Source organism: Pseudorca crassidens, chromosome 18 (genome assembly GCF_039906515.1).
Source record: "Pseudorca crassidens isolate mPseCra1 chromosome 18, mPseCra1.hap1, whole genome shotgun sequence".
In the NCBI taxonomy this organism is placed as follows: domain Eukaryota; kingdom Metazoa; phylum Chordata; class Mammalia; order Artiodactyla; family Delphinidae; genus Pseudorca; species Pseudorca crassidens.
Window position 1 is genome coordinate 54791081 of NC_090313.1, and position 72089 is coordinate 54863169.

Sequence of the window (72089 nt, forward strand, 5' to 3'; positions counted from 1 at the left end):
TGAAAAGCAGAATGTGGCCAGCGCTTCATTTAGCTCCACACTAAACCAACACTTTATAGACCAGAAGTTGTGTCTGATTTTCTTCTTGGCTTCGCTCTCTACTTCTTTAATTTTTTTTTTTTTTTTTTACTTTGCCAACAACAGGTCCAAGAGAATCATTCTCAAATGCTCCAACATTGAAGCAAATCAATCTTCAACTCAGCCCCATGGGGCTGAAACTGTATGGAGGATGGATGTAATAACAGCAGTGCAGTAGAAAAATACCTTGAGATTTTAACCAAGGTTCTCATGCTCTGCAATACCCTTGTTCCCTCTACCCACCTCTCTCTCCCCAGGCAGACACTCGACATCCAACACTTAGTGCCTCAAGAAAGAGATGGCACAGCAGAAATGCTGAGAAAAAGAAAAAGTCAATTCTTGATTTGGGAGTTTCAAATATGAAACTCACCGCTGAGTTTAAGGCAAAGACTTCTGCATTCCTAAAGCTTAGGAGAAAGCTATTGTCCCACTGGACTCCTACAGAAAATGTGTGCAGACGAAGGGGAAGCGAAGGTCAGCAGACCCTGGAGTGTATCCCCACCACATCCCCAGGCAAGCACTGGTGCAAAGGGTACCATAAAGACCCCCACAGGGGTTCTACCTTAAGACCTTTCTGATGAAGCGCACACACGGGGTACGGTGGTGTGGGGATTGTAGGCAGCCAGACCTGAGAGAGCCTTTCCTCACTCCAGCGTGATGCGGGGAACAGCCAGACCTTCCATGTGCCTAAGAAGAGCACAGAAGTAACCAAGTAAAAGACAGATCTGGAGAGGCCGTGCTGGTGGGAGGAGAAAATAACAGCCTCCATCTTTGCTGACAGAAGCTCAGAGGGCTGTGGACTGTGAAAGAGGGGGGGAAGGGAGGAGGCAAGAGATGACAGCAGCCAGTAACCAGATCTCCTCTCCAAGGATGCAAGTAGGCTAAGACGCTGAATTGACTGAGATGAAATTTCCACTACCTGACAATATGAATGGGGCCTAAAAAAAGAAAAAAGAAAGGAAATTAAGTTCAGGTATTAAAAAAAGAATCATTTTACATTTTTGCATGCCTGTGAGGCATCACCCTCATTATTAGTGAGTACTGCAACTCCCCCTTTGTAAATCACCTACTATGTGCCAGCCATTAAGGGTGTCACCTTGTACCAGGCACTTTATAAAAACTGTCCTACGCGTTCCTCCCAATAACATTCTGAAGGGGCATATTACTCTCTCACTTCTACAAATTAAAAAACCAAAGGAGAGATCCGAGTACCTTGCCCAAAACCTCATGGCTGTTAAAAGGCAGACCTGGGATTTCACCGAGGTCTTTCTCTCCCCTCAGGCACAGCCAAGAAGATTTTGCATGAATAACAGACCTGGAACAGCTCTAAGCAGTGAGGGTGAGAGACGGAGGTGTACAAATTTGATATCACTCAGGGAGGCACACTGGCCAGGCTGTGCCGACCCCCTTCACTCACATAAGTGGGCTCCCTTCCCCGAGGACCGGCACAGGGCACAGCATCTGTGATGCACGCGCTCTTCCAAGGTTCCATACCTCCTCACGCCCATCCGCACATAAACACTCACACGTGCTCAGCCTGGTCTGGGAGGGGTTAGCCCCACAAGCCTCCTGAGGACAAGTGCCCTGACTCGGGCTCCAGGAAGGCCAGACCCAACAAGAGTTGTGCTTATGTTCGAAGAGATAGCACAAATCCCTGTTCAATATGCATTTAGGGATGATTTATCATTTGTTCAGTAGGCTGATGGCCTCTCATCCCGCCTGGTGGAACTGATGACACCAAGGCAGCAGAGTCCTGACAGAGGGAGGGACAGAGCTCTTTCAAACTTGTGAATAAATAATCCTTTAAGTAACGGATTTGAGCTAAAAGGAGAATTTTGTCCTAAACAGAGTCATTAATATACAGTCATCGACTTCCATAATACACATCCTCTCCCACCAAAGGAGTATTCCAGTTAGGAGGTGGTTTCCCTTACGCTGGGGTATTTGAGGAGCATGTGAAGCTTGCAATTCAGACTGCCTGTATTCAACGTTTAATTGTCACTATATCTAACAGTAAATCCCTGATCTTCCAAATTAAATCCTCCCTTCTAAATCCTAAAACCAATATCTCAAATCCTTTTTCTTTTTTTCCATTCCCTACCCAGTCAAAATCCATATTATGTTGATTCTTCCTTCACAGTAATCCCCAGAAGGGTCCCTTCCCTGCTCCCTAGTTAAACCCTGCATTCAAGTGTAAATCTCTCCCTGTAACAATCGATCTGGCCTCTTCGTCACCTCTCCCTCAGGTTTCCTGCTTCTGCATTAGTTTCCTTTAACTTTTTCAGTAGGACCCATTTTTACTTTCCTCTAGGACTACCAAAAACCCAGGTAAACCACCTGTTTTTCAAAAGAGCAAAAGACAAATGCTTTGCCATATGCTTCTTCTGAATCAAATTTAATATGTTGATTCAACCTTTAGAAGGACTCTACTCCCGCCTACCCTACACTGTGACTCATTGTGGGTAAAGGAGATAAATTACCCTCCACGATACACAGAGTCCAATAAAACCAGACACATTTATTGAGCTCTTGCTTTGTGCCACATTCAGTGCACGAGGCCAGAATCGACAGTGGATGTTCCATAACTCTTCATGGCCATCCCCACACAAACACTCACACACCCAGGAAGCCCAGTCAGGGCAGGGCTAGGCCCACAAGTCCCCAGATGCACCCACATGCCCGCCTGAATACAGGCAGTCTGAACTGCAGTCTTCAGACAGCCCTCAAGTATCCCAGTGTAAGGGAAACCATCTCCCGGTTGGAATGCTGCTTGTTGTGAGAAGAAACCGTACATTCTGGAAGCCAACGGCTGTTTACAAACAGTTCTGTTAAGGGATAAAAAAGTAGTAAACTACAAGCTCGAATCTGATGTGCAGAAGATGAGAATGTTCACAGTAACACATAAATACTGACTCAGCCCTCAGCTCAAGAAGATAATCTTCACCCTCTTTACTTACATCTTGGCACTTACGCACAATGAATTATAATTGGCAGATAACTTACCCATTTCCCCCATTAGGCAAGGAGTTCTTCAAAAGCAGCAACTGCTTGATTCACTGTTGAATCCCAAGTATCCGCCACAGTGCTTGGTACCTGGCAACAAGTATGTGCTCAATGAATATTTCTAGAATGAATGAATGGACAAGTGATGTGTCATGAGAACAAGTGAGGTGGGTCAGGAGAGCCTTCATGGAAAAGTAAGGCCTCTGCGAAGGTTAGAGGTGTGAAAGTTCTTTGTGCATCTGTGGACCCGCAGGGAAATTAATGTGCTGGAGCATTGGGTTTGTCAGGGGCAGAAAATCAGACTGGACCGGCAGGTGGGGCCCAGTGGGAAAGGCTTCACATGATGGGAGGTTGGACGTAATCCTGTGCGATGAGCACTTTGATGGTCCCCCTTCCTGGAGTCGCCCAGCCCTCTTGAGTTACCCCTCTCCTTCTGGCAAACGTATCAACGTACGGCCACATTTCATTAAGGAGAAGAGAGTGGTATGGGAGTAAAATTTCTAAGGCTCACTCAACATCAGCAGAAGATGTACAACTCAACAGAAGATATACGAATGGCCAATAAACATGATGGAAGGATGCTCAGCATCGCTCGTCGTTAGGATATTGCAAATCAAAACCGCAGTAAGGTGACAGATGCTTCACACCCATTAGGATGGCTAGGATTTACAAAAAAGAAAAAAGAAAAAAAACAGAAAATAACAAGTGCTGGTGAGGTTGTGGGGAAACTGGAACATTTATGCACCTGCTGGTGGGAACGTGAAATGGCGCGGCCGCTGTGGAAAACCGTAGAGTGGATCCTTGAAAATTTAAGCATGATACGATCTAACAATTCTACTTCTGGGTTTATACCCGAAAGAACTGAAAATATGAAAAGATATTTGTGTGCCCATATTCTCAGCAGCACTTTTCACAGTAGCCACAAGATGGAAACAACCCAGATGTCTATCAACAAATGAACGGATAAACAAAATGTGGAATATACATGCGGCGGAATATTATCCAGCCCTAAAAATAGAAGGACATTCTGACACACTCTACAGCATGGATGAAACTTGAAAACATTAAGTGAAATGAGTCAGACAGAATCTAGAATAGCAGCTACTAGGGCCAGGGGAGGATGGAATGGAAAGTTATTTTTAATGGGTGCAGAGTTTCAATATGAGACGATGAGGAAGTTCTGGAGCTAGATGATGGGGATGGTTGCACAACAATGTGAATATACTTAATGCCACTGAGGACATGCACTTAAAATGGTTAAAATGATAAAAAAAATTGTATATATTTTTTAATTAAAGTATAGTTGATTTACAATGTTGTGTTAGTTTCAGGTGTACAGCAAATTGATTCAGTTAACATATATACGTATGTATATGCATATTATTTTTCAGGTTCTTAAAATGATAAATTTTAAGTTATGTATCTTTTACCACAATTAAAAGAAATTAAAATTAAAAATTTCCTAAGGCCTTGGTTTCTTTGCCGCAGTGAATTTGAGGGACTGGGAAGCATTCCATGGCTGCCAAATCCCTCATTTCTCTCCCAGTTACAGCACTGGTATATCCTATCTCGGATACTTCCCTTTGGTCCACTAAACCCCTTCACCTCTTTCAAACTCTTGAAGAACGTGTTTTTTTCCACGACACATTTCAATGCTCTCCCAGCCCTGAAAGCCTTTCCCAGCGTTCGTCGGGCTCCAAGAGGGAAACATGGCGTCTCTCACAGTTAGGTTGACCAGGTTCCCACTAAAGTTTTTTAACTAAATTATTGCATCCACCTAAGATGCTAAGCCTTTAGTGCTTGTTTATCAGCAACCCATAAATAGGAAGTGTTGTTTGCCTGCCTGTAGGTGTGGCCGAGTGCTCTTGTGAATCTTTTGAGGGAAGCCTCCTACGAATTTGTGAGAGGAAGAAATGTCTGCTTCTTGCCGTCAAGAAATGCCATGTCTGCCCAGTCCTCTCTGAGAGCTTCATGGGTACAGGAGCCAAGATGGCGGTAGGAGCAGGCAGGGGGGCAAAGAGAGATGCCCTTGGGGATCTGGGCACAGCTCTTCCAGTTCCTTATAGTGAATATGAGTGAGGCATAGGTAATCGTTTGAAACATTAACTGATGCTCGCCAGTATTTCCAATACAGAGGGGCCATACTTTCTGCCACTGAGGCAGACAGCAATTCTGTTTTTGTTTCCTCAGGGAAGTCCTGACACAAAAGAGAATGAGAGCCATAGTTTGAGAGAAAAGGGTTTTGAGTTTCAAAAGCCTAGGACTTGGGGCATAAACAAAAGATTTGGAATAAAACGTGATCCCTCGGAACCAGTTTTTTTCTGGAGAGAGAGCTGGATAAGGTTTGCCCCAGCTGGGTAAGGAAAAGGAGAGACAGGGTTGAGAAATCTCTGAGCCTCTGCAAGGGCTCTGTCCTTCACCCCTGCTTAAATCCACCCACACGTGGCATCCCAAGAAAGCCCCAGGGCCCTGCCTCATGCTAGGAGACCAAACATCATGCCCACATGCCAGGGAGGACCTGAAAGCAGCTAACAGTCAGACTCAGGAAGCATATGGTAGTCAAAATCCCCAGCAGTGATCCAACTGAACAAATGACAAGTTACCAAGTTAGAATGACCACGTCCTAGCAAGCGTATGAGTAGATGACATCCCAGAACCAGATGCACGCCCCCCCCAACTCCTGTGACCCGACACAAAGCCCCTCCTCCCGCCAGCCCAAAGTAAGTCCCTATTCCAGGAAAGGGAGGGGAGACTCAGAAGTGAATCCAGTGAAGTCTCTACCTCTTGGTGCTGTAGCGATACAAACCTGACAGAGGAAAGAAAGCAAGCCAGATTGCTTAAATAGGTGAGTTTGCGGTCCACGATTGTACCTGCTACATATTAGTGTGTTTGTTACTTTTAATTAATATCCAATGGAATCACATTTTACTCAAGGGTTAAGTTCCAAAGTTGGCCAGTGTGGTGAAAACCAAATATATTCCCAAGCACCCTTGAAAAATCTCTTGATCTACTCGTAACAATACAGTACTGTGCCATTATTCAGTACATTCAAAGCAGCCAGCTTTTCTTCGGCTTTGAAACAGATTGCTGGTTTGCATCTTCCAATCAAGAACCAAATACAGTAACTGGCATTTGTTTAGAAGTATGTTGTACAAAAAAATTTTTCCGTAAGTGTTTTATTTTCAAATATGCTCAAATCACACTCATGTTACGATTCGATCATACGAAGGAACTTGAGGGGAGTAAAATTGCTTTATCACCTGCACTTCCGTTTCATATCACGTGTGTCCAGGCAACGAGACTTTCATGTGAGCACCCTGGAAATGGCAGTCAACTCAGGGTCCAGCTTCATCCCCAGGATCATGGTGCCCAAGAAAAGAATGGTAACAAAACCGGCTACCTGATCCAACCTCACCTACTGACCTTCCAGTTAAGAATGACCACGTGACAAAATTCTGACTAACGAGATGTAAATGGAGGTCTTTGGATGGGGTTTCTGGGAAAACTTTTCAAAAAGGACAGACTGGCTGACCATTCCCTCTTCTTCCTGCCTGAATCCTAGACATCATGCCTGGAGATGCAGCAGTCATCTTGTGCCCACACAGACAAAAGACACCCGCTAAGATGATGCGGTGGAAAGATGGAAAGAGCCCCGACAAAATGGCTGAGACACGTTTTGGCTGTGAATCGCCTACCCTGATCTGCTTTCTATGGGAGAAAAATGAACTCCCTCTTTGCTGAAGCCACTGTTAGTAAGGTATTCTGCAACTTGCGGTCAAATGCATTCCTAACTGTTCCAGTCACTTTCTGTGACACTTGACAGTTGATATGCAGTCTCTTTCCTACCACAGGACGCGCCTCGACAGTGCCCACTAGCCAACACTAGCCAAGGGCTGACCACGGGGCTGCCCCACTCAAACACACCTCGGGGGCTTCCTCCTCTGATTTAAAGCCATCAGAACTGTCCTGCCTGGGGCTGCAAAGCCAAACTCATTTAGCAAACATCATATCTGGAATGAATCAAAGTTATACAGGCTGCGCCTTCATGGAGTATGTGATTAAAAGGATTAAAAGAATCATATGCTCATGGAGAAAGTTCTTTTCATATTTCCATAAATTTTGTTTTTAATGGCCAGCTCCCCCTGGGTAGATGGGGTCTCTCGCTCGTCTCCTGATACACTGTGAGCTCTGAATAGCAAGGTTAAGGTCAGAAAGAGAAATTCTGCTGCGTCACTTTCAAACCACTATGTGGGTTCCCTAATGATCATGGGCTAGGAGGTTTGAACATCTGAAAACCAAAGGAGACACCAAGTCTGCCGAAAAGAACCCAGCAGTTTGGGCGGTTAGCAGCCACTGTTTGCCTCACGTTGAATGTCACTTAATAATAATGATGTCGGCAAGCAGTGGGCTTTGCTGTATTCATACTGGCATCGAAGAGCATGGAAGAAACCAGGCTCAGGGCGTCACGGGACTTGATGTATCGCATCGGGGCTTATACATATCAAAACTTTAGACATTAACCCCTATTTACAACATTTGTTCACAGCATACGGCTGAGAACCTTTTTCATACATCACTTGAGATAAGCTCTCTGGCCCCAAATAAAAGATGTTTGCCAATTCCTTGGTAAGACAGAAGAAGAGCTCTTTATCAAAAGCATATTAGCATATTTTGCCTCATTAATAAATACACTGCAGCATTAATTTGCTTAATTATCACATTTGGAATTCAACATGGTATCTAATTAATTCAAAACTCAAAAATCAAATCCACATTTATAAAGCACACCGACCTGCTTCTGCTTTCGCATTCCTTCTTTTCTTTGTATGCGTGTTTGTCCAAGCGAGTATGTGTGCACTGTGTGTTTACTCGCTGAAATTCTTTATTCCGTTCCATGTAGTAAAAATTCATTATTTTAATAAAATGTTTTCTTCTAATGAAGTGATTTTCTCCTAGGCCTAGCAGTTTTGTTTTCTGTTACCGTCACCTCTCTTGCTCTTATTTTTTTCTTTTTCTTTTTTTTTGCTTTCTTCTTTTTCACAAACCTCTCCTAAGGTTTCAAATATACATACTTCAAGAGGAAAAAAACATGACTTTTTGGCTTAAGGAACTGTGTCATCACCTTTCCTTACCAGCCAATGCCTTTAGCACTAAGTAAACTAACCGTATTTGTCCACATTTTCTCCTCCACGGAAAGTCCTCCTAGCCAATTTCCAGGAGCCCAGAGTAAACATTAGTCAACACTATCAAAAATAAAAATCAGAGCCTATCGGTTGAAGCCTCCTGAAAGGTTTGAGTTTGTTCAAAATGAAACTGCACAAAACTTTAGTTCAGGACTGGAAACAACAGCTTTAGAGTCAACAATAATATACTCTCTGTTCACCCAGGGGCTTCTTACTTCCCACAAGAATATCTGATTGTAACAATAGACCATATGCTGCCATTGTAGTGGAAAGATACAGAAAAGACTTAGATCTACATGACATTATGGGGGAAAAAAATAGTTGTTTAAATAAATGCTTTCTCCGCTATTCTGGCTTCGAGGCTATTTTTAAAGCATAGTTAAAGCTGTGGCTAAGAACAGTCAGGTCAGGTCAATGCACTGGGGAAATTGAGATTTTTAAAACTGCTGGTAACAACCCAGTGGGAAATGCAGCTCTGGCAATCTAAGATTAAAACGTGGAGCCTGCCTTCTTCAGGTAATTCATTCTAGCTCAAAGAGCAGATATTTATAGATTATAAGGCATCTCCTGCTATAGGTCAGATCCCCACCAACAATAGTCTACTTCCCTTGGCAGATAATTGCCTGTATGAATGCAGATTTCAAATACTTCTAAACTATAAGCCTAGGGTTTTTGTTTCTGCTGTACCATCCTCGTGACCAAGAATAATCCAAATCCAACAGCTCAACCCACGAATGTCAGCAATGACCAAGAAAAAAAGGTAATTGCTCTGTAGTTGAGTTTTTCCTTCTGGTATGTCTAATGTCAACATGCCCTTGAACCTTGAGACCACCCCCACCATGAACAGCCTTAAAATCAATCTAGCAAACTTTCACCTTGCAGGATCCTACGGCAGAAGGTGGACCTCTCAAGGTCTTGATATCTTATCTTAGGATCAGGAGTAGATCACAAATTTTTCAATATGCAGGGACAAAGTTCTCAGGAATACATGAGTCAGTAAACCTTCAACAGAAGAATGAATCCATTTCAAGCCAAGCTATGAAGTAACCCCACGGTCAACCCTGCCTTGTCCTGGAACCAGAACACTGATCATCCGAGCACTGCCCACTGCAGCACCGGGCCTGCCCTCCACCAGACACAGGCTGAACCACCAGCCGTACCCTGATGACGGACACGGGCTCTGGCTAAATCACCAGTAAAAGGAGGGAAAAGGCATTAAAGTCTCTCTCATGCTGCTCTGAAAATAGGCCTGAATCCACAGCGTAAAGCTGCCACACCATCAGGAAAGATTTACTGTTTATTCAGGAGACAGAGGCCCCGAATAACAGGGGTCTAAGGTTAAATAGCATAAGCAAGGAACTGTGAAAGCCACACTCCCCAGCTCTGCATCTTCACGTCTGGGAGCCCGGGAGGCATGGGATGGGCTTTCCAAACCTCAAAAAAATTTAAGGAAAAAAAAAAAAAATGAAACCTAAAGCATTTTAAAATCCTTCATACTCAGTAAAGACTGTGCAGACATAAAATCCCTCATTTAAATGGCTGCAGTTTAAATATAAAATGTATTTTACAGGAAAAAGATTTTATGACCATTAAATACTCGCTGCAATCCAACAATGGAGGAAACTGACCTTGATTCTGAATCTCCTGCCTTTTTCCCCTTTTATTGTCTTTACTGTTACTTACTGAACGTACTTTCATTATTTCCACTCCTTTTTGGAGCAATAATCATTTTCCCTAGAAGGTAAGAAAATGTGCATTGTTTTCTCAAGACAATCCAACTGACGGTTTCACAAAGAAATGTTAATAAAAGAATAGAGCTGAGACTCTGAAGACCAAAAAACTCAGTCTTGGAAAATAAGAATGGAAACTGGCTTTTTCAGGTCTTACAGACTCAATTTGAGGGGAAAAGGGAAAATTCAAAGAGCAAGTAGTAAGGCAAAAGGAAGATGAAAGATGATAAAATAGCCCTTCCGGAAATTATAAATAAGAAATCCTTAGGGAAAAAAGAGGAGACAAAAATCATCTCCCTCCTGGTAAAATGGGTGTAACAGCAAAACGTTAAGTATGATAGCACTAAAAGGATGTGTACCTGTATCGGTCAAGGTCCCGGAAGGTAACAAATGGCACACTCATGTTGAGCAATCCAACTGTCTTAATAGAGGGGCTAATTTACAAAAGTGTGGGCAGTATCTAGGAAAGCACAAGGGACTGTGCAGTACCCAGGGGCTAGTGACCTAATGTTACCCCTAAGCCGGAAGGGACAAGGGGAAGGAGCAGGTATCAAAACCCAGAAATGCTGAGTGAAATAAGTCAGACAGAGAAAGACAAACACTGTACAATATCACGTATATGTGGAATCTAAAAAATACAACAAACCAGTGAATATAACAAAAAAAAGAAGCAGATTCACAGATACAGAGAACAAACTAATGGTTACTAGTAAGGAGAAGGAAAGGAGAGGGGAAATATAGGGGTAGGGATGTAAGAGGTACAAATTATTAGGTATAAAATAAGCTACAAGAATATATTGTACAACACGAGACATATAGCTAATGTTTTACAATAACTATAAATAGAGTATAACCTTTAAAACTTGTGAATCACTATATTGTACACCTGTAACTTATATGATATGGTACAGCAAATATATTTCAACAACAACAACAAAAAAAAACAGAAAGGGGAATTCCATGGAGAGGGCCACCTGGCCTTCAGTAGAGAACCCAACAGAGAGAAAACTGGGGAAATCAACACCCCAATCTCATTTCTCACCTATCTGCCCTCCAATGCCCTGTTTGTGTTTCACGTTGGCCAAACGCAACTGTAAGCGCAAGAACAGGGTAACCCTTGAAGCAGTGAAGACAGGTCAGTCTACCAGGTCACAGAGCAGAGTGGAGGAGGGTGGAGAGGGGATCCGGAGGAACAAACAGAAGACATCAGCATATGGCCAAAGAGTTCAAACAAACAAACAAGAAGAAAGTCAAAAGTCAGTCAAACCCAAACCTCATAGTAAGATTGGCGAATCTGCATAAACTGCTGATGTTCAGCAGATCTAGATTCAGGTAAAGCCCAGCCCTGTTAAAAACTGTATGGTATTGAAAATCTTACACGTTGAGCCTCCGTTTCTTCCCTGTAAAATGGGGATAACACCACACAGCTCCATGATGAATCATAATGAGGCAAAGCCAAACATTTAATAGATTCTCAATAAATACTGGTTCCACCGCCCTCCCCACTAATACTTCTTCCCTGTCTACAAAGACTGTTAACTGAACTCCTGTTACAAAGATGAAAGAGAAGGAGACTTGAGTCACCGGTCTCTGTGGGTGTAGACACAGCTTCACAGCACCCGTTGGAAGACTCAAGGACACTTCATCCCACTCTTAGCATCGGTGGTTTTGCCCAGCAACCTGTGGCCAGAGAATGAGCTAGGAATGGCTAAACGCAAAGCTTTGAAAGACCCTATCCTGCATCACGTCATGAGCTCCATGGGCAGCAGCGCTAGTTATGCGGAGTTGCTGGCGAGCACGTCACGTGGTCACACTACAGTGGGACCGACAGATCATCTTCGTCCTCCTGGACCCTAATTTCCTTTGATTCACCTTACAGCCAAAACAAGAGAGCATTGTGACAGGGCTGGGTTAGGCACAAATTCCTTATAAGAACCTCATGTTAGGCTCTTTTTTTTAAAAGCACAATGCCTGTCTGTTTCCTTTCGTTTTCTGAAAGATTCAGCATCTCATTCCTCAGGGCCATCCCCCCCAGCACAAGGATCGCCTGGCCCTCTAGTTTTCAGGAGACACGAGGAAAGAAACTTTACAGCTCTTCTGCACTAGAATGTAATAACTTTCTCCACACGGCTGCACAGAGGATTTCTCTGAGAACAAAGGACCAAGTTTCACAGTTGCATAAATATAAACTAAAGGAGAAATCCATCTTTGAGTCTGCAGGCACAGTCAACAATCCCATTTTTCAAGAGTCTCAAGGTCATTCTTCACTCTGTGTTCTTTCAGCTGGGCTTTAAAGTTAAGATAGTTTAATAATTCATGACATCATACCCATTAAAATATAAGTATTTGCTACCAAAGGAAACAGCCTTTCTTTTTTTTTCCCTTTCACGGTGGAAGAGTCCCAGACAAGCCCCCACCTAGGGCAGCAGTGACATTCTGCAGTTCTAACTGATGAAGTTTCAGAGAGAGGCTTGCAATTTCATCTGCTGCTGCACACAACCAGCCTCATCATGAAAAGCCAGCGCCATATGCCAGAGGAGACAGGTTAAGCCTCTTAAATATTCCTGACAACAATGAGCTTTCATTTGGAAAAAGTAAACATCTGCCTCCTGGGGAAATAATCCACAAAACAATGGAGACGGTTATTTATTTGTTTGATTTATTGTGACCGCACAAGGGGCTGGGGGGTTTCAGATGGCCGTGATAAGTCCAAATAAAAGGAATTTCCTAAACATTTAAAAAAATATTTTGAAATATTAAAAAAAATTTTTTGGAGTATACTTGACTTACAATGTTGTATTAGTTTCAGGTATTCAGCAAAGTAATTCAGTTGTGTGTGTGTGTATATATATATATATATATATATATATATATATATACACACACTCTTTTAGATTCTTCTCCCATATAGGTCATTACAGAGCATTGAATAGAGTTCCCTGTGCTATACAGTAGGTCCTTATTAGTTATCTATTTTATATATAGTAGTGTGTATATGTCAATCCCAGTCTCCCAATTTATCCCTCCCCTTTTTTCCCCCTGGTAACCATAAGTTTGTTTTCTACATCTGTGACTCTGTTTCTGTTTTGTAGATAAGTTCATTTGTACCATTTTTTTTAGATTCCACACATAGGCAATATCACATGATATTTGTTTTTCTTTTATTACTCAGCCATAAAAAAGAACGAAATAATTCCATTTGCAGCAACATGGGTGGACATAGAGATTGTCATACTGAGTGAAGTGAGTCAGACAGTGAAACTTTCTTTTAAAGACATCAAAGGGGAGCCTGGCCTGCTATAGAAAATTACAGGGAGGAGGTGTTCATTTTAAAGATTAGGAAAGAGAAGACCAGAATTCAGTCCCGGGCTCTGCCACTACTAGCTACGAATCTTGGGCAAATATATTTAACTTCTCAGGGCCATATTTTCCACACCTGTAAATGAGGGTCAAAGTGAAATCTATTCTACTAAGTCAAAGAGCTATCGTGAGACACCAGTGATTTATGACTTTAGAAGGACTTTGTAAACTGTAAAGCAAAACAAATGTTAAGGTGGTGGTTTATATTAAAAAGACAAAAGGAACATTTGGTTCTACACTTTTAAAAGTCAATAGACAGAAGATTTATTACCTACATGGAAAAAAGAAGTTTCCTCTTACTTATGCATCTTCCCTGGAAATGGCGGCAGCCCCCAGCTTACCTTAATGCGGCTCAGTGTGCTGGTGACCATGACCACTTGACTGTCACCTGGGAAAAGCCAGTCCATGGTTATCGTTGGTGTGCCTGGGAAGAAGGAAAGATGATAATCATTGTCATGAGTCCCTGCGGTTTGCAAAGTCCCTTCAGACTTTTTTTTTTAGTGTGACCATCTTAAAAACTGCAAGTACAGGGCTTCCCTGGTGGCACAGTGGTTAAGAATCCACCTGCCAATGCAGGGGACACGGGTTCCAGCTCTGGTCCGGGAAGATCCTACATGCCGCGGAGCAACTAAGCCCGTGCGCCACAACTACTGAGCCTATGCTCTAGAGCCCGCGAGCCACAACTACTGAGCCCACATGCCACAACTACTGAAGCCCGCGTGCCTAGAGCCCGTGCTCTGCAACAAGAGAAGCCACCTGCAATGAGAAGCCTGCGCACCGCAATAAAGAGCAGCCCTTGCTTGCCGCAACTAGAGAAAGCCCGTGCGCACCAACACAGCCAAAAATAAATGAATAAAAATAAATTAATAAAAAGAAAAAACTGCAAGTACATATACTTAACCTTATACAAAAATGAGAAAATTGGGCTTCCCTGGTGGCGCAGTGGTTGAGAGTCTGCCTGCCGATGCAGGGGACACGGGGTCGGGCCCCGGTCCGGGAAGATCCCATGGAGCGGCTGGGCCCATGAGCCATGGTCGCTGAGCCTGTGCGTCCAGAGCCTATGCTCCACAACGGGAGAGGCCACAACAGTGAGAGGCCCGCATACCGCAAAAAAAAAAAAAAAAAAAAAAAAAAAACAGAGAGAGAAAATTGAGATTCAGAAAGACTAGATTGTGCATAATAGCAAGAACAGTATTAAAACCCAAACCCAAGGAGAGAGAAAATTGTAATCATTGTCCACTTTTTCCGTGTGCCCCCTGGTCCCAGTACAAACATTAGCATGGCCCTTGTGACCTTCTTACTCTGTTTATGTGTCTCTCTTCCCCTGCCAGGCTGTAAATCCTTGAGGAATCATCACCTTTGAACCCCCAATCAACACTTAACACAAAACTTGGCACACAGCTGGCACCTAAAAGGATGTGTTGAATAAATCAGAAAAGAAATCAGAAAATAGGAAAGTGGGTGTGTTTTTCTTCTTTTTTTTTTTTTTTTTTTTTTTTTTTTCTAACATGTAGAAAAGTCTCTCTACTTCTGCAAGTCCTTAGGCCGTGGGAACATGTTCCTCTCTTGGGCTCAATTACGGAGTCCACAGTTAGATGGAAGGAAGCAGCTGAGTGCCAGCAAGATTCAAGGAGGCTCCAGGCAGGTAGAGCTGGCCAGGGAGGCAGTGTGGAAAGGGGAATAGCGCAAAACGCCTCTGGAAATCATTCCAGGATTCACTCAGGGAGATGTGTGCCAGAGTCCGACCAAACCCATCTATTGTAGTCTGGGCTCTGACCACACAGGGCTGTATCGGCGAATACAAGCAGCCAGCACTGGATCCGGAGGCGGATACGCGAGCTGTGTAGATGCCACAGCCTCTGTCCAGCGTGGGCCATGTGCCTCACATCCTCAAGCAGACAATCAAACACATCCTGCAGTTGATGACGCTTCTGAAGGAGCAGAATGAGCCAGCTTGAGCAAACCCTTTTAAAAGACATTCTTGCAGAAAAGCCTGTTTTAGACATTAATAACAGCCACTGGCTTAGCCCCTTTTCCCCCTACCTCAAAACTGGGCACTTTTCCCAACTTCACCAATACTCCTCCCAGCTTCCTAACTCTGATCACTTTGTTTTGTTTTATTTTTATTTTAATTTGAAGATGTCAGATATATACAAAAGTAGAAAAATTCATAGGATACACCCTCATGTACTCATAATCTAGTTTCAATAATTATCATCTTGTGGTCAGTCTGGTCTCACCTATACCCCACCCTCTCCCACCCTCATCCTTACATTTAATTATTTTGAATCAAATCCCAGACATTATATCATTTCATCCATAAATATTTCAGTATTTGTCTCCAGAGATAAGGGCTCTTTTTTAAAGCATTTCTGGCACCATGTGTAACCTTCTTCTTCATTCTTCACATCCAATTTATCAATAACTCACAATAGTTCTTTTTCCATCATGGCATTTCCCTTTTGTTTGTTTGTATTTCTGCAAATCTCAAGGTGATCTTTGTTCTCTGCTTAGAAGACTGAAAATGCCTCCTACTCAGTGTCTTTTTTTTTTAACTTTTTATTTTACACTGGAGTATAGATGATTAACAATGTTGTATTAGTTTCAGGTGTACAGCAAAGTGATTCAGTTATACATATACATGTATCTATTATTTTTCAGATTCTTTTGTCATTTAGGTTGTTCCCTATTATTGAACAGAGTTCCCTGTCCTGCTCAGTGTCTTGACTCCAATCTCTCCCTGCTACAAGCTGCCTTGTGTTAGGCAGCCATTCTCCTCGTCCATCCACACCCTCTCGTTATCCCTTTTTCAAGAATCCATGGTGGAGACTTCTGTTTCCTGTAACTAGTACTGGACTAGTCCTCCTGTCAAAACACCTTAAAACCAGACAAAACATATGATGCAACTGTTTTCACAAATCACACACAAAAATCACAAAACTGATTTCTTGAGAGAAGGAAAATTCACAAGTTGAGCCCCCAGCTCTACACCAGGGAACAACTTCCTAACTGGGTGGCAGTAAGCTGGAAACCAAGCAGAGCAGAGAAGTCCCAGTTAGCTGAGTAGGCAGAGGTCAGAGTTTGGGGCAACTGGAATGGATTCTATGAGGTGAGGCATTGTTGAAGAAGCTATGCAGAGGGGTCCTCAGAAGTCCATGTGGGGATCTCTACACGTGCTTAGACAGGGACTGAACTACACACGGGCAGGGAGAGTTTAGATAAGGGGAACCAGAATTCGGCTATTCTGTGGTTACGAGCAGAATAGAAATACCAGAGGGTAAGCAGAGTTGGGGGATATTGTCAGCAAGTGTGGAGAGACCTTAATAATACCTGTTCACAGCCGAGGCACCCAGCTGAGACACCAGAAATACGATTCCTCAGGAATAAGAATCATGCCCCAGAGTAAGGCTTACCAAAAACCTGCCATACCAAAGTCTAAAACCAGAAGAAAGAGTGATTGGCTGTTGAGTCCAACAAGTTACAGTTTTTATGCTTTGAAAACACGCTGAGATTTTCACAGATATATTTTCACCCAAGAAAGCATAAAACCAAGACTTAGGCAAGTTCAAAACCAAGCCTCACCCAAGTTCAAGGTGATCTGCTGGTAATCCTGCTACCTACTAAAACAAAAATCAACAGAGGAATATCACAATACCCAGTATCAACACTGATTAACCCACAACATCCAGTATTCAATCAAAAATAACTACACATGCACACATACACACACACATACATACAAGTTGAAATGTAATACACAGTAAAGAAAAAAAGCAGGTAGTAGAAGCCAGACTGGAAGTATTCCACATAAGTAGTTTATGAGACAAAGAAACTGTTATAAATATATTCAAAGAATTAAAGGAAGATACATCCAAATCATAAAGGAAAACATGGTTTTAATAAATGAAAAGACATATAATCTCAACAGAGTAAAGGGAAACCATTAACAAATGGAAACTCAAGAACTGAAAAGTACAATAACAGAAATGAAAAATTCACTGCACTGGCTTCAGCAAATTGAAAGTGGCAGAAGAGAAATTCAGTGAACTTGAAGATAAATCAATAGAAATTATCCGATTTGAAGAAGAAAGAGAAAAAAGAGATTGAATTAAAATGAACAGGGCCTCAAAGATCCAAGGACAATATTAAACAGTCTAACATATGTGTAATTGTAGTCCCATAAGGAGAAGAAGGTGATAATGGGTCAGGAAGATTTTTTTTGTTTAATAAATTTATTTATTTTTGGCTGTGTTGGGTCTTCATTCCTGCATGTGGGCTTTCTCTAGTTGTGTTGAGCGGGGGCTACTCTTCATTGTGGTGCACGGGCTCCTCACCATGGTGGCTTATCTCATTGCAGAGCACAGGCTCTAGGCATGCAGGCTCAGTAGTTGTGACTCGCAGGCTCTAGAGTGCAGGCTCAGTAGTTGTGGCACACGGGCTTAGCTGCTCTGCGGCATGTGGGATCTTCCCGGACCAGGGCTTGAACCCGTGCTCCCTGCATTGGCAGAGTGGATTCTTAACCACTGCGCCACCAGGGAAGCTCCGGACAGGAAGATTATTTGAGGAAACGTCAGAGCGCAGCTGAGCTGGGAGAGAGAGAGAGCTGAGCTCTCAGGTTTTCAAGTAGCAGATTAAAGCAATAAGCCCAAAAATGAAAGAGTTAAGCCTTTAATCACTTACTGTGATGGGATACACAGGAGGCTAAATCTGGAGAAAGGAAAAACTCTCCTTTGTTTTATTTTTCCCCATGAAATGGCACAGCAGTCGAGGGTCAGGTGGATCAGAGCAGACATAGAGATTGTCTCACTGTGGAGAAAGACCTTAACACAAGTCTCCAACAATTTTATGGACCTTGAGGTCAGGGGAAGGGAAACAGGGAAAAGCCAGGACTGGAAAAATACTGGGCACTGGGTCGGAATGGGGAAAGATGTCTTTAAAGTTTTCCCCTCTTCCCTTCATAAGGAGACCTCAGCAGAGGCACCTGAGGAAGGCCTACTGCCCAAGATAAAGAGATCTAAGAATGAAGGTGTCGGGCTAGAAATGCAAATATTCAAAGAGAATGGCCGGGGGGCCAGAGTCCTCGGTTGCAACTCCCTTTAGGTCCCATAATGCATTGCCTTGCACCATGTCTGGGTGAAGAGGGCAACCTGTTCGGAAAAGCCTTTGTAATTGCCTATAGTCAGGCCTAAAATAGCACACATGTGTTTTTAACCAGAAGCTGGACTCCTCAGAAGTAAATAGCTGAATATTTTCCATACTTGATGAAAAATTTCAGCTTAAAGATCCAAGAAGCTCAATGAACCACAGCAAGGTAAAGACAAAGAACACCACAGATAGATACAGGCATACCTTGTCTTATTTCAATTCACTTTATTGCACTTTGTAGATACTGTATGGATTTTTTTACAGATTGGAGGTTTGTGGCAGCCCCGTGTCTAACCTGTCTATTGGCACCATTTTTCCAACAGCATGCTCACTTTGTGTCTCTGCGTCACAATTTAGTAATTCTCACAATATTTCAAACTTTTTCATTATTATCTTTGTTATGGCGATCTGTGATCAGTGATCTTTGATGTTACTACTGTAATTGTTTCAGGGCACCACGAACAATACACATACAGGATAGCAAATTTAATGGATAAGTGTGTGTGTTCTGACTGCTCCACCAACAGGCTCTTCCCCCATCTGTCTCCTTCTCCTTTGGCCTCCCTATTGCCTGAGACACAGCAATATTGAAATCAGGCCTCTGAGCGTTCAAGTGAAAGGAAGAGTCGCACATCTCTCAAGATGACTAAGCTTAGTGAGGAAGGCATGTCAAAAGCCAGGTTAGACTGAAAGCTAGGCCTCTTGTGCGAAACAGACAAGCTGTGGATGCAAAGGAAAAGTTCCTGGGGGAAATTAAAAGTGCTACTCCAGTGAACATACAAATGATAAGAAAGCCAAACAGCCTTATTCCTGAGATGGAGAAAGTTTTGGTGGTCTGGATAGAAGATCAAACCAGCTACAACATTCCCTTAAGACAAAGCCTAACCCAGAGCAACGTCTTAACTCTCTTTAATTCTATGAAGGCTGAGGGAGGTGAGGAAGCCACAGAAGAAAAGTTTGAAGTTAGCAGTGGTTGGTTCATGAGGTTGAAGAAAAGAAGCTGTGTCCATAACACAAAAGTGCAAGGTGAAGCCTCAAGTCCTGATGTAGAAGCTGTAGCAAGTTACCCAGAAGATCTAGCTAAGATAGTTAAGGTGACTATACTAAACAAGAGTCTCTATGTAGACGAAACAGCCTTCTATTGGAAGAAGATGCCATCGAGGACTTCTATAGCTAGAGAGGAAAAGTCAATGCCTGGCTTCAAAGCTTCAAACTACAGGCTAACTCTCTCATGAGGAGCTAATGCAGCTGGTGAGTTTAAGTTGAAATCGATGCTCATTTATCATTTTGAAAATCTTAGGGCCCTTAAGAATTACGGCAAATCTACTCTGCCTGTGCTCTACAAACTGAATGACAAAGACTGGATGACAGCACATCTATTGACAACATGATAGATATTTTAAGCCCATCGTTGAGACGTACCGCTCAGAAAAAAAGATTCCTTTGAAAATATTACTGCTCATTGACAATGCATCTGGTCACCCAAGAACTTTGATAGAGAGGTGCAATGAAATTAATGTTTACATGCCTGACAACATCCATTCTGCAGCCCATGGATCAAGGAGTCATTTGGACTTGCAAGTACTATTATTTAAGAAATATATTTTGTACGGCTATAGCTGCCAGAGATAGTGATTCCTCTGATGGATCTCGGCAAAGTAAATTGAAAACTTTCTGAAATGGATTCACCATTCTAAATACCGTTAAAAACTTTTGTGATTCATGGGAAAAGATCAAAATATCAACATTAACAGGAGTTTGGAAGAAGTTGATTCCAAACCTCATGGATGACTTTGAGGGGTTCAATACTTCAGTGGAGGAAATAACTACAGATGTGATAAAAATAGCAAGAGAAGTAGAATTATAACTGGAGCCTGAAGATGGGACTGAATTGCTGCAATCTCATTATAAAACTTAAATGGTAGGGCTTCCCTGGTGGCGCAGTGGTTGAGAGTCCGCCTGCCGATGCAGGGGACACTGGTTTGTGCCCCGGTCCAGGAAGATCCCACATGCTGTGGAGTGGCTGAGCCCTTGAGCCAGGGCCGCTGAGCCTGCACGTCCAGAGCCTGTGCTCCGCAACGGGAGAGGCCACAACAGTGAGAGGCCCGCGTACAGCAAAAAAAAAAAAAAACTTAAAATGGATGAGGATGTTGCTTCCTATGGATGAGCAAAGAAAGTGGTTTCTTAAAATGGAAACTACTCCTGGTGAAGATGCTGTGAAGTTGGTTGAAATGACAACATAGTGTTTACATTATTACATAAACTTAGTTGATAAAGCAGCAGCAGGGTCTGAGATGCTTGACTCCAATTTTGAAAGAAGTTCTACTGTGGGTCAAATGCTATCACACAGCACTGCACGCTATAGAGAAATCGTTCATGAAAGGAAGAGTCAATCGATGCAGCAAGCTTCACTGTGGTCTTCTTTTAAGAAATGACCATGGCCACCCCAACCTTCAGTGACCACCATCCTGATCAGTCAGCAGCCACCAACACAGAAGCAAGACCCTCCACCAGCAAAAAGATTACGACGCACTGAAGGCTCAGAGGATGGTTAGCAATTTTTAGCAATAGAGCATTTTTTAATTAAGGTATGTACGTTGTTTTTTAGGCATAAAGCTATTGCCACTTAACAGGCTAAAATATAGTGTAAATATAACTTTTACATGCACCGGGAAACCAAAAAATTCAAGTAACTCTCTTTACTGTGTTATTCACTTTATTGTAGTGGTCTAGAAACAAACCTGCAGTATCTCCGAGGTCTGCCTATATTTCATAGTCAAACTGTTGAAAATCAAGGATAGAGAAAACTTTGAGAACGGTCAGAGAATAAAAGACCCGACAAACAGAGAAACAATAATACAAATGATGGCTGAGTTATCGTCAGATAAAAGGGAGGAGGCAAGGAAGAAAAAGAAGAATGGAGGCCAGAAGACAATGGAATCACATCTTTAAATACTGAAAAGAAAAGATGATCAACCCCAAATTTTGTATCAGGCAAAAATATCCTTCCAGAGTGAAGATAGACATTTTCAGATAAAAGAAAGCTGAGAGAATTTGTAGCCAGCACACTTACACTAAAAGAAACACCAGAAGATGTTCCGTAGTCTTGGGAAATGATACCAGATGGAAACTTGGATCTATTAAAAGGAATGAAGAGCACTAGAATTGGTAAGTGGGTAAACATGAAACACTCCTTTATTTTCTTCTCATAATTTCCTTAATAGAAAACTATTTCGGGACTTCCTTGTGGTCCAGTGGTTGAGAATCTGCCTTCCAGTTCAGAGGACGCAAGTCTGATCCCTGGTCGGGGAACTAACATCCCACATGCCGCAGGGCAGCTAAGCCTGCACACCACAACTACTGAGGCCGAGTGCTGCAACTAGTGAGCCCACATGCTCTGGAGACTTCGTGCCACATCTAAGACCTGAGAAAGGAAGGAAGGAAGAAGGAAGGAAGGGAGGGAGGAAGGAAGGAAGGAAGAAAACTATTTCAAGCATAGTTGTACTGTGAGGTGGTATTTACAGTTTATGTAGAAGTAGAAGAGACGGCAAAATAGGACAAAGGTTGGGACAAAGGGAAATGGGACTATACTGTTGTAAGATTCTTAAATTTGTCATGTGAGAATTAGGGAGTAAGAATTATCAGGTTTGAAGTAGTGTATGAGGACTAAAAAGGGGAAAGTGTGTAGGAGTGAGAAGTGGGACATGGGACTCCAGCACCTGACAATTACAGGCTCACCTAATACAAACTAAAGGTCTGACTCCTGTCCAGGATGTTTTGCTGATGGTTCCTAAGAAGACTTGAGACCAAAAAAAACAAAAACAAAAAACCTAGCTCATGATTAAATTACAGGCTATGGGATTTGAACTGTGGAGTAGAAATCTCTACCACCACCTCCTTAAGTCACACATACAGACCACGGCTTGCTGAGCTGAGGCAGGCATCCAGACCTGATTCCAGCTTTCAATTTACCACAATCTTCAATTTATCAGAACCTCCTTTCACATACTCTCTGAGATAAATAACAATAGAACTTAGTGTTTTATCTTCTACTGAATATAGTCATGTATTCTACTGTTTATTACATATAAATATATATAACATATAAAAATACATCTCCTATTATGTTCTATTACAGTGTATTAAAATTATGTACATGGTATGATATGTTATCTTCTAATCTATTGTATTATTGTGTCAACTACTGTAAATCTCAGCATTTTCTACCACAGGCTTGGGAAAAACAGGCCTGTTACAGACAATGATCAGGGCATGGAGCATTCCCAGGAGTCAGCATAGCAGGAAAGGACAGAGAGGTTCTTCATTGATTCTTAGAAGCTAAGCCCTGGAGCTGGTCAATGTAACCTAGGAGGAATAACGTTATCACGATGACTAAACATTAACTCAAAACTTGAAGCAAAAATAAAAGAACTTGGGACTTCGTTAGTGGTCCAGTGGTTAGGACTCCGTGCTCCCAAAGGAGGGGGCCTGGGTTCCACCCCTGGTCAGGAAACTAGAGCCTGCATGATGCAACTAGGACCTGATGCAGTCAAATAAATAAATAAATATTTTAAAAAAATAAAAGAAAAGAACTTGCTCATCAAACACATAGAAGCAAAGAGGAGAATGGTGGTTTCCAGGGCCTGGGGGGAGGAGGCAACGAGGAGATGATGACCAAAGGGTGCACATTTCGTTTATCCAACATGAAGAAGTTCTGGAAATCTGCTGTACGACCCAAGGCCTGCGACCAGCAACGCTGTAATGTATGCTTAAAATTTTGCTAAGGGGATAAACTTTATGTTAAGTGCTTTTACTACAAAAGGAAAACAACAAAAACTATACAACAATGACAACAACAAATAGAGATAAAAGTAAACTTTTGGAGGTGATAGATATTTATGGCATAGATTGTGGTGATGGTTTCACAGGTGTATACTTCCCTGCAAATACATCAAGTTGTACACATTAAATATCTGCAGCTTTTTTATGTCAATCATTCCCCCAAAAAGAGGTTTAAAAAAAAAAAAGGAATAGTAGGCAAGGAGGATTGAAAGAAAGAGAGAAAGAAAGAGAGAAAGAGAGAAAGAAAGAAAGAAAGAAAGAAAGAAAAAGAGAAAGAAAGAAAGAAAGAAAGAAAGAAAGAAAGAAAGAAAGAAAGAAAGAAAGAAAGGAAGGAAGGAAGAAGGAAAGGAAGGAAGAAAGAAAGAAAGAAAGAAAGAAAGAAAGAAAGAAAGAAAGAAAGAAAGAAAGAAAGGAAGGAAGAAAGAAGGAAAGGAAGGAAGGAAGGAAGAAAGAAAGAAAGAAAGAAAGAAAGAAAGAAAGAAAGGAAGGAAGAAAGAAGGAAAGGAAGGAAGGAAGGAAGAAAGAAAGAAAGAAAGAAAGAAAGAAAGAAAGAAAGAAAGAAAGAAAGAAAGAAAGAAAGAAAGAAAGAAAGAAAGGAAGAAAGAAGGAAAGGAAGGAAGGAAGGAAGAAAGAAAGAAAGAAAGAAAGAAAGAAAGAAAGAAAGAAAGAAAGAAAGAAAGAAAGAAAGAAAGAAAGAAAGAAAGAAAGAAAGAAAGAAGGAAAGGAAGGAAGGAAGGAAGGAAGAAAAAGTATGCAATGGCCATGTACCCATCAGTCAGATTTGTCTCCTTTGTCTACCTGCTTCCCTCCCCACATCAACCTCATCACCTCTTCCTACACCCTTCCTCACTCTGTTCTTCATTTATTCCACCAGTCTCTCTCTTGTCATTTCCGTGGGTTCCCCCAAATCATTGCTCTCAGCTCTCTATAAACCTTAAGTCTATCCTTCTCTGGGGCCAGGCATTATTTCTTAGAGCCTGTCAGGCACAAGTTTACAATAGAACCCCTTCCAGAGAGACCATCCCATCCCACAAATATAAATCTGGCATCATGAAATAAAGATGTAGGTTTTAATCCTGCCCTTTTATTCTCTGTTCCTGACTACTTTGTAATTTGGGGCTGGTGAATTCTACTAACTGTATGTCCATGCCTTAATGTGTCTGTTGTTTTGATGGAGGAGAAAGCTACAAACATTTCATTAATAGCCCTTTTTGTTTTGCTGGCTCTTGAATCCCCCAGATGTCAGGATGCCAGTTAAAATAATTTCTGATGGCCTGAACCTGTTATCATTTCAGGCCTCAAGCCCAGACCTTTGCAAGTTGGTCAGTAGAGCAGGCAGCTTACTATTCTCAGTTTTTAAGCTTTCTCTGGCAGATACGGTCTGACTGAATTTTCTTTTGCTGCAGAGCATGAGATCAGTGTTGAGACATCTCACAATGGCTTTTCTTCATCATCCCCAGGTGTCTGGAGAATTGATTGGTAAACTCTGCCTGTGTCTGTTTCCCGTTTCCATGCTTTCTATTGCTGCCTCTGACTGCAACTCATTCCCAGGACCAAAAAAGGATGGGACGGGGGAGAGGGCGGGCAAGCATGTCCTTTCTAACTTATGCCTCTTTTTATTTTTCTTCTGTGCAGTGTGGGTACACCCACTCCTAACCCATTTTTAGCTTTTGGTCAATAATTCCCTGAAATATTTACGGAGCATCTTCTAGGCACAGACATTGGGCAGCAGCAAATCAGAGCTTGGCATCTAGTGGGGAGGAAGGGCAAGACATTAAACAAAGAGTTCTTCAATTAACAATGTAATTACAATTGTGAGAAGTATCAGATGGGAAAGATGCTACGAGCTCATGCAAGTGATGACATAGCCCAGTCGGGAATGTCAGGGAGGGCTTCCGTGAAGAAGTGACTTTGAGCTGAGTAGAAATAAAGGAGCAAAGTGGCTACAGGAGACAGAGGGAATCAGAGGGGCAGGGCAAGAGGTGGAAAGGAATGTGGCCCTTGGAGGCCCTGAAATAAGGATCCAGGGTGGCAAGGGCACAGGGAACAAGGGGAGAGCCACAAGATGAATGGGGCGAGGCAGGCAGGGGGCAGGTTCCGCACCGCCCAGCAGGCTATAGTAATGATTTGGGGCTCTACCTGTAGTAATGCAATTTGAAACATTCCCAGTCATCCATATCGTCAATTTCAAAGTCAGCGCTGTAACCAAAGAAAACAAATCCACGGCAATTGAGACGTTGCCCAATACCTAATGCCATTGACAGTTTGTAGGGAACTTTAAATCCTCCAGGGACTTCCCTGGTGGCACAGTGGTTAAGAATCCACCTGCTAATGCAGGGGACACGGACTCAAGCCCTGGTCCAGGAAGATCCCACGTGCCGCGGAGCAACTAAGCCCCGTGCACCACAACTACTGCGCCTGCGCTCTAGAGCCCGCGAGCCACAACTACTGAGCCTGCATGCCACAACTACTGAGCCCGCGTGCCACAACTACTGAAGCCTGAGCCTGAGTGCCTAGAGCCTGTGCTCCGCAACAAGAGGCCACCACAATGAGAAGCCCACACACGGCAACGAAGAGTAGCTCCCACTCGCCGCAACTACAGAAAGCCAGCGTGCAGCAACAAAGACCCAATACCGCCAAAAATAAAAAATAATAAATAAATAAATTTATTTTAATAAATACATCCTCCAGCACCTGCAGCTCTGAGGCTCTGCTGTCCTGCCTCTGGAATGTTCGAGGTTATATCACGTTAACTGAAACAGCGTAGTCAACCGCAGCCCTGCTGAACGGGCTGGGTCTAGTCCCACCATGACTGGGAATAAGGCTCTGTCTTCATGCCAGCAACACCTCTCAGTAAGCCTCGATATCTAGTGCACAGCAGAACCAGTATAGTTAATAACACAGTATTGAATACTGGAAATTTGCTAAGAGAGTAGTTTCAGTTGCTCTTACCACAAACAAAACAAAACAAAAAGATAACTATGTGAGGAGATGATAAGTAAATAGGCTTGACTGTGGTAATCATTTCACCGTGTATATGCATATCAAATCATCACGTTGTACACCTTAAATACACACAATTTTTATCTTTAAACATTAAGTTAACTTTTAAAAGGAGGTATAAGTCTTCCACCTCCCATTGTGGGCACAAACAAGTGCCCTGGTTGTTGTTTATAAATAACGGACAGCTGGGGGCACTGGACAGTCACGCTCCACAGCTCAGCATCATTCCAAAGGGAGCTGACAGTGGGTTTTCCTCCCGGGGCAGGAGTGGGACTACCTCAGGCAGCCTGGCTTCTGAGCAGCATCCTGAACAGGCCACCTTGCTTCGGCAAAGAGGCTGTGGTTTCTCAGGCTCTCTTTCCACACCATCTCGTGTCTCCCTTTCTCTCTCTCTAGCCCTCTGTGTCTGTGTCAGATATCTTCCATTCACTCCTTCGGATCCACTCTGCATCCCCCTCCACCCATCTCTGTGGACAGCAGTTCTTTCCCATGGAGACTACATCAACGAGGTCCCTTGCTCTCTGGTTTCCAGTCGAAGTCAGCCCTTGGGAAGCACCAGAAGGAAAGAAGAGAATGAGGGTGGGCTTGTATTACTTCCACTCTCTCGTGTGGGTCACTGCAGACTAACTCTACGCTCAACCGAAGGGGACTCTCCATACAGCTGTTCTCACTGGTGCCAGGAACGGCTCCCTCCCGTGCTCCTTCATGCCTGGGGGTGGTGATATCTCCGGTGCTGTCCCCTTGGACACTGCACTGTCCTTTCTTGCCCTCCCTACACTCCACCCTCCTCTTTGTAAATAGTACCTTTATTAAATTCCCAAGGCACCTAATTTGAAGTGCCCTGCTTCCTTCTCGGTCCCTGACCCACACAGCACCAGACTCAGAGCGGAGAAATCTCAGTGTTCTAGCCTCATCTTTGGCCAGTGACTGCCTTTTTTTCTTTTGAGGCAGATTTTGATTCAGATTCCCCGACGACTGACCTGTGCAGGCCCTCAAACGAGCTGAAGAGATTTGGTAAGTGCGGAGCACAGAGAGATGCGTGGACGATACTGTGCTTCTCCCCTTCCCTAAAAGGCCCTGCCTAGTCTGCCTCCCTCCCCTCTGGCCACACTGGTCCCCTTGATGACCCCTGAACAGCAGGCACAACCCGCTTCAGTCTTCACCATTCCTGTTCCCTCTGTCTGGACTATTCTTCCCCAGAAATCCACATGGCTAGTTCCCTCACCAGCTTCAGATCTTTTCCTCCAATGTGACCTTTTCCATTAGACTTCCCTCCCTATTGAAAATAGCCCCCACCCCAGCATCCTCATCCCCTTCCCTGCTTTATGCATTTGTCACTTTCTAATGTACTCTATAAGCACTTATTTTACTGATCATACATATACACCCTGGCACAAACGCTCTATGAAATGCCCCACGAAGGCATGGATTTTTGCCTGTTTTGCACAATTATATGCTCAATAACCAGAACAGAATCTCATATGCTATTTTTTGAACAAGTAAAATCCTGGTTCCGGAGGGAGATGTGTAGAAGGGATTCCACACCAGTGACCACTTTTGTCCCCAAACTTCTGATCAGTCTCAGCATGACACCAGTTCTTGCCAGCTGCCACCTGCAGTTAAGAGTCCACACCTCACCCACGACTTTCCGCAGAACAGAGAACATGAGCTGTGCTGTGTGGCAAGTCCAATCACATCCAGTCTGGCTGCATACATGGGGAGCTGATGACTCGCTCTTTCCCGTCTCCATTTCAGAAGACAACGATGTGCTGGAACACTAAAGCGTCTCTTCATCTGGGACGCTGACCCTATTGATCCTGGAATGAAATATATGCTTTGAGCAGATAGAGCTGTTCACACTCTGTTCATTTTGAAAGCTCCTACTACATGCTCGGCTTTGTAACTGAAACTGAGAAAGCAAAGATGAATCAAATATGGTCCTTACCCTCTGGGGGCTCTGACATACCGTGCCGGACCTCTACAAGGTGAAAAATGAAAGACTGTCTTCTCTGGTACGGAATCCACACACTTGATTTCGCCACCTACAGGCAGTGCAATGTCACTAAACGCACAGAGAAACTTTCCACACCCAGGAGAACCAAGCCTTGACAAACCTGAATCCCCAGGCTCTGAGAAATCAGAGACATGGTCCATTCCAGCAACTGAGATGCCGGGAGAGAAAGTCTAAAATCGAGGTGAGTCACCACCACATCCTGGGATTTGAAACAACCACAAACTCCTGGAGTCAGGAACAGAACCAAGATCTTTCCTCGGGATTGGTTCAAGACGGCAAAGTAGAAGGACGTGCTTTCACTCCCTCTTGCGAGAACAGCAGAATCACAACTAACTGCTCAACAATCATGGACAGGAAATCATTGGAACTCACCAAAAAAGATACCCCACATCCAAAGACAAAGGAGAAGCCACAATGAGATGGTAGGAGGGGTGCAATCACAGTAAAATCAAATCCCATAACTGCTGGGTGGGTGACTCACAATCTAGAGAACACTTATACCACAGTAGTCCACCCACTGGAGTGACGGTTCTGAGCCCCACATCAGGCTTCCCAACCTGGGGGTCCAGCAACGGGAGGAGGAATTCCTAGAGAATCAGACTTTGAAGTCTAGTGGGATTTGATTGCAGGACTTTGACAGGACTGGGGGAAACACAGACTCCACTCTTGGAGGGCACACACAAAGTAGTGTGCCCACCAAGACCCAGGTGGAAGGAGCAGTGACCCCAGGGGAGACTGAACCAGACCTACCTGCTAGTGTTGGAGAGTCTCCTGCAGAGGCGGGGGGTGGCTGTGTCTCACCGTGAGGACAAGGACACTGGCAGCAGAAGTTCTGGGAAGTACTCCTTGGAGCGAGCCCTCCCAGAGTTCACCATTAGCCCCACAAAAGAGCCTTAGTAAGCCCCAGTGTTGGGTTGACTCAGGCCAAACAACCAACAGGGAGGGAACCCAGCCCCACCCAACAGCAGACAAGAAGATTAAAGTTTTACTGAGCTCTGCCCACCAGAGCAACAGCCAGCTCTACCCACCACCAGTCCCTCCCATCAGGAAACTTGCACAAGCCTCTTAGATACCCTCATCCATCAGAGGGCAGAGAGCAGAAGCAAGCAAAACTACAATCCTGCAGCCTGTGGAACAAAAACCACATTCACAGAAAGATAGACAAAATGAAAAGGCAGACAGCCATGAACCAGATGAAGGAACAAGATAAAACCCCAGAAAAACAAGTAAATGAATTGGAGATAGGCAAGCTTCCAGAAAAAGAATTCAGAATAATGATAGTGAAGATGATTCTGATCTCCATTCGGAAAAAGAATGGAGGCAAAGATTGAGGAGATGCAAGAAATGTTTAACAAAGATCTAGAAGAATTAAAGAACAAACAAACAGAGATGAACAACACAATAACTGAAATGAAAAATACACTAGAAGGAATCAATAGCAGAATAACTGAGGCAGAAGAATGGATAAGTGACCTGGAAGACAGAATGGTGGAATTCACTGCTGTGGAACAGAATAAAGAAAAAATAATGAAAAGAAGTGAAGACAGCCTAAGAGAACTCTGGGACAACATTTAACACAACAACATTTGCATTATAGGGGTCCCAGAAGGAGAAGAGAGAGAGAAAGGACCTGAGAAAATATTTGAAGAGATTATAGTCAAAAACTTCCCTAACATGGGAAAGGAAATAGCCACCCAAGTCCAGGAAGTGCAGAGAGTCCCATACAGGATAAACCCAAGGAGAAACACGCTGAGACACATAGTAATCAAAATGACAAAAATTAAAGACAAAGAAAACTTATTGAAAGCAACAAGGGAAGAATGACAAATAACATACAAAGGAACTCCCATAAGGTTAACAGCTGATTTCTCAGCAGAAACTCTACAAACCAGAAGGGAGTGGCATGATATACTTAAAGTGATAAAAGGGAAGAATCTACAACCAAGATTACTCTACTCAGAAAGGATCTCATTCAGATTTGATGGAGAAATCAAAAGCTTTACACACAAGCAACAGCTAAGAGAATTCAGCACCACCAAACCAGTTCTACAACAAATGCTAAAGGAACTTCTCTAAGTGGGAAACACAAGAGAAGAAAAGGACCTACAAAAATAACCCAAAACAACTATGAAAATGATAATAGGAACATACATATTAATAATTACCTTAAACGTGAATGGATTAAATGCTCCAACCAAAAGACACAGATTAGCTGAATGGATACAAAAACAAGACCCATATATATGCTGTCTACAAGAGACCCACTTCAGACCTAGGGACACATACAGACTGAAAGTGAAGGGATGGAAAAAGATATTCCATGCAAATGGAAACCAAAAGAAAGCTGGAGTAGCAATACTCATATCAGATAAAATAGACTTTAAAATAAAGAATGTTACAAGAGACAAGGAAGGACACTACATAATGATCAAGGGATCAATCCAAGAAGAAGATATAACAATTATAAATATATATGCGCCCAACATAGGAGCACCTCAATACATAAAGCAACTGCTAACAGCTATAGAAGAGGAAATTGACAGTAGCACAATAATAGTGGGGGACTTTAACACCTCACTTACACTAATGGACAGATCATCCAAACAGAAAATTAATAAGGAAACACAAGCTTTAAATGACACAATAGACCAGTTAGATTTAATTGATATTTATAGGACATTCCATCCAAAAACAGCAGATTACACTTTTTTCTCAAGAGCTCACGGAACATTTTCCAGGATAGATCACATCTTGGGTCACAAATCAAGCCTCAGTAAATTTAAGAAAATTGAAATCATATCAAGCATCTTTTCTGACCACAATTCTATGAGATTAGAAATCAATTACAGGGACATATATACACTACCAAATGTAAAACCGATAGCTAGAGGGAAGAAGCCACATAGCACAGGGAGATCAGCTCAGTGCTTTGTGACCACCTAAAGGGGTGGGATAGGGAGGACGGGAGGGAGGGACACTCAAGAAAGAAGGGTTATGGGGAAATATGTATATGTATAACTGATTCACTTTGTTATAAAGCAGAAACTAACACACCATTGTAAAGCAATTATACTCCAATAAAGATGTTTAAAAAAAAAAGAAATCAGTTACAGGGAAAAAAACCGTAAGAAACACAAACACATGGAGGCTAAACAGTACGTTACTAAATAACCAAGAGATCATTGAAAAAAATCAAAAAGAAAATCAAAAAATACCTAGAGACAAATGACAATGAAAAAATGATGATCAAAAGCCTATGGGAGGGCTTCCCTGGTGGCGCAGTGGTTGAGAGTCCGCCTGCCGATGCAGGGGACATGGGTTCGTGCCTTGGTCTGGGATGATCCCACGTGCTGCAGAGCGGCTGGGCCCATAAGCCATGGCCGCTGAGCCTGCGCGTCCAGAGCCTGTGCTCCGCAACGGGAGAGGCCACAACAGTGAGAGGTCCACATACCGCAAAAAAAAAAAAAAAAAAAAAAAACCTATGGGATGCAGCAAAAGCAGTTCTAAGAGGGAAGTTTACAGCTATACAAGCCTACCTCAAGAAACAGAAAAATCTCAAATAAACAATCTAACCTTACACCTAAAGGAACTACAGAAAGAAGAACAAACAAAACCCAAAGTTAGCAGAAGGAAAGAAATCAGAAAGATCAGAGCAGAAATAAATGAAAAAAAAAACAAAGAAAACAATAGAAAAGATCAATAAAACTAAAAGCTGGTTCTTTGAGAAGATAAACAAAATTGATAAACCATTGGACAGACTCATCAAGAAAAAGAGGGAGAGGACTCAAATCAATAAAATTAGAAATGAAAAAGGAGAAGTTACAACAGACACCTCAGAAATACAAAGCATCCTAAGAGACTACTACAAACAACTCTATGCCAATAAAATGGACAACCTGGAAGTAATGGACAAATTCTTAGAAAAGCACAACCTTCCAAGACTGAACCAGGAAGACACAGAAAATATAAACAGACCAATCACAAGTAATGAAATTGAAACTGTGATTAAAAATCTTCCAACAAACCAAAGTCCAGCACCAGATGGCTTCACAGGTGAATTCTATCAAACATTTAGAGAAGAGCTAACACCCTTCCTTCTCAAACTCTTCCAAAAAATTGCAGAGGAAGGACCAGTCTCAAACTCATTCTATGAGGCCACCATCACCGTGATACCAAAACCAGACAAAGATACTACAAAAAAAGAAAATTACAGACCAATATCACTGATGAACATAGATGCAGAAATCCTCAACAAAATACTAGCAAACAGAATCCAACACATTAAAAGGATCATACACCATGACCAAGTGGGATTTATCCCAGGGATGCAAGGATTCTTCAATATATGCAAATCAATCAATGTGATACACCATATTAACAAACTGAAGGAGAGACACCATATGATCATCTCGATGGATGCATAGAAAGCTTTTGACAAAATTCAACACCCATTTACGATAAAAACTCTCCAGAAAGTGGGCCTAGAGGGAACCTACCTCAACATAATAAAGGCCATATATGACAAACACACAGCAAACATCATTCTCAATGGTGAAAAACAGAAAGCATTTCCTCTATGATCAGGAACAAGACAAGGATGTCCACTCTCACCACTATTATTCAACATTGTTTTGGAAGTCCCAGCCATGGCAATCAGAGAAGAAAAAGAAATAAAAGAATACAAATTAGAAAAGAATAAGTAAAACTGTCCCTGTTTGCAGATGACATGATACTATACATAGAGAATCCTAAAGATGTTACCAGAAAACTACTAGAGCTAATCAATGAATTTGGTAAAGTTGCAGGATACAAAATTAATGCACAGAAATCTCTTGCATTCCTATACACTAATGATGAAAAATCTGAAAGAGAAATTAAGGAAACACTCCCATTTACCATTGCAATAAAAAGAATAAAATTCCTAGGAACAAACTTACCTAGGGAGACAAAAGACCTGTATGCAGAAAACTATAAGACACTGATGAAAGAAATTAAAGATGATACCAACAGATGGAGAGATATACCATGTTCTTGGATTGGAAGAATCAATATTGTGAAAATGACTATACTACCCAAAGCAATCTACAGATTCAATGCAATCCCTATCAAATTACCAATGGCATTTTTTACAGAACTAGAACAAAAATCTTAAAATGTGTATGGAGACACAAAAGATCCCAAATAGCCAAAGCAGTATTGAGGGGAAAAAAATGGAGCTGGAGGAATCAGATTCCCTGACTTCAGACTATACTACAAAACTACAGTAATCAAGATAGTATGGTACTGGCTCAAAAACAGAAATATAGATAAATGGAACAGGATAGAAAGCCCAGAGATAAACCCACGCACCTATGGTCAACTAATATATGGCAAGGGGGCAAGGATATACAATGGTGAAAAGACAGTCTCCTCAATAAGTGGTGCTGGGAAAACTGGATAGCTACATGTATAAGAATGAAATTAGAACACTCCCTAACACCATACACAAAAATAAACTCAAAATGATTAGAGACCTAAATGTAAGACCGGACACTGTAAAACTCTTAGAGGAAAACATAGGAAGAACACTCTTTGACATAAATCACAGCAAGATCTTTTTTGATCCACCTCCTAGAGTAATGGAAATAAAAACAAAAATAAACAAATTGCACCTAATGTAACTTAAAAGCTTTTGCAAAGCAAAGGAAACTACAAAGAAGACGAAAAGACAACCCCCAGAATGGGAGAAAATATTTGCAAATGAATCAATGGACAAAGGATTAGTCTCCAAAATATATAAACAGTTTATGCAGCTCAATTTTAAAAAAATAAACAACCCAATCAAAAAATGGGGAGGAGACCTAAATAGATATTTCTCCAAAGAAGACATACAGATGGACAAGAAGCACATGAAAAGCTGCTCAACATCACTAATTATTAGAGAAATGCAAATCAAAACTACAATGAGGTATCACCTCACACCAGTTAGAATGGGCATCATCAGAAAATCTACAAACAACAAATGCTGGAGAAGGTGTGGAGAAAAGGGAACCCTCTTGCACTGTTGATGAGAATGTAAATTGATACAGCCACTATGGAGAACAGTATGGAGGTTCCTTAAAAAACTAAAAATAGAATTACCGTGTGACCCAGCAATCCCACCACTGGGCATATACCCAGAGAAAACCATAATTCAAAAAGACACGAGTGACTTCCCTGGTGGTCCAGTGGGTAAGACTCTGCACTCCCAATGCAGGGAGCCCGGGTTCGATCCCTGGTTGGGGAACTAGATCCCACATGCATGCTGCAACTAAGATTTCGCATGCCACAACTAAGAAGCCCGCATGCCACAACAAAGGTCCTGCGTGCCGCAAATAAGACCCAGCACAGCCAAAATAAATAAATAAATAAATATTTTAAAAAAAAAGACACATGCACTCCAATGTTCACTGCAGCACTATTTACAATAGCCAGGTCACAGAAGCAACTTAAATGCCCATCGACAGACTAATGGATAAAGAAGATGTGGTACATATATACAATGGCATATTACTCAGCCATAAAAAGGAATGAAATTGGGTATTTGTAGAGACATGGATTAATCTAGAGACTGTCATACAAGTGAAGTAAATCAGAAAAAGAAAAACAAATATCGTATATTAATGCATATATGTGGAACCTAGAAAAATGGTACAGATGAACCGTTTTGCAGGGCAGAAATAGAGACACAGATGTAGAGAACAAATGTATGGATACCAAGGGGGGAAAGCGGTGGGGGTGGGGGGGAGGTGGTGTGATGAATTGGGCGAATGGGATTGACATGTATATAGTGATGTGTATAAAATGGATGACTAACAAGAACCTGCTGTATAAAAAAATAAATAAAATAAAATTTTTAAAAAATCATTCCTTGGGCCCAGAATGGGCAGAGTCACTGTCAAAGAAATATTTGTCAAATAAGTGAGTGAATGAATGAATGAGTGAATAAATGAATGAGAAAAATAAAATAGCTAATGGCAGGTTAAAGTCGCAGGTGGATTCATTGTTCACCCCTCCTAAACTCTAACATCTGCAGTTCCGGATGTGACCACTGAAACTGGAGAGCTGAAGGGCTGTGCCAAAGATGGGTTCAGCGTTAGGAGAATAAGCTCAGTGGTAAAGATTAGAAACAGAGAACAAATCAGTAAGTTTAGTTCAGGATTAGTGTTTGGACCCTCAGGTGTCAGCTGAACATTGATTATTCATTAGATAATGCAATTGCACTCAATAAACGGCACAGCAAGAACCCTGGATGGTTTTCAATAGCAGAGTTTGGCTATTTGGACCCTTTGGGCTTGTGTGCTCTGAGAAACTAAATGTAATTTCTCAGGAAGGATGCCCAGGCACAGTTTTTTATCGAATTGGCCCAAATACATCATCTTTTTGGCCTGCTTTCCATTAAATTTCAGTAACTGTCTCCAAGAAGTTAGATTCTAAGAACCCGAATCAAGGATGCAGGCTCCAGGATGGCCAAGGGGTGAGAGTCAGGTCACCAGGAGGCCTTGTGCAATGAATTAATTCTCCAAATGCTGGGCCCAGAGGCCCAGGAGGATGGGGCCCCACTTAGGAATCTGCACAGGCCACCTCCCAGCTGTTGCCTGATGTTTCTGCTGTTCAGCTGGGGTGATGAATACTCTTGTTCCTCTGCATTTCAAAGTAGCAGCAGGAACCTGGTTATAAAGCAACTTAGTATGGAAACAACAATTTCTCGTGTAAAGCAGATGTGTGTTCTTCTGCCATTTCTTAGGCATATGCGAAACTTACAGGGTGTCGACACTGCAAAGCCACTCTTTAAAATACAGTACCTGTGGTAATTCTGTTCAAACGTCTGAAATGATGGTTGGCACAGTCTTCATGCAATCAATTCCAGAAAGCTCCTATCAACTCCTTTCAGTCCCGAGTATTCCCAGAAAGAACAGGACTTTTTTTTTTGAGCAGCCTGCCAGCTGGTCTGGGAAGAGCAGGTGCAGGTTTTTAAAATGCCATATGTATTCATGTACTCTCCCAGCTTCCTCGCCTCCCCGCCACAATTTTGAGAAGGGGTTGTTTGGGTGGTTTTATATTTTCTTCTATACCGTTTTCCCCAAGACTGCTGTAGTTGAAAGCAGCAGTTATAAAAACGAGGAAAAGTGTTAATCCCAGTGATTTGAACGTCAAAGTGGATTTTCAGCACTTTCTACATGAACTGCTCTTCTGTGTTTGGGGATCTGTCTAACCCATGAAGACTCGCCAAGGCTGTTTTGGTAAAGGCAGGAGGCAAGTTTATGCCTATGTCATAGGACTAGTAGGCTAAGAATGCCCTTGTCTGTAACTATCCCCTTAGAATAACGGAGGCAGGGAGCTGGGTGGATTATTTCTTTGCGGTCTTGCCATCGTCACCATCCTGCCAACACATGAGATTTTTTCCATTTTGTGCAGGAATGAAAATAAAATCGCGAGGTCCCAGCTAGCTCTGATACAAGCCTAGAATAGCAACTAGAGGAATAAACAGCTCCAAAGCCTCATGTTTTGCTCTTTCAGGTAGAACCCTATCCCATTTAAAAGTATCCTTTGAAATTCTGATTAGCCGGAAGCCTTTGAAAGCGGATACTTATGCAGCAGCCCAGCTAAAGCAAAATTCTTTTGCCATCTGACAGCTCCCCAGCCTTTTGACCCTTTACCCTCTTGAAGCCTCTGGTCAGCCTCCAGCCTCCTGAACCAGACGTTTTGGAGCTCAGTGAGGTCCAAGCCCCCTCCTGATGGGCATATGACGCTGGGGGCAAAGGGCAGACCGCTCATGTTAGGAAAATCATTATGCAGATAGATCTGAGAGAACAGATAGCGCTGATTTAAACACAGCCAGAGGGACCGTCACTTAGCCATTCATCCTACAAACATTTCTTGAGCATCTACTACTCACTAGGTACTGAGGAGCTGCTGAGGATATGATGGTGGTGAGAAAAACAGACACGGCCCCTGCCCTCTAGAAACTCCCAGTCTGATGGGGGAGACAGGCATTAACCAAGTGATCCCATAAACCATGAACAGCAGCTGTTGAGGCCAATGCAACAAAGCAGGGTCCAAGGGGTCCCGAGAGTATGTGCTGAGGGCTTTGACCGAGCCAGGGAAGCCAGGGAAGTCTTCCAGACTTCTGGAAGTCTTCCAGAAGAAGCTTTGACCTGAGATCCAGAAGATGAAGACATGAAAGAAGGAAACCAGAAAGGCCTTCACAATGGAAGTTGTCATGGTCCTCAACGCGATTCAACCTGAACAGATGCCAGGCGTTGCCTAAACTGCCTCACTTAGGCTGAAGGTCTGAACTGCATGGGGCCTTTGGATACTCAGCTGTTTTCTTCATATTTTCTGAGCATTTGCTCTGAGTTTAAACACTTCATGAACATTATTACATCCATTCTTTACAGCATCCCTGGCATCTCAGCAGTACTAACACCTGCCAACCAAAACAAGATGAAGGACTGGATTTGACTTGTGGGTCATGGTTTGCCCATCCCTGGTCTGGAATGCATGTGTGGTGGCTGGAGTGAGAGCAGCCATCTTGGACCATGAGGTGAAAGTATCTACTGAGGATGGCAGAGAAACAAACTAGAAGGAACCTGAGTCCCTGGTTATCAGAGAGCTACCCTGTGAGCCAGGGAACGAAGGGGCAGAGAGGTTGAGCAACATGCCCAAGGCCACCAACAAGTGAGAGGCTGAGCCAGGGTGTGTACCCAGGCCTGTGGGACTCTGAAATCTGTGCTCCTCACCCAACCCTGCACCATCTCAGATCAGGGATTCGGTGCCCTAACTTTAGCTTCCCAGCGCAGCAGCTCATCACTCTAAGAAGGCTAAGATTTCCTTCTTCACGTCTTATCAAAAGTAGCCCATTTCTTCCCTCTTTCGTGAAATATAGGCAACAGTTTGCCCACAATTGCCTCATTAAACAACACACACACACACACACACACACACACACACACACACCCTTAAATGCTTGAAGACAGTGTGGCCACATCACCACTCCACTTTCTCATCTCAGGGAATAACAACCCTCCGTCTCCCATATAGCACCCCAGTCTGCCCGAAGGAGCAACTGCAGCATTGCTTGGAGGAGCAGAAGAGTGGGTGAGGCTCCTAGCAGAGTCAGGTGCAACGTTCCAGCAGCTGTCAGGGAGGAAACATTCTCGGAATCAGAGCCAAGTTGCAGAGTTTTTCCCATAGCTCTTTAATTTCCCATTACCCTGTGATTCTCTCTGTTTGCATGAGACTCCCAAATTCTACAAGCTGGGCTTTGGCATTTCCCCAAGGAATTCAGCAGTCAGTCCCGGTCGGGCACAAGAAATTAAGTCATGGGAAGAGTTACTAAAGGGCACCAGAGGCTCACCCAATACTACTGATTCCAGGGACAACTTCCAACTGAGAGCCAAACCCCTACCCCCCAAAAAAAGTGCTAAAACTCAGAGCACTTGCATTTACAGCTTGTAAAGCTCATTAGCCTCTGTCTGAGCTGGGCTCCTGTGTGCTGAGCTGGCAGACAGGTGGGTTGCTGCATCCTGCCACCCCCAAGTCCTGTCAGTTACACGGACCACAAGTCAGTTACGCTGACTTTCTCTGAAAGCCCCTCACCACCTGGTGGATCATACAAAGATCAACCCAAAGGTTTATTTGTGGCCTCAGTTAATCGAAATGGGTGGGGAATTCCAGAGGTATACAGAGTACAGAACACACTCCTGGAAAATGCATGCTTCATTCCTTGTTAGATCTTTTTTTTTTTTTTTTTTTTTTGCGGTACGCCGGCTTCTCACTGTTGCAGCCTCTTCCGTTGCGGGGCACAGGCTCCGGACACGCAGGCTCAGCGGCCACGGCTCACGGGCCCAGCCACTCCGCGGCATGTGGGATCTTCCCGGACCGGGGCACGAACCTGTGTCCCCTGCATCGGCAGGCGGACTCTCAACCACTGCGCCACCAGGGAAGCCCTCCTTGTTAGATCTTTGATCTCATATTCTTCAATAGTCTCCTACTCTGGTAAGTTGGGCTTAACCACACATGAATGGTGTATCAGTCTGAATTAAACTCATCTGCAACTGATTGTAGCATAAACAAGATAGAACTTTATTTCTCTCACATAAATGAAATCCAGAAGGCTCACAGAATGGCTCTGTGAAAACTGGGGACTCAAGCTCGTTCGAGCTTATTTCTCTGCCATCCTCAGTACATGGTTTTCGCTTCATGGTTCAACATGGCTGTTCTCACTCCAGCCACCACATATGCATCCTACACCAGGGACGGGCAAACTACCACCCACAAGTTAAATCTGAACACCCCCAACATTTTTTCGTAAATAAGACCTTCCTGGAACACGGCCATACCCATTTGTTTACATATAGTCTGTAGCTGCTTCCACAGATCAACAGCAGAACTGTGTAGCTGCAACAGAGACCATAAGGCCCACAGAGCTAGAAACACTATCTGGTCCTTTACAGAAGAAGTTTGCTAACTCCTATTCTAGATAGAAAAAGAAAGGAAGACAAATAAGGTCTCAGCCATCCAGGTCATTTCCCCAAAATCACACAGGACATTTCTGCTCATATGCCCACACCAGAACTTAGTCTCATAGCCATATCCAGCTACAGGGACGGCTGAGAAACGTAGTCTTGATTCTAGATGGCCGTGTGCCCAGCTAAGACTTCAGGGTTGTATTATTAAGGCAGAAGAGGAAAAGGGATGTGAGACTTCGACTCGCCCTTCAGGGATATTTTTTGCCTCAGACTCAGGACCCGGAAAGAGAGAGGCTGACCAGCCTCCTTGGCCCCTACCCCTGGTCCACAGACTGATTCTGGCCCCTAGGTGTTTGCTCTCAGACAGGGGAGAAGGCGGGGAAAGAGACATGCATGAAGTTGAGCCCCTGGCAGAGCTGCCTGTCCAATTTCTGAGCCACTGCTGGTTTCTGCTGGGCTGTACAGAGAGGCTCCCCTCTGTAGCAGGCAGCCAAGACCCAGACTCTCACATCAGCCACATGGGAGCAACAGTTTAAAAAAGGAGAGGAGGTGAGAGACAGAGGCAGAGGTAGAGCGTTAGATACACGTGAGAGAGGCCTGGAGAAAGCTTTGAGTATAAAACTTTGTTCACAAATACAGGCATAAAAGATCGATTCTATTTTCTTCATTAAATGCAGCTCTAAAACACCATCCTGCTGAACTGGCCAGAAACTCCGTGTAGTCAGTATTGGGCCTCCTCTTACCAGGTTCCAAAGTTCCCGCTGGCTTCTGCACTCAGGGATCCCTCCCATCAGAGAGTCATACCAGCTATACTAGGACATCAGATAGTCCCTTCGTTCCCCTGAGGCTGGGAGACCCAGAGAGCCAGGCTCCCCTGGCCCTCCAAGGCATGGCCCCTCCCCAGGGCCTGGTCACCTGTTGCTAACAGAGGGACAACTCCAAACACACTCCCATTCCCACCCCCAGAAGCCTACCCCTTTCTCTCCTTCCCCTCTGGCCTCTTCAGGCAGCTTCTATTTTCTGCCCAGTTTTTTACTGCATAGTCAAGGAAATACCAAGATCTTGACCACCTGTTGGGATGGGAAGTAGTTAGAAAAAGATTAAAACTTAGTACTTTATAGAGAGAGATAGAGATGGCCAGGTTTAACATCTGTGTTAATATCTGCCAACTTTAACATCTGTGTCTCTCCCGTATCCCATAGCCCATTTGCATGTCTCTGTGGACCCCTTTAGGTCTTTTTTTTTTTTAAGATTTTTTTGATGTGGACCAATTTTTTAAAAGTCTTTATTGAATTTGTTACAATATTGCTTATGGGTTTGTTTTGTTTTGTTTTGTTTTTTCAACGTTTTGGTTTTTTGGCCCCCAGGCATGTGGGATCCTAGCTCCTGACCAGGGATCAAACCCGTACGCCCTGCACTGGAAGGCGAAGTCCCCAACCACTGGACCGTCAGGAAAGTCCCCCCTTTAGGTCTTAACCTCAGGCTGGGTGTCCTCCTGTTGGGGGGCAGTGGGGTTGGAGGAGCGGTGGAACGATTGGGAGGTTGAGACAGGAGGACATCTTGAGCGCCCCCTGGAGGCATTTCTTCAAATGGCCTGAACTTGCTCTGAGCAAACCACCCCTAAATTTAAGCCTATCCTAAAACAATCATTTATGTTAAGGTCCTTGTTGTCAAGAGAAACTGATGATTGCTAAGTGGTAAATATCCAGACACCATCGATGAATGGAGTTGGAGCTCAACCTGTGGAGAGTTCCTCAGAGTGGGATAAGCAGAGTTCATATTCAGTCCATACACACCAGGGAAATGCTGTGCCAGTTGTTAAAATATGTACTAAAATCCATGACACAGACTGGTAAAAATCCACTGCCGTGAACTCCCGAGTGCCACCTAGTCCCTCCCCAGCGATCTCCTCAGCTTCCCGCAATCCAGCAATTAAAGGGTCATTGCCTGCTCAGCGGAAGCCTGTAGAACCTGCTCCCAGGCTAAGGTCAGTGTCCATTCTGATTGGTCAATGCCCGTGCCAATAACCCTAGATGAGAATGTTTTGAAGAGGGAGAAACATGAGGCAAGGAGAAGCATCACTTCCGGGGTCACCATGCACAGTTGTACAGGCTGTTCACTGCACAAGTTCTCCCGACTGAAGTAGCCACTGGGAGTTGAATTCCAGCCTGTGCTCTGCTTGCCAAGTCATGTGCCCTGACTTGGGACTGCATCCATCCAAAGAAAAGAGAGCCTTTTTCTAATGTACACAAAGCTGCTGTGTGTTCTAGCAGCCGGCTCACTTCAGAAGCTATTTCAATCAACCAGGCCTGAGCGGAAGAGGCCTGACCTAGGGTGGGGGTCATAGTCTGAGAAGTCAGACGGAGATGCAAGAGAATTTTGGAACAGAACCTAACCCTTTAAAAAACTGATGGTTAGAGGGAATGAGGGAGTGTGGACATATAAACCTGATTCCTGTCTGGGGGACTGAAAGACAGTGTGTTCCCAACAGAGAGAATGATGTGGAAAAAAGAACCAGTTGGAGAAGTGATGGGATGAGTTTTTGTCCTGCCTGCTCTCTGGGAAATTATAGCTGGGCATCCCAACAAGACGTCAAACTAAAAGATATAGAGTAAAGCTCAAGAGAAGGGCCAGGGCTGGCAGTGGAAAAGCTAATGTCCTGAATATCTGAAAACCTTGAAGAGCCTCTGGGAGTATGGAGGGACCAAAGGAGCACACATTTCTGGAGAGCAAGATGGTGGTAAAGTTGGGGCATAGTTCCATAAACTACGAAGTGAACCTTTAGAATTGAATTTAAATGTTTCCTTGCCATGAACCAGCTGGGAGCCCTTGCAGACATTATTTAATTTCTCTGAGCCTCAGTTTCTTTGAAATTTGTCATAATAATACCTACTTTACAGAGCAGTTGAATTAAATTAAGTATGTGAACTGCCTAGCACAATATGTGGCAAGAATCAAGTGTTCAATGAGGTAACCATTATTAGAAATATGACTGCTATTATTATCAGCCAAGGGCTGCATTCTAAGTCTTGGGAATACCTACAGAGTAGGACAGGACACACACAGAGCCAGCCAGAACATATTAAAAGGATGTACAATAAGTAACTAACTTTCCAAGATGTGTACTAGGACTGTATCCCATTCTCCTAGAGACAAGATTTAATATATGAATGTGATTTTGATAAATGACATGTATTGGGTTGGCCGAAAAGTTCATTCAGGTTTTTCCGTAACATCCTACGGAAAAACTTGAATGAACTTTTTGGCCAACCCAATAATATGAGCTTATCTAGGAATGAACTAGAATCACCTCTAAGCTGGGTTTGGCATCAGGAGAGCTGGAGGTGGGGAAGTGGTGATGCCAGAAAGCTCCTGATAAAGAAGAAAGATGTTGATGTCGAAGGTCAGATCCTGGAGGTAGCTTGAGCAGCCTGGAGTTGAGAAGGGGTGAATGGGAGGCAGCCAGCCCTGTCTAGAGGAGTTGGAATCCGTCTGGGGGCTCTCAGGGAAGAGGGGCCAAACGCTTCCAGGTATGGAATCCAGAGGAGGCAGAATAGGCAGGATGTCCTTCCAGTCTGGAACTGGGGCATTGCATCTGTAGCATCTCAACCTCCTGGTAGCACTGTCCAAGGTCTGGCCACCTCCTGTCTTAGCCTGAGGGGACTCGAGACATCATGTTTGGGCTGAATCTCAGACACTGGATCTGCCCTGACCACCTTTCCCAATTCACACTTACTAAAATTAACCGGGAGTCTCCTGCTTATGTGTGGTGGCAGGGAGTCGATATTGTGTCCCTCGTACAACTGAAAGGCATCTATTTCGTTCATTCATTCATTCATTCCAACACATATTTGTTGGTGACTTCTTTATGCCAGACACTGTGGATAAAGGGGTGAACAACCTCCTCTCTATGCATGTCCAGCCTCTAGCTCCTCCCATCCCCAGGTGAGATCTTTACCTGCCTTCCCCTTACCTGCCCCCCACCTCTTGGATCAAAGGCACTGAAAACTTTCCCATGGACTTCAGATCTAACCTCTTTCTTGCCTTTCAGCAGTTGCCCAAACTGTTTCCCTTCCCTCCTCATTTCCTACCTGCCACACTTGCCTGTAAAACTGGGGCTTAATGTATATAATACTTTACTGTTGTTAAAGGGTCTCTTTATTCCTTATATCGTGGAAACTTCACCTCAACTCTGAGATAGGTGGGAATTACCCATTTCATTCAACAAATTCGGAAACAGAACGTTTAGACCAGGATACCAGCATCGCGTCTCCTCGAATTCTCTAAATTCTGTATTAAAATAATGTATGGGCTTCCCTGGTGGCACAGTGGTTGAGAGTCCGCCTGCCGATGCAGGGGACACGGGTTCGTGCCCTGGTCCAGGAAGATCCCACATGCTGCGGAGCGGCTGGGCCCGTGAGCCATGGCCGCTGAGCCTGCGCGTCCGGAGCCTGTGCTCCGCAACGAGAGAGGCCACAGTAGTGAGAGGCCCGCGTACCGCAAATAATAATAATAATAATAAAATAAAGTAATGTATTATTTTGTGTATTACTTATGCTTCACCTACTTCCAAAAAAGATGTGAATATTATATTACATTTATCTTTAATAGACGTTTTATTCTCTGGGTCTTTTGGATATTGGTGGTTATAAATGGAGTTTTGGAAGTACACAGTGGCAATCATCCCTGCCCTAGGCTTACTCCCAAGTCCAAAGCTTGGCCTAAAATAGCCCCTCTTTCTCACAAAGAGCTCCCTGAGCCATCTCCTCCCCGTTTTTTTTTTTTTTTTTTTTTTTTTTTTTTTTTTTGTGGTACTTGGGCCTCTCACCGTTGCGGCCTCTCCCGCTGCTGAGCACAGGCTCCGGACGTGCAGGCTCAGCGGCCATGGCTCACGGGCCCAGCCGCTCCGCGGCATGTGGGATACTCCTGGACCGGGGCACGAACCCGCGTCCCCTGCATCGGCAGGCGGACTTTCAACCACTGCGCCACCAGGGAATCCCTCCTCCCCTTTTTAACTGAGCTCCTGGAACCTGATCTTCTCTCCTGGGAATTTCTCACTAAAGGTATCATTATTTATTACTAACCACATCACACTGATGTGCAATGGTGCAATGGTGTAGCTGCCCTCTCTACTGACCATAATGTCTTAGAGGGCAAGAGCTTATATCCCAGCGCCTCCCACTATGGATGGCACCGTAACAATGAACTAAATTCTCCTGGTTCAGTTCTTCCTAAAAATTGTTCATGATCCCCTCTTTACTGATTACCCAGCAAAAAAAAAAAAAAAAAAGCATTTATTCTGCAGGCTTCCCAGAGTGTCAACATCCATATTCATGTTGTTCTCTGTATTTGTTTGGCTGCCCTGGGTACTTTCGTCCACGTGATTGTAAACCCCCTAAAAGGCAGATGGTTTAACCCAACTGTAAAGCCTTCAGCAGAGCAGAGTTCCACACTCTGAAAGTTGCTTGGTAAAAAGTTTTTGATCCTGGTAGTCAGTTGATGGTGGTAAAAGTAAAAGCCATTAAGACCGTGATTAGTGAAGATACTTTATGCAAGTTTTCCCCAAGCACCAGCAAAAGGACACGTAATTCCATTACCAATACTCAATCTTTCACTCTTGGGGGATTTCCTCACTAATTAGTCTGAAGCTGTAATTTAGCCTATACTTTATGGAATGTGTCACACAAGGACACTTCTAATTTCTTTCTGACCTTCCTTGAATTTAGAGGCACATATGCCTTTGACCGGCATTTCTCCCAGCTACTATTTTCCTGCAGCAACCAAAAAAAAGTAATGATTTGTCCAAGACCTGAGAAGCGGAGACCAGCTCAGAGCATTGTACCCTGGCACTCAGCCTGTCTAAAGGTTTTGTCCAACTCTCCTGCTCTTCCCAAAAGCCTGCCTTCTAATAACCAGGCAGAACGAGCTTCGTACTACAGTACAGGGCTTTGAAATGAACGAAGAAATGTAAGCAGAAGTGAAGTGTGGAAATTTTAAGAGCCAGTGCACAATCTGATGCATTCCCTCTTCCTTCTGTCACGTCAAGGAGCAAGTTCCAGATGGCTCCTCCATCGGTCTAGGTCCCAAGGAAAGACAACATATAGACCATCCCCCAGCCCAGCTGGGGAATAAGCAAGAAATATACCTGTTGTTTTAAGTCACTAAGATTTGGGGGTGGGGGGGCGTAGTTGTTGCTGAAGCATAACCTAGCCCACCCTTCTGATACAATTATCCCAAATTAAGGAACTCCTACCCCAGACTTCAACAAATTATATTTTGCTGTTGCCTCTGAATTTCCTCCTGGAAGCCTGTCTCTTCAGTTGACTTCAGTGAACAGCCTTTCTGATCCCTATAGATTCCATGGCCTCCTTAGCACTAGAATCCCCCTCCAGAAATATTCTACTCACAACAGTCAACTCCTGGAAAAAGCCACTCCACTTCTCCTTTTCTAGAAGGCCAGCAAAACCTCCACCAGGGTTTGATGGAAAGGTGTGTAATCCATCACACATCCTATATTGTTCCCTCCTCCCTGCTCCCAGCCCTGAAGGATACAGGGCCCGGCGGGGCCCCCTGGCCACGGAGGGAACAGGAGTCACACAGTCGCCATGTTCTGACAGCTTGTCACATTATTTTTCCCTGTGGAGGCTCTGATCCCTCCATCCAACACTCTTCTCAGTCCCCTGAGACCATGGGCCTCTCTATACAAGGCTCTCCAGGCAAAGCAAAGCAGAGCAAGATTGATGCCCTACAAACAGCCGGCTGTGCCCGGGAGGGCTCTGGGTTCAATGCACGGAGCAGCCCATTCTTCCCCATCTCGGGTTCCCACACTGGACGCCAAAGCGGGAGCTCGGAGCCGGGGCAGCAAGAATTCAAGCTTTATTCATCCTGGAACACAAATGATCCGCCACACTCCCCTAATCACCCTGGCCCTCTCACGTCCCCTGCTCAAGATCTCTCTGAAGGGCCCCAGGCCTTCTTGGACCAACATGTGAGTCACACTGCCCTTTGGACCGAGGAGCTGGAATCAAGAGAGGATGCCAAAAGGTTGGGGGAAAAGAAATACTCATTTGCGTATTGGCCACAGAGCATCCCGTCTCCTATTCCCACTCCCACCGACATTCCTCTTTCCCCACCTGTCGCTGTTAAACCAAGTAGTGTTTAGTGATTCTTTAGCTGCTAAAGAATCATAAATTAGCATTAAATGCTGATGGTTATTTGCATGCCAGTTCCCTGCAGATAAAAGCCTCCAAAGGGTTTAGACCTAAGAGCAGAGCTATGAGGACCATCAAGCAATACATATAAGAATGATTTCATCTAAACTCCCTGAGAGATTTCATAGACCAAAGCACCTCTGAAGGACAAAAAGACAACTATAAAATTACCTGAAAATAAATGCTTCCATAGTGTTCAGAAAGAATCCAGGGTAAGGGGGACTGGGAGGCTGATAACTAATCCATCAGCCTATTTTTTTATCCCACATCTAGACTTTTTTTTTTCCAAGGCCTCAGCCTGTCGCCATGTAGTTTATCAGCTGTCACTCCATCTCGATTCTGGATGACATGAGATCAATGGCCTTAAAACTGCTCTCAGATCTATGGAGAAATTTATAACGCCAGACTCTGCCCATACCCTGACTGGGCCCGGGTCCCAGGGCTCTGAGGTTGAGACTGCCGTGCAGACTTCATTTCCATTTCAAAAGTGGATTGTGACCCACTTAGAACAGGAGAGTTCAAGCCATCGGATGCAAAGGAAGGCCTGAATCAGAAGTCTTGTGCACTTACACTCACCGAACAATGACTTTGAGGGGAAAAAAAAAAAAAGACTAATCAATGATTAAAATTCTCTCTGCCTTGAAAAGGCTCTAGCTTCCTGCTTTAATTTCTTTTGAATCCTGTGGAATTTATTAATACCAAAACCCAAAATTTGCAGCAACATGTTTTAGGCTCTGAAATCAATTAGTCCATCCCACTTATCTAACTTTAGAAATCTTGTGCATGGTTTGAGCAGAGACTTATGGGGGTTTTGCTTCTCACAGAAGGTTCTTTTGGTTTTCAACAACCTTTCTTTTCCACCATGAACTCTGTAATCGGTTCTAATTCTGCCTCAAAGTGCCCACGAACCAGAAACAAGGTCCCAGGAGCCCAGGCCATATCCCATATCCCACGCTTTCCGACCAAAGAGCACCAGGGAAATTCTGAATGCCTCCCCCAACAGGAAATCCTGGGGTTATAAGGGGAAACTGGCTCTCTGTCCTTGCCCCAAGCCATGGCCAGCTGTGGGACAACCCGCTCCCCTCCCACTACCTTTTGGCTTGGACAGACACGCAACAGAAGGTATGCGGACTTGCTCCTGGCTGAACCCAGAGAAACCTCAGCTCCTCCCTCTCGCTGCCATCCACCTGCATTCTGCTTGCAACCAGACATCCAAGAGGAGGTTCCCAGGAGAAACTGTAATCTCCAGAGGACTGGTCAGGGCTGGAGCTTCACCAGCCAGCTCTTCCCAACTGCTGGCTTCGGCAACCTCTGGCTAGAAGAGAAGGCAGGACTGACACATCAGGAAACATAGTCCTCTGGCTGAACCCGCAGACAGCAAGCGCCGTCTCAACCCATGTCTTTCTGCGCTGAGTCTCTCGGGAATCCACCGGACTACTAACCAGCTAGTCACTGCTCCCCAACCCACAGGGGCAACCTGAGAGGGTGGCCCCTCACCTTCCTCCCAGATCAAAGTCTACCAGGTTAGGCTCTTTGCTCCAACTCCCTTCCCTGCTCCTCTTTCCCCATCCCTTTACTCTAGTGAGCCCCCTGATATCAGGGGTGACGTCCTTCAACAGCTCCCCATTGCCTTAAGAATAAAAGTGAAATTCCTTAACGCGGTGTACGAAGTACCTACACACCCGTCCTGGCTTTCTTCACCCCTCTGCCGTTACCCCAGCCCCTCATGGGCCCCTGCACCCCAGCCCTCAGACCTTCGTGCCACTGAGTTTGCTGTTCCTTGAGCAAGAAAGGTCCCATTCACCTCCACCCCTCCACCTCCCCTTCCCCTTCCCCTTAGCTAATACTTCTACTCATTCTTCAAAACTCAGCCCAAATGTCACCTCCTCCTGGAAGCCTTCTCTGAGCATCTCCAGTTCCCGGCACAGTCAAGCCCCTGCCTCCTCTGGGCTCGACAGGCAGGGAGTGCACACCTGCATGTGACCACAGTCCGCCCTCCAAGGACTGCGGGCAGCACCTGTGATCAGCAGCCACACTTCTCACGCCCGATTCTGTCTCTTCCCTCTTCTCTCTCCCCTGTTTCTGGGCTGGCCGGCAATGTCTATCATTTCTTTGGTTGGTTTTCTTTTTTTTAATAAACTTTATATTAGAACAGTTTAGATTTACAGAAAAATGGCTATGATAGTACAAAGAGTTCCCCTAAACTCCACACCCAGTTTCCCCTGTTATTAACATCTTACGTTAGTATGGTACAGTGGTTACAATTACTGAACCATATTGATACACTGTTATTATTTAAAGTCCATCCTTTATTCAGATTTCCTTGGTTTTTCCCTAATGTCATTTTCTTTTTGTTCCAGGACACTCCACTGCATGTAGATGTCATGTCTCCTGTCATGTTTCTCTTAAGTGGGACAGCGTCTCAGACTTTCCTTGCTTTCGATCACCTTGACAGTTTTGAGGAGTCCTCGTCAGGTATCTTGTAGAATATCCTTCAATTTGTGTTTGTCTGATGTTTTTCTTATAATTAGACTGGGGTTCCGTGTTCTGGAGGTAAAGTGCCATTTTCATCACATCTTATCAAGGGTACATACGATGCACATGACCTATTGCTGTTGATGTTGACCTTGATCACGTGGTGGAGGTAGTGTTTGTCAGGTTTCTCCATGTAAAGTCCTTCTTTTCCATGCTGTCCTCTTAGGAAGGAAGTCCCTATGCACAGCTCACCCCTAAGGATGGGGACTGCTTCTCACCCTCCTAGAAGGGAAAATACCTGCATAAACTGTTTGGGATTCTTCTTGCATGAGAGCTTTGTCTCTTCTCTCCCATTTATTTACATCAGTATGGATCATTGTTTTTGTTTTTAATCTCTGTTCCTACAGCACACACCACAGAGTCTGGCACTTAGTAAGTTCTCAGTAGTGTTTGTTGAGAGAATGAGGGTGTATGAAGTGACCTGTTTCCCCTCAAAATTCATATGTTGAAACCCTAACTCCTAGTACCATAGGATGTGATCGTATTTGGAGACTGGGCCTTTAGAGAGGTGATTAAGGTCAAATGAGGTCATAAGGGTGGGGCCCTAATCCAATACGACTGGTGTCCCCTTTAAGGAGAGGAAGAGATACCAGGGCCAAGTGCACACAAAGAAAAGGCCATGTGAGGATCTGCAAGCCAAGGAGAGAGGCCTCAGGAGAAATCAATCCCACCTGCACCTTGATCTTGGACTTCTAGTCTCCAGAACTGTTAGAAAAAATTTTCTGTTGTTTAAACCATGCAATCCGCAATACTTGTTATTGCAGCCCTAGGAGACCAACACAGAGGGGAAGCACAGGCTCAAACATTTTTTTACACATCAGCTCCATGTAAGTCATAGGAGGTTACCTCATGCTCCTGGGCATCCTACGAGGGAAAGTCCTTTGGAATATTCCTGCTCCCCCAGAATTATGGGTCACTGTCCACTAAATATTTGTATCTGTAAGTGGTTTCAATCATGATACGTGGCTTTTGTGGAAATGAGTGGTGAAAAAGTTTACTGAAAATTCCTTTTTGCCATCATCTGATCTCAATAAGACAGCAAGGGACCAAAAGATTCTGAAATGACATGAGGGCGTTAAAGTTACTTGAACACTCACATGACCATTTTCTCCTTCTTTTGGGATCTGTACACCTACCACTATGTCTATTATTATTTCCAGAAAGGGGGCAGGGGTGGGAGGCAGGAAGCCAAAGCAATGTAGACAGGAAATGGGAGGGTTTTTCTTTCTTTCTTTCTGAACAAATCCCTCACCTATAAAATAAGACGTTTAGATTATATGGCCTGGATCTTTTCTTCCCCCTGTGCTTTAAAAGGAAAGGATAACTAACAAGTATTCAGAGCTTCCTAAGCAGCTGATACTATATTATCTTACATAGTCCTCAGGACAATCTTACAAGGTACTATTATTATCCCCATTTTACAGATAAAGCAGCTAAGATTCAGAGAGATCAAGTAACTTGCCCACGGTCGCCCAGCAAATCAATAGTAATGTTCAGATTGAACCTAAGCAGGATGATTCCAGAGCCTGCAGTCAACAGCCGTGTTTTGTTTCTTTTCAGGTTAAGTGGGTTTCCCAGAGCATCCCGACACACAGAACAAACAAAAGGATGGGTGGCCCGGGACCTGGAAATGGTCCAGGGTTTCTGAGCATCAGGCACTGGGGTCAATCCAAAATCAAAGTTTAAACAACAGTTACCTTCACCCCCAAACTGTCTCATTGTCTGACTGCTGAGTTTGGATCAGCGCTGTAGAGGATGTTGCTCTGCGGTGTGATATTAACGTTTAAAAGTCACTATGCCAGTATTAACAGACCAACATGGGGGCGGGGGATCTTTCTCTAAAATATGAAGTAAGCAGTTGGAGTGTAGAAAAGAGCTTGGTTGCATTTCTAGAGAGCAAACCCCAGAAAACCCAGCGACTTAGTAATTCTAAGAGATATCTACAAAGTGTGCTTTGGTTACAAGAATGAACTGGGTGCCTCTGAAGAGCTGCCTCTGTTCTCTGCTTGGATTTGCACTTGCTGCAAACTTCCCTGTAAGGTTTATCCGGTGGAGTGAGCCTGTTGGAGGAAAGACGATGGGCCCTGGCTTTTTTTTTTTTTTTTAAGTTAAAAGGTGAAACAAATAACCCCTGTCCCCATCCATCCTTAGAATTACACTTTCCAGCAAAGTCCTTTTCGTGGTAGATATAATCCTAATTAAAAATAAATTGCATGCTGTATAGAACTTTTAATGGAAAAGATAATCCTATTACGTATGAGAATATATCCTGATTTTCTTTCCCGCTAAACTGTGGGAGATATCGGATCAGGTTGAGCCCCCCTATTGTCGCTGCTTCGAAAACTTTCCTGGAGCCCTAATCCGTCACGTGACGCCCGTGTCAATCTCGGGGTCTGCACGCGAGTTTCACAATGCGGGCATTAGGCTCGGTAACAGAAACCCAGCTTTGCGGAGCCCGCAACATTTGCATGCCGAGGAAACGCGGGCCATTGTGGGGCCCTGTTTGTTCTCAGGATTGCGAGACAGTTGCCGGCGAAGTTGCTAAAACCCAAAGAAAGGGGCTCCTTTGAGCCAACCCGGGCCTTTGGTATGATAACAAGTCGATTTGAGCGGCTTTGTGGCGCCCGGATCAGCGCCGGGGGAGGGCGAGCGGCGATCCCTTCCCCCTCCGCCTCCGGCCCCGCCTCCTCGGACAATTGGCTTCCCGAGGGAGTTGTTGTAGGCGCTGGTGCGCTATTTTAAATCGTATTTCCATAATCTGGAGGCTGCAGGCCCGGAGCTCTTTCTGCTCACGTGCCTTCACACCGCTAGGCTGGCTCGGAAAGGCCTCCGCGCGCCAGCCAGGGCAGTTGCTCGCCGCCCTACTCCCTGACTCCCTGCTCTGGGCTCTGCGCTCCGCGCTCCCCGGCGCCGCCGCTGTCGCGGCCACTTGGAGCGGCCGAGGAGCTGGCAGCGGATAAGATGCTTTGGGCTACTAGCCGCGCCAGATCCCTCCTCCCTCCTCTTGGCTTTTGCCTGCTCCCCCCACCTCCCCCACCGCACTACCTGCACTCCTTTGTTTATTTCAGTCTTGAAAATGAGCATGATGACGTGGACGCGCTTTGAGTAAAAATATTAGGTAGTTCCCATTCTCCCGCCAAGCCAAAAACCCAAATTTCAACAGCGCGCTGCTGGGCTCCAGCGATCCAGCCCAGAACTAAGAGGCGCGGGGGCGCAGGGGACGCACTTGCGTCTCCCAGCCACTCGCGGGCGGGCTCTTCGCAAGTGTCTACTCACGGGGGCAGCTGAAAATATCCTTTCTCTGCGACTCCGGCCCCACCGCCCTCTCCATCCTTCCTCCTGCCCTGTTCTGGGCTCGGCAGCGGCAGCACACCGACCTGAACTCTCGCGGTTACACTAGCGGCAGTGCGGAGGCCGCTGTCCGACTGCCGAGCTCGGAATCTGTCCGCGTCCGGGCTGGCCCGGCACGGGGTTGAGGAGGGAGTGCAGGAACCTGGGAGCGCCAAAGGTCACCAGCGCGCCGGGGTGGGAGTGTTACGGGCTCGGATGGAAGACGGAAAGTTCTTTCGGCTGCTCATACTCTCCGAGAAATGTCTCTTGGGCGGGAGCAGAAAGAGAGACCAAGCTATTAAATGGCAGTTGAGAGGGGGGAAAAGTGGAAGAGAAAGCTGGGAATTGGGCTCCCGTAGGGGGCGTCGCCCTTTCCACGTTCCAGCGCGTCCGCTGTGCCTGGCCTCTTTACTTTGAGCATTACCAGGCCCACGAGGTGGAGGAGGCAGGGAAGGGAACCGAGAGGCCAGAGCGCTCTGAGGAAGCCCCCAACTATCAGCAGTCTAGCGCATCCCGCCTCCCCAGTCTCATAAGAGCTCTTATGATGTTTGGGCTGCATTTTTTGCCCTCTGGCAACTCCAGAGCTCCTCTGTCATCCTTCTCCACCCTCACTGCCCACCCAGCTCCCTGCTTGGTCTCCCTACTCTGGGAGGACTTCTGTAACTCTTCCGAAAAGACCCCAGACACATCCCCTCGGGTTTGAGGGAAAGGAAAACACAGATAGGGTGTTGACAGTAGAACTATAATCAGGATTCAGAAGAACATTTGCTAAATGCAGTCTGCTTATCAAATCCATCGCCTTAAAAAAAGAAAAAACTCCCTGTGGGTGACATTTTTTTTACCTCTCCTCCTTCGTGTGTATGTGCATAGCCTGCTCAATAAATCTCTTCAATTAGAATCAGTAAGAATCTGTCTTGCTCGGGTTTGGAGACCCATCTCCCTGGTCTTCAGGGATACTAGGGGGAGGGAGGAATACCTGTGCGGGCAGCGCAACGCCTGACCAGCCGGGAGACCCGCCCAGCCCAGAGCTGGCAATGCCGAAGCTCCACACTTTAGTAGGCAAGGCAGATGGTTAAGTTCCCCCAGGTTCGTGCCAGGTTTCAACGTCATGCTGTGATTTTGTTCTTCTGGAACGGGATGAGTATTGCTTCCCAGAGCGGCCCTATTAGAACAGAAAGAAAATCCTCTAAATAGGCGGAACAAGGCATCAGGAGGGAAAGTTCTCTAAATGCACTTTAATACGAGCCGCGTATTGTGTGGAATTCAGCGCCCATCACCGTTTAGCCAGAGAGCTATGGTAGTGATTGGGGATGAATAGAGGAACATAATGGATACATGTGGCGTTTGCTCATTATATTCAAGTTAGCCCAACTCCGCTGTGGAAACTGTTCAACTTTCTCTCCCCTTAGCTTGTCACAGTTAAATAATACAGACATTGGGGCCTCCAATGGGATCGCCTGCCACGCCATTCTATTTCCACTACTAACGAGGGCTTCATAAGCCTTTGATACAGTCTGATCTTTGAAACCTTTCCAAATCTCCTCAAGCTTATGCTAAATCCTATTTGGAACTTTTTTCCCCCTTGTCTGCTAGCGCCCAGGGCTTAAGAAAGCCATTTGGACAATGACATATATACTAACACGTCGCAGAGCTCTTTTCTGCGGGAAAAGGGAAGTGGCAGCTCTGATCACCAGGGTCACACGAGCAAAACACAACTGCGTACACAAATTTGAATAAAATCAATTTTCCCTTATCCTTCGGGCTCCTAAATCGAGAGGCTATTGCCGAGCGCCGTGGGAAGCTGGGAAAGAACGCGAACTGAGCCTCACCCGGCAGAGCAAGTCTGTGCAGAGGGGGCCGCGAGCGGTTTCAAAGCCTCCGAAGTGCAAAACGCAGAGAGTGAGCGCGGGGTCCCGAGCCACTGGGGCGAAATCCCATATGATGGCTGTCAGTTCAAGCAGCCAGCACAGGAGGGGCACAATTAACAAAACCGTCCGCTCCTTTAACGCCCGGCGACCCGTGCCAACTCCTCTACAGGCAGAGCGCTGACAGGAAAGAAAAAAAGCAAAAGGAGTTAAAGAAACAAAGGAAAGATTCCCTAATTTTCATTTCTTGTTTTCCCCTCTAAGCCTTTCCACACTAAAGGGATTGTCGGAGGCTGGCGTAGGAGCTGCGCGAGGGCCAGGCCGCCATTGGCTGCCCGGTTCGGATGATTTGCATATCGGCTGCTATAAGAGCGGAGGCGGCGCTCGGCGGCGCAGCTCCAGCGAGAAAAGGCGAGGGAGAGGTGTGGGCCGTGGGCGGCATCCACGCGTCCTCAGAGCCCGCCGGCACCTCCAAGCTGCAGCCTGCAGACCTCTCCCGCACACGCCTCGCAAAAAGCGTGCTCTGGGGACCCTGGGACTCACGCCCAGACCTGCAAACCAGAGAGGAATCGCTCCCTCAGCCTTTTGGAATAGCGCTCGGGGCTGGCGGCATGAGTCCAGCGAGGCGCGGGGGAATCCCCTGCCTTTTCCCCCTGCAGCTCTTCAGCCTTTGCTGGGTGCTCTCCGTGGCCCAGAGCAAGACAGTGCGATACAGCACCTTCGAGGAGGATGCCCCCGGAACGGTCATCGGGACCCTGGCTGAAGACCTGCATATGAAAGTGTCCGGAGACACAAGCTTCCGCCTGATGAAGCAGTTCAACAGCTCGCTGATCCGAGTGCGCGAGGGCGACGGGCAGCTGACCGTCGGAGACGCGGGCCTGGACCGCGAGCGGCTGTGCGGCCAGGCCCCGCAGTGCGTGCTGGCCTTCGACGTGGTCAGCTTCTCGCAGGAGCAGTTCCGGCTGGTGCACGTTGAAGTGGAGGTGAGGGACGTCAATGACCACGCGCCGCGCTTTCCCCGGGCCCAGATCCCCGTGGAGGTGTCCGAAGGCGCGGCCGTGGGCACGCGCATACCCTTAGAGGTGCCGGTGGATGAGGACGTGGGCGCCAATGGGCTGCAGAGCGTGCGCCTGGCCGAGCCGCACAGCCCCTTCCGCGTGGAGCTGCAGACGCGCGCGGACGGTGCCCAGTGCGCCGACCTGGTGCTGCTGCAGGAGCTGGACCGCGAGAGCCAGGCCGCCTACAACCTGGAGTTGGTGGCCCAGGACGGAGGCCGCCCGCCGCGCTCCGCCACGGCCGCCCTCAGTGTGCGCGTGCTGGACGCGAACGACCACAGCCCGGCCTTCCCGCAGGGCGCCGTGGCCGAGGTGGAGCTGGCGGAGGACGCGCCCGTGGGCTCGCTACTCCTCGACCTGGACGCGGCGGACCCCGACGAGGGCCCCAACGGCGACGTGGTGTTCGCCTTCGGCTCCCGTACCCCGCCCGAGGCGCGCCGCCTCTTCCGCCTCGATCCGCGCTCGGGCCGCCTCACCCTGGCCGGGCCCGTGGACTACGAGCGCCAGGACACTTACGAACTGGACGTGCGGGCGCAGGACCGCGGCCCCGGGCCCCGCGCCGCCACCTGCAAGGTCATCGTGCGCATCCGCGACGTCAATGACAACGCGCCGGACATCGCCATCACCCCGCTGGCCGCCCCGGGCGCGCCTGTCGCCTCGCCCTTCGCCGCCGCCGCCGCTGCTCTCGGGGGTGCGGACGCGACCTCGTCGACCGGGCCCGGGACGCCAGAGGCCGGAGCCATCTCTCTGGTGCCAGAGGGGGCGGCACGCGAGAGCCTGGTGGCGCTGGTCAGCACCTCGGACAGGGACTCGGGAGCCAACGGGCAGGTGCGCTGCGCCCTCTATGGGCACGAGCACTTCCGACTGCAGCCGGCCTACGCGGGCAGCTACCTGGTGGTGACCGCGGGGTCGCTGGATCGCGAGCGCATCGCCGAGTACAACCTGACCCTGGTGGCCGAGGACCGCGGCGCTCCCCCGCTGCGCACCGTACGGCCCTACCTGGTGCGGGTGAGCGACGAGAACGACAACGAGCCGCTCTTCACGCGGCCGGTCTACGAGGTGTCGGTGCGTGAGAATAACCCGCCCGGGGCTTACTTGGCCACGGTGGCCGCCAGGGACCCGGACCTGGGCCGCAACGGCCAGGTCACCTACCGGCTGCTGGAGGCCGAGGTTGGCCGCGCTGGGGGCGCCGTGTCCACCTATGTCTCGGTGGACCCGGCTACCGGGGCCATCTACGCGCTGCGCAGCTTCGACTATGAGACGCTTCGCCAGCTCGACGTGCGCATCCAGGCGAGCGACGGCGGCTCCCCTCAGCTCTCCAGCAGTGCCCTGGTGCAAGTGCGAGTGCTTGACCAGAACGACCACGCACCGGTCCTGGTGCACCCGGCACCGGCCAACGGCTCCCTGGAAGTGGCGGTCCCCGGGCGCACGGCAAGGGACACGGCCGTGGCGCGCGTGCAGGCCCGGGACGCAGACGAGGGTGCCAACGGGGAGCTGGCATTCGACCTGCTACAGCAGGAGCCGCGAGAAGCCTTCGCTATCGGCAGCCGAACGGGGGAGATCGTGCTCACCGGCGACCTATCTCAGGAGCCGCCCGGCCGAGTATTCCGGGCGTTGCTGGTCGTATCCGACGGCGGCCGGCCCCCGCTCTCCACCACCGCCGCTGTCAGCTTCGTGGTGACAGCAGGAGGCGGGCGCGGGCTGGTGTCGCCAGCCAGTGCAGCGAACTCGGAGCGCTCTCGCCCTCCCGGCTCTCGGCTCGCGACGTCGGGGCCGGCGCTACAGTGGGACACGCCGCTGATCGTCATCATCGTGCTGGCCGGGAGCTGCACGCTGCTTCTGGCCGCCATCATCGCCATCGCCACCACCTGCAACCGCCGCAAGAAGGAGGTGCGCAAAGGGGGGCCCCGCCGGGAAGAGCGGCCCGGGGCGGCGGGCGGCGGAGCCTCGGCTCCCGGCTCCCCGGAGGAGGCCGCCCGGGGAGCCGGGCCCAGGCCCAACATGTTCGACGTGCTCACCTTCCCTGGCAGCGGCAAAGCGCCCTTTGGCAGCCCCGCGGCCGACGCGCCCCCGCCCGCGGTCGCCGCGGCCGAAGTGCCGGGCTCGGAGGGCGGCAGTGCCACCGGGGAAAGCTCCTGTCACTTCGAGGGGCAGCAGCGGCTCCGCGGCGCGCACGCCGAGGTGAGGCCTTCCTTCGGCTGGGCGCCCCGCTCGGTGCTCCGCGGACAGGCTGGGGGAAGGGACTGGAGGGGTCTGGGTATGCGTGCGTGGGAGAGGCCTAACCTGTCGCCCTTGTGTTTTTGTTTCTTGTCCAACCCTCACCCCTGCTTGCTTTCCCCATTCCCTGCTGCAGCCCTACGGCGCCTCCCCTGGTTTCGGAAAGGAGCCGGCGCCCCCTGTGGCTGTCTGGAAAGGACATTCTTTCAACACCATCTCCGGCCGAGAAGCGGAGAAGTTCAGCGGCAAAGACAGCGGCAAAGGGGACAGTGATTTCAACGACAGCGATTCCGACATCAGCGGGGACGCTCTGAAGAAGGATCTCATCAACCACATGCAGAGTGGTGAGGACTCCTCTTTCCTGCCAATTCAGCCTTTCTTCTCTCCCTCCGTTTCTGCAACAGCCTCTCTTCTCAATCTCCATTCCCGGACCCCCTCCCTCTTTCTCACTTTTTTCTGTCCTTGAGTTCTGGATTCCAGCCTGCCTCAAACATGAATTTCAAAATGCCAAGTCGAGGCAGCTCCACCACCTAAAATAAACCAGACTCCCATCCTGTTAGGTTGCTTTCTGAGAAGAGAAATTCTGCTTATCAATTTTTTTTTCTTTTTTGCTTCCAGCTAAAGCTGAGCCAACTTCGTATTAAAGTGGCTTTGTAGGAACCAATATTCATTTCAGATCCGGAATCAGGGCGTTCATCTTCTTACACGCTTTCCTTTTCAGCCGCCCTGACCCTGTCTGACGCTTTGAAGATGGAGGCACAGTGCGTGTAATCTCAGTAATCATCATGCCCTCTTCCTTTCTCTTTTATGTTAGGACTGTGGGCGTGCACCGCGGAGTGTAAGATCCTGGGCCACTCTGACCGCTGCTGGAGCCCCTCCTGCGCTGGAGGGCCCAGCACACATGCTTCCACTCACCCCCCAGCCCAGATGTCGACCTTCTGTAAGAGCACGTCCCTGCCCCGGGATCCTCTGCGTAGGGACAATTACTACCAGGCCCAGCTGCCCAAGACAGTGGGGCTGCAGAGCGTCTATGAGAAAGTGCTACACAGAGACTATGACAGGACAGTCACTCTGCTCTCCCCTCCTCGTCCAGGGAGGCTCCCAGACTTGCAGGAGATTGGGGTACCCCTCTATGAGTCCTCCCCTGGCAGGTACCTGTCCCCAAAGAAGGAAGACAATGAAAATGTGTAATCCCATGCTGCATGTTGTCACGCATATACAGGTCACTCCAAGAAGCCCCTAAGTTATTGACCGGTTTCAGTGTTGTATATAGAAATATGCAAGATGTGCCTTAAAATGAAGTTGTTGGAAGCTATTTCCAATCACATTGGTACTGTTTGGTATTTGCAAACAAAAATGTAGTTAATGTAATTTTTATGAAATGTGTGCAGTATTTAATTCTTATCATGCTATTGACTTTAATTTCCCTTGTGGCTTGCCATTTTCTTAGTGTTTTTAACCTGTACATGGTGTAATGTAATGTTTGTATATAATGAAATTTTGTTATATTTTTATATAATAAAAGCTAAAGTGGAAGTTATTGCCAAAGGAACTGTCTGTAAGACAAAAAAACAAAACATGTTGGAATTACTTAATGGAAATTTATCTTTCACCCGAAACAACCTAGTGTTAGAGAAGTTTTGCCTTGCCAAGTATAACTTGTATATCTTGAGTCTGTGGTAGATTTCAAGTTCAATGTTATTTAATTACATTTGGTTTTCTGTAAACCATGTCACTTAAAAGCAGAGTAATAAAGGATTTGTCATGTGTTTGAAGAATCTGCTAATTGCTTTTTGTGGACTTACGGACAGTCAGGCATTCACAAAAAATCTGAGTACCAGAATTAAACCTTCTTCAAGTGCTAATTATTTGGGCATTATTAACGTTCACAGCAACAGTAAACCTGTGGGATTTCAAGTATTGGAGTCTCATCCAAGTATTAAAAATATTTGTTGCTTTTGTAAAACATGTGCATATACATCAGGCACTCTATAAAATTCCTGCCCTCATTTATTTACTCAACAAATATTTATGGCGCATCTACCAAAAAGTGGAGGAAAGCTGAGTTTGGACTGTTCATTCACTAATTAAACCAACATCTATAAAGCGTTTCCTAACTGCAGTAACTCCTCTAGGGTCTGGGGTTTAAGGTTAAGAAGATATAGTCCCAAGAAGCTCTTACCTTAAATATTTAGGATTTTAATATCAAAAAGAGACTCAAACTTATGGGTGAAAAGACATGACGCTTGAGATGTGTTTTAAAATATTCTAGAAGAAAACATGAGACTATATGAAATGAGATTGAAAGATATATTGATCATGGTCAATGCTAACATTGGTACGTGTGTGTGTGTGAGTGGAGAAGATTATACCAATCTATTTGTGTGTTTGTGTGTGAAAATGTGCGTAATGGAAGTTTTTTTAAAAAAAAAAACACTCAAAAGACCTGTTATAAAATGAAATAAAATTTCATTTTATTTGAAATTAAAATAATAATAATGAGAGCTAACATTTACTGAACAAGTTTTTATATGAGCGGAGCTCCTTACAAAGATATTCTGCATGAATTATCTCATTTATTCCTCAAATAACCCCCATGAGATGGGAACTATCATTATTTCCAGGAAACTGGGACACAGAGAGTTTAGGTAAAATGCCCAAAAGTCACACAGCTGGTAAGTGGCCAGGATGAGATTTAACCCAGATTACTCAAGGCAAGAAAATAAAATAAGCAATGATTCTGTTTTCTTTTTAACTTGAAAGAAACAAAGAGTTAAGTAGAAAAGTCCCAACGCATCGCCTTTACTGACTGATTATTGTTTAGCACTTTATATTTGTGAAGTGCCTGTGTTCCTTTATTACTGATTATGGAGAGCGAAGCTCTGTAATGAATAGAGGAGCCCTCGAAGCTGCCTGTTGAATTCATAATTGAAACCAGTGGTGGCCCCAAGCTGAACAGCAGGGTGGGCACACACGAGTGCTTCGCCACCCGTGGCCTGTGCAAAGTTCAGCGGTTTCTGAAGGCAGCTGAGCTGCACGTGAGCTTTATGAGCTCAGAGAGCCCAAACAGACTTCAGGTTCTGGAAGAAAATGTTGGATATGGCCAGGTTACCGGACAGCTACAGAACCGTGATGACCAAGCCCCAGTGGAGAGACCCCAGCTAGACCTCCTATTCTAACATCCAAAGCTTTATTCTTGAGCCAATCTCATCCAATGCAAAGCAGAAAAATGAATAATCCTGCAATGGCAGCCTGAAAGCATCCAATCTCTGAAAGTGTTTGCCGGCTCTTGTCCTTCAAAAGTAAAATAATGTCATTGTCATTATTTTATTTTGTGCTGTGTTAACTATTTCATTGTCCCCAAAATTCAGTTATCAAAATCACCATGACTTCACTGTCCTATTTTTCCCTTAGAGAAATGACCATTAAAAGGCCCGATTTTGCTTGGAACTTTAAAAAAAATCAAAACATAATTCAGTCCTTAAAATCGTTTGTTTAAACAAAGAAAAAAAAGAGGGAAGGGGACTCATCTCAGAGTCAGCCGTAGGACCTCTCAGAGAAACAGGAACTAGACGAAAGAAGCTCTCTGCTTTTCTTGAGAAGTGTTGATTCTCAAGCATATTTTTAAGAAAATATATTGCTTTATTAAATTAAATGAGATAATATATATGCAGAATACTTAGGACCACGCCTGGCCTACAGTAATACATTCTATCTTCCTCTTTCCTTGCCTTCCTTTGGAGCCAGTCTCTATCAGTGCAGCCCCACCCACTAAGGAAGATGAAACAGACTCAGGATTTCTGGCCTTGTTCTGACACTGGTTTGCTCTCTTTGCTTCTTTCACTATCACTGTGTAGACCAGGGCCTCATATATAGTCGACACTCTACAAGCAAGTATGGTTAAATGAACATCACAAGCAAACTCACAAGCCTTAGGGGTTTGTGATGGTGCCACAAGTCTGTCTTTGGAGGTGGAGGCCTACAACCCCGGGGCACCTTCGCAGTGAACACTGGGACATGGAAGGCACTTGGGGAAGTGGGAGGTCACCTTGAAAGAGAAAACTAGAGCCAGACTTTAACTATTTCACTTTTTTATGTCTGGCCCCATTGACCTGGATGTCCTACACTTCTTATAATAAAATATCCATCAAAGAAACCACTTCAGAAAATTAAAATGTAAGTGGTTTCAACATCTATTGAAAAGTGCATTCTGAAACAGCAAAAACAGGATGCATGTCTCCACATACAAATATACATGCACATGGAAAGAAAAAAATATATAATCAAGATGAGTTCCATGCCACAATTAGCTAAATATCTGGTTTATCTCACTCAGCAAATATAAGTTTTTATCATCCAAAAATTCCATTTTAGAAATAAGCATATTCACTTTAGTACTGAATTCAGTAACAACAGATAATTGGAAATGCTGTAAGTTTTGAAGGCAAACTGAAGCAAAGTAATATAGTACCTGATGGGGCACTGTGCTTTGCAACAACTCAGAAGGGTTTTGAAAATGCTGTCTAGGTTTCAACAGCTATGCAATAACTCAAGAGAGTATTTATCATTCTGTTTTTTCAGGGGAAATAATCTGCAGTGGAATTCACCACCAGGTTCAAAGTCACCTAATAAGAGAAGAGCAGGCAGAAAGAGACAACAGGCTGTTTTAAAAGCCATCACTTAAACCACCAGATTAAATGTGCTCTTGTAGCAAGGACGGAAAACATCTTCACTCATTATCAGAGTGTGAGATTTGCTCCCTCAAAACTTGCTTAAGAAATTCCAACAAGTTCAAGTGAAGCCTGCATAGTTTAATGGGGAATTAGGAAAATTCCATTTTCCAACCCAGTATGACACTTGGCTAGATCACGGACACCTCGGACTTGACATGTCGAATCAAAATCATCCTCCTTCCCTGGCATCATTACCAAAAAACTACCCCTCTGGCAACTGTTTTAAACTCTGCAGTTTTCAGACCAAACCCCAAATACTAAAGTCATTTTAAGATGCCATCGAATTTCTTCCTTCCACTCACCAAGGTCTGTTGATTCCATTTCCTAAATATTGTTTAATTGTCCTTTCACTCCACCCCCACTGCTGCCCTCTGCATTCACTTCTGCTGTAGTGGATGCTTCTGGTTGCCCTATGACTGTCTCCAGAGGCAGATGTCTGATCTGCCTCTGCAGCTTGAGACTTGCTGAGAGCTTGGGGGTCCACCAGTGTTGGGGCCACAGAAGCTTGATCAGCTTGTACACAGGGCAGTCTGGAAACACTGGGGGTTTAAGAACTGTCCCTCATCCCATTAGGGACAGGCATTGGTGGATAAATATCCCAGCTTTCCCATCCCTTGGGAGGAAAACTCTGAGCTGTATTCTACACAGTTCCCCTGAGGGTCTCAAGTGAACTTGAACCCCAGTTGCTCACAGCAGCATCCTACTCAGCCAGACGCCCTTCACTGGCTGTCCCCCTGCCCTGTCTCACTTTCCCCACTCTGTCACTTGTACTTCCTGGGATCTGCTCTGAAATAAACTTCCTGCACCCAAGCCTTTGTTTTAGTAACCGCTTTTAGGGAGACTATCTAAATCAGGATGGATGCATAAGAACAAGAATAAGGACACCAGTTTTTAGCGATTACTGCATTTTAGGCACTGCACCAAGAACTTTACAGTTAATCCTCACAACCTTATGAGGTAAGTGCTCATTAAACCATTTTACATATGGGGAAAGCGAGACTTGGAGGGGTATGGTAACTTGTCATAGATCACACAAGCTCCTATTAGGAGGAGCTTGGATTTTAAAAAGATCTTTCTGATACAGAATAAGACATCCTGCTTTATATGAACTCTCATTGTTTCTTTCCTGGGTTCCAGCATGAGTCTCCCATCTGCTCTCCCTGGATTCACTACCTGTTTCCCTTCACTCCATCCTCCACGCTGCTGCCATAAAGACCTTTTCTAAAATCTGATTTTGTCACTCATCTGATTAATACCCTCATGACTTTCCATCACCTCTAGGATAAAGTCTGCAGGGCTGTCCATGGCATCTCAGGCCCTCAGTCCTCTGGTCCCTTCCTCCTTCCCCAAACTGGGTACTGGTCCCCCTACTCCCCAGCATCCACCTGGAACTCCAGCCAGAAGGATCTACTTGTGTTTCACCTTTCCTTCCTGGTCCATTTGCCTAGGATGACATTCTAGTTCCTCTTCTCTTCTCCCCACTCCATCCTTTCTCTTTTCTGGCTCTTTTTCTTATCCATCAAAATTATTCAAGAATCACGTCAGCCCCTCTCCCAGCCAGCAGCCAGACAAGGCACAGTGACTTGTGTGCTTCCTCAGCACTTCCTCAGCACGTAGCCTCACCTACCTATCTCCCCACTCCTGGCCCATGAAATCAAGGTCTGTCTGTGTCTTTCATCTCTCCATCCCCAGCACCTGGATCACTGGCTGGTCCCTAAGAAAGATTCAATAAAGGCACTTGCTGAGTGGAATGATTCACTGAGCCAAGCACAAAAGGTCATGGTTACACACCACAACCAAGAGACTCTGCATCTACAAGTCAGCAGACTTCCCTACAGGGGGACTGTGCTAAATTTGCCTCCAGAATCAGAATCAGAGGTGACCGAGAGATTCAGCGTCTTATCTACCCAGCTTAGTGCTTAGAGGATTCAGAAGCTGTACAAGCCCTGACCATATAAGTCACCTTAATTATTGAAGGAGAGGCCCGCCCCAACTTCTAGTTTCAGCACAGCAGCATCTCTTCAGACCCAACTCAAGAGATTCCCAGAAGTTGGTACCTGAAGCCACATGGCTCAAATAATCCAGATAATTGTCAAATCTCCACTTTGTTCCAGGCAAACACAGCAAACAGCGAAGTTTGATAAAGGCATCAAATCGCTTATTACGCTAAATGTTAGATATTAATCTCTTATTTTATTGAACCTGTCTAGTTCGCCAAATTTTCTCCCTATCAATTCTAGGAAAGTAGTTGTTGAGGGGTGAGGATTTGCTCCAAATGAATGTCACTAGATCATCAGAAGGACTGAGCTGTTGGTGGTGGTAGATACCTGGCTGGGAATGGAATCTCAATTTTATTCAGCAACTGACTTTCTGTCATCACTTAACCTCCTTGTGATCCATTCTGCTTATCTGCCAAAAGCACTTCACCACCAGCCTCACCGGAGTGCGAGAACAAACTCATGAAGTACAGCAAGAAGGCTAAGCACTGGGTCAGCCGTCTTCCTGCGTTAAAGAAATTCAGTGTCACCACTCTGTCCTTGGACCACTCTGTCCCTGGCTTTCCTCCCTATGCTTGTGGTGGAACATCTCCCAGGCTATGTTTACACCCAAAAGCTAGTAAAAATCACATTCTACTAATTATCTAGATATTTTTAGGTACCCATATGGGACTCTTAATTCTTCATAAATCCTTCAATTCTTCCTTTTACTTGGGTGATTGTCTTAACTCACTTGGGTGGTTAAGTTTTTGAGCAGCACAGCCTGAGTCAGGGATTCTTTTATTTTTTTAATTTTATTTCATTTAATTTTTTATACAGCAGGTTTTTATTAGTTATCTTTTTTTTTTTTTTTTTTTTTTTTTTTTTTTTTTTTTGCGGTACGCGGGCCTCTCACTGTTGTGGCCTCTCCCGTCGCGGAGCACAGGCTCCGGACGCGCAGGCTCAGCGGCCATGGCTCACGGGCCCAGCCGCTCTGCGCGGCATGTGGGATCCTCCCGGACCGGGGCACGAACCCGGACCCCCCGCATCGGCAGGCGGACTCTCAACCACTGCGCCACCAGGGAAGCCCTAGTTATCTATTTTATACATATTGGTGTATATATGTTAATCCCAATCTCCCAATTCATCCCACCACCACCACCCGCCCCCCACCCCTGGCTTTCCCCCCTTGGTGTCCATACGTTTGTTCTCTACATCTGTGTCACAATTTCTGCCTTGAAAACTTGTTCATCTGTACAATTTTTCTAGATTCCACATATATGTGTTAATATACAATACTTATTTTTCTTTTTCTGACTTACTTCACTCTGTATGACAGTCTCTAGGTCCATCCACATCTCTACAAATGACCCAGTTTTGTTCCTTTTTATGGCTGAGTAATATTCCAATGTATATATGTGCCACATCTTCTTTATCCATTCATCTGTCAATGGGCATTTAGGTTGCTTCCATGTCCTGGCTATTGTAAACAGTGCTGCAATGAACATTGGGGTGCATGTTCTCTTTTTGAATTATGGTTTTCTCTGGGTATATGCCCAGTAGTGGGATTGCTGGGTCATACGGTAATTCTATTTTTAGTTTTTTAAAGAACCTCCATACTGTTCTCCATAGTGACTGTGTCAATTTACATTCCCACCAACGGTGCAAGAGGGTTCCTTTTTCTCCACACCCTCTCCAGAATTTGTTTTTTGTAGATTTTCTGATGATGCCCATTCTAATCGGTGTGAGGTGATACCTCTTTGTAGTTTTGATTTCCATTTCTCTAATAATTAGTGATGTTGAGCAGCTTTTCATGTGCCTCTTGGCCATCTGTATGTCTATTTAGGTCTTCTGCCCATTTTTTGATTGGGTTGTTTGGTTTTTTAATATTGAGCTGCATGAGTTGTTTTTATATTTTGAAGACTAATCCTTTGTCCATTGATTCATTTGCAAATATTTTCTTCCACTCTGAGAGCTGTCTTTTTGTCTTGTTTGTAGTTTCCTTTGCTGTGCAAAAGCTTTTAAGTTTCATGAGGTCCCATTTGTTTATTTTTGGTTTTATTTCCATTACTCTAGAAGGTGGGTCAAAAATGATCTTGCTGTGATTTATGTGAAAGAGTGTTCTTCCTATGTTTTCCTCTAAGAGTTTTATAGTGTCTGGTCTTACATTTAGGTCTTTAATCCATTTTGAGTTTATTTTTGTGTATGGTGTTAGGTAGTATTCTAATGTGATTCTGTTACATGTAGCTGCCCAGTTTTCCCAGCACCACTTATTGAGGAGACTGTCTTTTCTCCATTGTATATTCTTGCCTCCTTTGTCATAGATTAGTTGACTATAGGTGCGTGTGTTTATCTCTGGGCTTTCTATCCTCTTCCATTGATCTATATTTCTGTTTTTGTGCCAGTACCATACTGTCTTGATTACTGTAGTTTTGTAGTATAGTCTGAAGTCAGGGAGCTTGATTCCTCCAGCTCTGATTTTTTTTCCCTCAAGATTGCTTTGGCTATTTTGGGTCTTTTGTGTCTCCATACAAATTTTAAGATATTTTGTTCTAGTTCTGTAAAAAATGCCATTGGTAATTTGATAGGGATTGCATTGAATCTGTAGATTGCTTTGGGTAGTATAGTCATTTTCACAATATTGATTCTTCCACTCCAAGAACATGGTATATCTCTCCATCTGTTTGTGTCATCTTTGATTTCTTTTATCCGTGTCTTTTGAAGATCATTTATTGAGAAATTGCTCTCAGAAGAGGAGAGAAGGCAGCTGGAGACCGCAGGGAATGAAAGCTCAACACAGTCATGGTCTCAGTTTCAGCCTGGTCCCACCTGAGCTTTGGAGCACAAAGTGGTTCTCTCTGGAGGCAATGGGCCAGGCTTTCCTACCCTATGTCAGTCATTGGTTTCTGGATAAGAAAGGGGGTACATTGCATCACCTCCCATGGCAAGGAGGCTCCTGGTAGGCTGAGGGCAATTCTCGCAAGAAGGGACCCATCACAAGCCTTTGGCAGCCAGTATGGTAGCTAGGAATGAGTGCACAGTCTATATGGGTGCATGTGGACGAGGCGCCAATAGTATCCCCTCTATTTGTTGATTTCAAATCAGAACCACCTGGGGGGTTTGTTAAAGCAGAGTGCTGGGCTGCAGCCCAGAAGTATCTGACACAACAGGATTGGGGTGAGGTCCTATAGTTTGCATTTCTAACATATTCCCTTTTCTAATAAGTTCTAATGCCACTGGCCCAAGGACCACCCTGCAGAACCACTGCACTATAGAAACTATGCAGTGTTGAGCCAAGACATACCTTCTGACCTGCTGTAACTGTCAGATTTCACCCGGGAGAATTTCAGCTCTAGAATATAATTGTCAACCAGCGTCTGCAGAACGTTCAGCTCTACAATTGTCACAAACACAAAAAGCAGGCATACAACCCCTTTAGAGAGAAGGTAAAATGGTGAGTGTGGAGGTTAAAGCTAAAAAGGCAAGGCCATGTCTCATCTACCAAGCCATCATCAACACCATGTTCCCTGCCTCCATCCTCCCACCCTCCCCCCTCACAGCACACAGGTGGGAAGGTGAGGGGTGAGGCAAAAGGGGAAGTGAAGAAGTCAGCTGATAGCAGTTCAAGGCTGCTCACAGGTGGTTAGGCTCTCTTTGGAGCACTGAGTGACACACCTCATCAGGGACCCAGACCAATGGGCATATCCAAAGAGGATGGTTTAGGAGATAAGGAGACTCATTGCAATAATGCTTCATGAAGGAAATTTGGTAAACAATCTATAATGATGCAAGATACGCAGAACTAAGAAGGGCTACTTCAAGAAACAGTAAATCCTTGTCACTGGAAACTTTCATGCAAGGACGTGACAATCAGCTGATGGAATGAGCAGGTAGGGGATCTGATTTGGGGATTAGATGAGGTAACCTTTAAGCGTCCTTCTAAGCCTATTTGTTATTAGTTTATGCAAATTCCTCGATATGCCCTTTCTCCCACTCTCCAGATGTTCTTAACATTCTCTCCTGCTCTACCTGATCCTCAAATGATAGAAAGTTGAGCATGCTAGCTTTTATTCCAGTTGGCTTATAAGAGCCCCTACATTCCTTCCCATTTTCTGAGAAGAGCCACAGTAATTCCTGCTTTCCTGGTTGTAAACTTAGCTGATCTGGGAAACTAGCTCTGTTATTTTCTCCTTGTATGGTATAAAGCCCAAGGCTTGTCCCTGTGAAGTTGCCTTTAACTTGTTGTAAGGTATTTTCTAAGCCATTTTCTAAAATACGCTGCTCACACTGACAGCCCCCTGAGAGCAGATCATGATGAGTGGCTCCATCTTACAGGGAGGGAAACTGAGCAAATGATCATCAGAAGCAGGTGTCTTCCCAGCCTTTTCCTTAGCCCTACCACCTCACCACTCTCCTTATTGCCTATTAAATGGGGATATTTTTTCAGGAAAAGTCTCCAGGCTTATGTCGATTTTAAATCATTTAAGGATTGAGTCCCTGGGGTTGTGTTTTGGCCGACCTCCTGCATTTGCTCACCCCAGACCCATGTTCTAGAATTCAAAGGCGCGGTGATTCATTTCTGCTTTTCAGCCTCACTAATCAGAGAAGCTTATTGCTCTTGCCATACGCTGAGTGATATAACGGAAATTTCTAGGTTGAGGGCATTAGATTCAGATGCAGCACACACAAAAAATTGTCAGGCAATCTGATTTACTGTAGCTGGAGAGATTGGGAAGAAAAAAAGAGCAAGACTGGCTTGTTTGTGCTCTTTCTTACTCCTGACTATAGACCCAAACAACTGCCAATTTGCTTGACCAAGTCATCTGTGTGGGCATTGCTAGGGTCCCGTAACTCCAGCCGGACAAGAAGGACTGAACAGGCCTGGGCAGTCCACAGACAACCAGTTTATAAGGAGTATCAAAATCCCCATGAAATAAAACTAGATCTGGAAAATTATAGTTTCCAGAACCCCTCTCAAAAAGAGTCAGCATGGGACTTCCCTGGTGGCTCAGTGGTTAAGAATCCGCCTGCCAATGCGGCGGACACAGGTTCAAGCCCTGGTCCAGGAAGATCCCACATGTCCCAGAGCAACAAAGCCCATGTGCCACAACTACTGAGCATGAGCTCTAGAGCCCGTGAGCCACAACTATTGAGCCCGCGTGCCACAACTACTGAAGACCACACGCCTAGAGCCTGTGTTCCACAACAAGAGAAGCCACTGCAATGAGAAGCCCACGCACAGCAACGAAGACCCAATGCAGCCAAAAATAGATAAGTAAAAAATTTATATTTAAAAAAACATATTTACATTAGATTAGTAGTATTTTTTTAAAAAAAAGGAGTCAGCGTGTGGTTGGCATATTGGAATGGGGGGTCTTGGGGTGGGATGGGGGGAGATCAGCTGCAAAACTGCCTTCTAAGGAGCATTTATGCATTAACTGTGTTGCTTTTTGTTTGCTGAATGGGGCAGGCAAGGTTGGGGAGAGATGAACTGCTGGGAGGAGGAGAGGTAATTGTCCTTCCCTGGCCTTTCCTCACTGCCATCCTTCAAAATAAATGTGAAATGAATATTTAAAGGATATAGGCTTAGGGGGACTTAAATCTTGTTTGTAATGTTTTATTTCTTTTATTTAAATTGATCTACAATGAATATGGCAAAGGATTAACATTTGTCAATTCTGGTTGGTAAGGCACATGCGTGTTTGTTTTTTTTATTCTTTCAACTACAACAAAAAAGTATGACTTTGAAGAATCACTCCATTTATTAGCTTGAGCAGGGCTTCTGTGTGTCTTTATCCCACAATATTACCATTGCCACCATCCCCAACCTGTACTTCTTATCCTCAACTGAATACTGCTCTGGTCAGGATAAAGATCAACATATGAGTGGTGACTATAGTCACAGACCTAAAGATATGAGCATATGGATTCCCTGGTCAGAGAGAAGCACGTGAGGGTCAGAGATGCATGGATAATGCCTCTAGCAGCCCATCTCTCCTCCATGGACCAACTCAGAGTCAGCGACATCACTCACAGCCAGCCGTATGGAGGGGAGAGGACCACCCTTACAGGGCAGTGTTCATGCTACAATGGGCTTGGGACTAGGCCAGGATCTGTGGGGCCACTAAGAGCTCTGACAACATAGGATAGGCCATCTTCCCAAGATTGGATGTAGACACTTCCTTATGAATGATAGCTTTACAATATCCACACCCCTGCAAGTAAGCTTGGTCTCGTTTTATTTTGAAGAACCCCACCCGTTCAAATACAAAACATGTAGGGAAGAGATCTAGGGGTCCCCTAGAATCTTTTAGAAGGTCTACAAGAGAAAAACTATTTTCATAATAATACTAAGATGTTACCTGCCTTTTTTTTCACTGTGTTGACATTTCCTCTGACAACGCAAAAGAAAAGCTAGATGAAACTACGGTTGCCTTAGCATGAATCAAGGCAGGGGTGCCAAACCACTAACCATTGTATTCCTTGCACTTGCAGAAAGAATGTCCTCAAGAATGACCTTCATGAAGCAGTAATAATTATTAATTTTATTAAACCTCAACCGTATATAGTATGTATTTTTTTAATATGTTATGTGACAAAATGGGAAGTACATACAGAACACCTGTGTTTAGACAGAAGTACAATGGTTGTGTCAAGGAAAAGCACTGATGTGAATGAGCTGCAGGCTGAACCAGCTCTTTTTTCATGGAACACCATCTCAACTGGAAGGAATGACTGGCAGACAAACTACGGTTATTTGGGCTTGGGTATGAACAAAGTGAGTCTACCACTTTGAGGGAGACAACAGATAGTGCTTGTTCCAATAATAAAATTTAAACTTTCAAGGGAAAATTAGAATTTTGGAAAACCTGTGAGCTTAACAGCTCTCCAGTACTTAAAGACTTTTTAAATGAGATTGGTTGTGATATTAACAAATGTGAATGTTCCAAATTTAGGTGATCTGTGTAACTCAGTGACATTTTTCATGTGATCAATGCATGATGTTAAAAAGGCATGCATGGGGCTTCCCTGGTGGCGCAGTGGTTGAGATTCTGCCTGCTAATGCAGGGGACACGGGTTTGAGCCCTGGTCTGGGAGGATCCCACATGCTGTGGAGCAACTAGTCCCGTGAGCCACAACTACTGAGCCTGCACGTCTGGAGGCTGTGTTCCGCAACAAGAGAGGCCACGACAGTGAGAGGCCCGCGCACCGCGATGAAGAGTGGCCCCCGCTTGCCACAACTAGAGAAAGCCCTTGCACAGAAATGAAGACCCAACACAGCAAAAATAAATAAATAAATTACTAAACTCCTACCCC

The 72089-nt window shown here is 45.2% G+C and overlaps 1 protein-coding gene and 1 long non-coding RNA gene across 3 annotated transcripts; one reads left to right on the forward strand and one right to left on the reverse strand.

Moving 5' to 3' along the window:
* Window positions 1–536: 536 nt before the first annotated feature.
* On the reverse strand, window positions 537–55107 carry LOC137210918 (uncharacterized). The gene is made up of 5 exons (XR_010936799.1): window positions 54756–55107; window positions 53903–54088; window positions 13696–13778; window positions 3082–3171; window positions 537–1016 (listed from the first exon to the last, which is right to left on the reverse strand). It is a non-coding gene; the product is annotated as an uncharacterized lncRNA (long non-coding RNA).
* A 24-nt stretch (window positions 55108–55131) lies between these two features.
* LOC137210917 (protocadherin-8) lies at window positions 55132–59841 on the forward strand. 2 transcript variants are annotated; one of them, XM_067712981.1, is made up of 3 exons: window positions 55132–58027; window positions 58200–58407; window positions 58878–59841. In XM_067712981.1, the coding sequence occupies exons 1-3, from the start codon at window positions 55136–55138 to the stop codon at window positions 59252–59254; spliced, it is 3477 nt and encodes a 1158-aa protein (XP_067569082.1). In that variant the 5' UTR covers window positions 55132–55135; the 3' UTR covers window positions 59255–59841. The 2 variants fall into 2 exon arrangements, with proteins under 2 accessions (XP_067569082.1, XP_067569083.1); XM_067712982.1 differs by having other exon boundaries at window positions 55132–57736.
* Window positions 59842–72089: the final 12248 nt, after the last annotated feature.

Bases quoted from the DNA above. Each gene is read 5' to 3' on its own strand.
- LOC137210917 (XM_067712981.1), top strand. From the start codon at position 55,136: ATGATTTGCATATCGGCTGCTATAAGAGCGGAGGCGGCGCTCGGCGGC. The intron at 58,028-58,199 runs GTGAGGCCTTCC...TCCCTGCTGCAG, and splicing joins TCCGCGGCGCGCACGCCGAG to CCCTACGGCGCCTCCCCTGG. The intron at 58,408-58,877 runs GTGAGGACTCCT...CTTTTATGTTAG, and splicing joins CATCAACCACATGCAGAGTG to GACTGTGGGCGTGCACCGCG.